The sequence below is a fragment of the Rhinoraja longicauda genome, unplaced genomic scaffold, assembly GCF_053455715.1.
Source record: "Rhinoraja longicauda isolate Sanriku21f unplaced genomic scaffold, sRhiLon1.1 Scf000496, whole genome shotgun sequence".
Classification (NCBI taxonomy): Eukaryota; Metazoa; Chordata; class Chondrichthyes; order Rajiformes; family Arhynchobatidae; genus Rhinoraja; species Rhinoraja longicauda.
Window position 1 is genome coordinate 2,478 of NW_027601713.1, and position 72,089 is coordinate 74,566.

General features: G+C 47.3%; 2 protein-coding genes across 2 annotated transcripts in view; one reads left to right on the forward strand and one right to left on the reverse strand.

The window, feature by feature from the left end:
• Window positions 1–1,846: 1,846 nt before the first annotated feature.
• Window positions 1,847–31,293, reverse strand: LOC144591019 (ribonuclease T2-like). Its single transcript, XM_078395366.1, has 9 exons — window positions 31,204–31,293; window positions 25,518–25,576; window positions 24,110–24,164; window positions 18,550–18,608; window positions 14,495–14,581; window positions 12,544–12,577; window positions 8,971–9,015; window positions 3,646–3,678; window positions 1,847–2,308 (listed from the first exon to the last, which is right to left on the reverse strand). The coding sequence occupies exons 1-9, from the start codon at window positions 31,291–31,293 to the stop codon at window positions 2,276–2,278; spliced, it is 495 nt and encodes a 164-aa protein (XP_078251492.1). The 3' UTR covers window positions 1,847–2,275.
• An 11,516-nt stretch (window positions 31,294–42,809) lies between these two features.
• The window catches only part of LOC144591018 (ribonuclease T2-like), a 35,057-nt gene continuing 5,777 nt past the window's right edge, over window positions 42,810–72,089 (forward strand). The window contains exons 1-8 of the mRNA XM_078395365.1: window positions 42,810–42,894; window positions 48,584–48,650; window positions 54,263–54,321; window positions 55,360–55,414; window positions 61,898–61,956; window positions 64,644–64,730; window positions 66,630–66,663; window positions 69,810–69,854. Coding sequence (XP_078251491.1) covers window positions 42,842–42,894; window positions 48,584–48,650; window positions 54,263–54,321; window positions 55,360–55,414; window positions 61,898–61,956; window positions 64,644–64,730; window positions 66,630–66,663; window positions 69,810–69,854 — 459 coding nt within the window. The 5' untranslated portion in view covers window positions 42,810–42,841. The remainder of the gene's footprint in view (window positions 42,895–48,583; window positions 48,651–54,262; window positions 54,322–55,359; window positions 55,415–61,897; window positions 61,957–64,643; window positions 64,731–66,629; window positions 66,664–69,809; window positions 69,855–72,089) is intronic.

The following is a 72,089-nucleotide window of genomic DNA, read 5'->3' on the forward strand; positions in this document are numbered from 1 at the left end:
CTACAATTATGACATTTGAAAGCCACTGACAGCTACATAGAAGGGGGTGTTTGAAGGGATAGACACAGAGTGCTGGAGTAACTCAGCATCTGCAGTTCCTTGATAGACACAAAAAGTTGGAGTAACTCAGCGGGACAGGCAGCATCTCTGGAGAGAAGGAATGGGTGACGTTTCAGGTCGAGTCCCTTCTTCAGACTGGTTAGGGATAATGGAAACGAGAGATATAGATAGCGATGTGGAGAGATACAGAACAATGAATGAATGATTGAATGAAACAATGAATGCAAAAAAGATATGCAGTTCCTTGTTTCTATCAAGGGTTGAGGGGATATGGGCCTGGTACAGGCAAGCTGTGGCTGGATAGTATGCAAAATAAAATATTTCATTGCATCTCGGTACACGTGACAGCAATAACAGAACTAAACTAAACCAATTGTCTCGATCAGGCTGCCATGAGGAACTTTATCAGGATGCATCTCTGCTTGGCTTGGGAACAACTCCATCCAAGACCACGAATTGTGGACGCAACCCAGACCATCACACAAACCAACCTCCCTTGTATTGACTCTATTTATATCTCATGCTGCCTCGGCAAGGCCAGCAGCATAATCAAGGACATCACACCTTAGCCACTACCTCTTCTGTCCTCAGGCAAAAGGTATTAAATGTGAAAACGCACACCTGCAGATTCAGGGACAGTTTCTTCACAGCTGTTATCTGGAAAGTGAACTATCCTATCACAGCCAGAGAGCAGTTCTGAACTACTATCTATCTCTTTGGTAACCCTCAGATTTCACTGACACTAATGTCCATGAAGCCGGAATTAAGAACAGAGTTCGGCCATTTGGCCCATCGAGTCGACTCTGCCATTTATTCATGACCGATCTATCTTTCCCTCACAACCCATTCTCCTGCCTTCTCTCTGCACCCTTTGACCCCCTTACTAATCAAGAACCTGTCAAAACCTCTGCTTTGAAAATACCCAATGACAGCCTGCACAGCCGTCTATGGCGATGAATTCCACAGATTCACCACCCTCTGGCGAAAGATATTTCACCTCATCTCCATTCTTAAGGCACGTCCTTTCATTCTGAGGCTGTGCCCTCTGGTCCCAGACTCTGCCACTAGTGGAAACATTCTCTCCACATGCACTCTATGTAAGCCATGTCTACTGGTCACTGCAAACCTCCCATGGCCTCTGCATTGTCCTCCACTACCTCCCCCCCCCCCCCTCACCCCAACCACACACACTGAACTACAAACAATTAACCCCTTCAAAACCTTTACACATTTCTGGATTTCTTTATGAGGAAAGCCCTTTCAGTCCTTCCAGTCTGTGCAATCGTATTGGCCCACAAAGTTTACCTGTGGCCCAGGATGGGCTACCAGAGTGACCGATCACCCCGTGGGGCAGGGGATGTGGGAGGAGTGCCAGGGGAACCCACGGACACAGGAAGAGCATATAAACTGCACACGGATTAGAGCTGGCAGACAGCAGCACTTACTGCTGCTCCACTGTACCCTCTACTTGGTTTTCTTTCTTCCAGCCTGTTTCATCTGCTTTGCAGACTCATTTACTGAAGGCACCCAGCGGTCCTGAATCATTGTGGGTTTCCCTTCACCCTGCCAATCCAGCTCTGAGCCTGACCATTCAGTTTGGCTGCCCTGCCCCAGGAATCCAAGTCCTTCCTCTTGTATCAGTTGTGGGTCACACATTCACCTGCACCCCCTCCTGTCTCCATCCATGGCACCAGGAGAGGTCCAGACATACATAACCAATACAAGACAAGTTTTGAAATGATTTTTTATTGCTTAAAAGCCACAAAGCAAAGCATAGCTCGCATTTGCTGAACCCCTGGAGTTTCAATCTGTCTATAACACCACTTCTTTGCCTGTTTGTGTGGTGTCCTTCCTTTGCTTGTACATATGTTTCCTCTAGGTCTCTCCCCATAATAATTTTGAGAACATTGAAAGGTGCATGTCCATGTAGTGACGATGTGTGATGTGAGCACAGGTCACAGCTGAGTCTCCAATAAAGAATATTACCTTCAGGTGATAACTGCAGTGAGAATTTAGCAGCTCGACAGGACTAACACATGAACACCTCCAACTTTCTCTCTTTCCCTCTTTCAACCTGCCTCTTTTTCCTGTTTATCCATCCACCAGAGTGTCTCTGGCAGTCTCTGTTCTTCCATCCCTTTCCATCCCCTGTCCCGCTGAGCATTTGCAGAATCGTAGCGTGCTGTGCAGTTGATTGGCTGTGAGCTCTGTACGGTTACTTGAGATACAATAGTGCTTCAGTAATAATCTGCGGGCAAAAGAAAGTGGTGAAAACCTTTCTGGGAAAGGAGCTGGAGTGAGGGTGACCAACAGTCGGTGAAGGGTCACCCCTCACTCACTCACTGTGGAAACCCCCCATTAACTCAGACTATCACCCCAACCCACTGGCAGGCCCTTGTCCTTGTCAACCCAAACCCTACTACCTCTCCCCCCCCCCCCTCCCCCCCATTCACTGACGACCACCGCCCCATCCACCCATTCATCCTCTGGGGCTCTGTCACTCCAGGTCTGTCCCTGCCCAAGAATAGATGGGAAAACCATGCTGCTAGGGGAAGTGAGCAGGTTAGGCAGCATCTGTGGAGGGAAGGCACAGTGGACAGGACTAAATAATCTAGAAATAATTTACCAGAATTTTTCATGGCTTGATGGCCTGAGTTAGAGAGAGTGATGTGTTTTGGGTGTTTAAAATCATGAGGAGAGTGAATAGAGTCTTTTATCCAGGATAGACAATCAAAAGTCAGAGGTCCTAGATTTAAGGAGAAAGGGGCAAGATGTAATAGGAACCTGAAGACCACTTTTTTCAATCAGAGGATGTTGGGTCATGGAATTAGGTGCCAGTGGAGATCATTCTTGCAGGAACTATAACAGCATTTAAAAGACTCTTGAACAGGCACATGGATATGAAAGACATTGAGGGATATGGGCCAAACACAGGCAAATGGAACTTGCTTATCTGAGGCATTTTGGTCGGTGTGGACAGGTTAGGCCGAAGCAGCTGTATCCATGCTGTAAGAGATAGATTGTAGGAAATGTTTCCCAATGGTACATGTGTCTAGGGACAGAGGGTGTTGGTCTAAGGAGGATCCGAGGAAGACCTTTATCCATTCAGAGGGTGATTGGAATCTGGAATGATCTCCTTGAAGGGATGGTGGAGGCAGAAATTTTCAGTGTTGAAGAAACATTTGCATGAGCTCCTGAATTACCAAGACTGAGTAGGGTGCGGACCAAGTGGTTGGAGTTGGATACCTAATGGTCAGCATGGACACAATGGACTGAGGGTTCTGTGTTGCATGATGTGGCCATAACCCTTGCATTTCTCTTTGCCACTCTTTCTTCTCTTCTCTATTTCCCTCTCCTTCCTCCCGGTCTACCTATCTGCCTCCCTCACACTCTCCCCCCAAACTATCTCTCCCCTGTACCCCTCTCACCTCACTCTGCCTTCCAGTTCTCTGTTTCACTTCTCTCACTCACTTCCTGTTCCACCCATTGTCCTGTCACCAACATCACTTCTCCCCACTAGCGCTTAGTTGCAGACACCTTCTCTGGATCGAGTGTTCGCTTTTATACTCAGGACTTGATACTCACTTTGTTTCCATTTACGTTTCCCCAGATTATTTGCTGTGAACAGAGAGCGGAAAGATAAGGTTACCAGGTACGGACGGATCTAAGTTAGGACATCAGGAGCAGAAATAAGGAGAGATTATCAACTACTGAACCGTGGAGAGGGAGAGCCAGGCACAGGGTGGGAACAAGTCCCACATCCCCTCCCCCTCTGGAATTCCAGATTGGATTTGAGAATCGGTGAATGACAGGAGTCCACTCAGCCCATCAGGCTTGTTCCAGCTTGATGGTGGAGCTCCTTGCTAAGTCTCACTCCCCATTCCTCCCCACAGTCCAGACTTTCTCCAGTTCCCTTTACCCAATGCTGTGAATCTACTGAGCTCCATTCAGGCAGCACATCCCAGATCACTGGAGTTCCTCGCCTGAAACATCTCTGCTGTTGTCAATCCCCTTCCCCCCCCCCCCCCCCCCCGTATCTTCTGCTCTCCCTCTCTCCTGCCATCCTCCATCTATTCAATCTCTGAGAGGGCTTTCAGGGGTTTGATGAAGTCCTACGCTCAAGGCTGTGTGAAACTGGGCCAGAGGGGGTTAAAGATTGGGTAGCAGCATGGACCGGCAGCTGAGAGTGGGGGATAATTGTATTTCAGACTGTAGGCAATGGAAACATCAAATTCATATCAAATCCAGTAAAAATTTGTGTTTCAATGAGATCACCTCTCATTCTTGGAACTAGAGTTTAGACCAAGTTTGTTCGTTCTCTCTACAGAGGAGCAGCCAGACCCCATCCCAACCCACCATTCAACCTGGTAAAGCAATGCGGCTCACCCTCCATTGAGGGTAATCTTTCCTCAGGCAGGTACAGCAGATCTGTACATATTCCAGATCCTGTCTCACCAGTGCCCCATATAATTGGAGCAATCCTCTTAAAATAAAGCTCAACACACAACAAATAGCTCACTACCCTACATGTGAACTTTCAGTGGTTGGTGTGCAAGAACCCCATACTTGGACCTCTCCCAACACCAACACCGTTCAATTTCCCACCATTTAAAATTCTCCACCTTTCTCCACATTATTTTCCATCCGCCATGTTCTGCCCGATGTCTCTGCATAATCCTGGCTTGGTATCGTCAGCTACCTTGGATACATCATGTAGTGAGCTGGTGCAGGATCCTGACCCCAAACAGGCACCATCCCTCTGCCTCCACTGATGCTGAGTTCCTCCAGCAGTTTGTGTTTTGCTTGGACATATCCAACCTGATCTTCTAATACAATTCAGGGATATCAATTGTGAGCAGCTGGGCCCAGCATTAATCCAGCATCATTCCTGGTCACAGCCACCCAGTCCAAAAAATGACCCATTTTATCCCACTCCATCTTCTCTCAGTTGACCAAGTCCTGGCTCGTATATTATCCTCATGGCCGAGCATGTAAATTTTGTTTAATAACCTCCTATACCCCACTTTATTAAAGGCCTCTGAGTCCAAATACATATCAACTGGGTCCTCTTTTTCATTCCTGCCTGTTGCAACTTCGAAAGACATTAAGGTTTCAGGTTGGGACACTTCTTTGGACTGATTTTGGGGGTGGGTGAGGTGGGAAGGAAGTTGGATGAGAGGAGGGGCAGGACAAAGCCTATGAGTCACGGGTGGACACAGACAAAGGTTTTTTGATCAGCGAATGGTTGAACAAAGTCCAGAGGGTGAGTTGAAAATTGTGAAGCTAGAGGAAGGAATGTAGTTGGAAGGAAATGGGTGAGAGAGAAATGGTTATGAGCCCAGGTGTAGCACAGGGAAGAGAGATGGACTGGGGGGAAGGAAGGGGGGAAGAAGGTGGGGGAGTTTGGTAAGTTACCCAAATTGGAGAATTAAATGTCCATATTATTAGGTTGTAAGCGACCCGTGGAATTTGAGGCACTGTTCCTCTAGTTTGTGTCTGGCCTCACTCTGGCAATGGAGGAAGCACAGGACAGAAAAGTCAGTGTTGGAATGGGAAGGGGGTTTAATGTGGTTAGTAACTGGGAAATCCAGTCATCTTTGGTGGGTCGAGCTCAAGTGTCCGGCAAAACAGTCGCTGAATCTATGCTTTGTGTCACCGATAGAATGAAGGCCACATCCGGAACACCTGGAACATCTGGAAGGTTAGATCGCATGTGATCTAAGGAGAGATAGCTGGATGGATAGAAAATTGGCTTCATGAAAGGAAGCAGAGGCTGATGGTGGAAGGTTTCTTTTCACAGACTCGAGGCCTGTGACTGGTGGTGTACCTCAGGGTTTGGTGGTGGGCCCATTGCTGTTTGTCATCTATATCATTGATTTGGATGGGAATGTACATGATTAGCAAGTTTGCAGATAACACGAAAGTGGGTGGTATTTTAGATAGTTAAGATGGAGCTTAACTACAGCGCCTTCGAGAGCGAGTTGGCAAGCTCGCACCTGTGCCGACGTCCCGCCATGGTACATTCCGCCTGTTCATGCCATCGGCCCTCCGGGACTGCACCCATGTGTTCCTGCGCCGTGACACCCACCGGACGCCACTCCAGAGGCCTTATGAGGGCCCGTACCGGGTGCTGGAGCACGGACAGACAACCTTTGTCTTGGACATGGGGGGCCGGACGGAGGCCATGTCAATTGACCACTTGAAGCCGGCCCACTTGGACATCGACCAACCGGTGCGGGTTGCCCAGCCTCGGTCACGAGGTTGCCCCTCTTTGCAGGTCCCACCACCTGTCCCTCCAACTGTGCCTCCGCCGGCCCCTCTGTTGGCCGATTTTCGTACGCAGTCCGGTCGGGTAGTGCGACCACCAGTGCGTTTCGTGCCTCCGGTTCTGGGGGGCGGTGTCCTGTGGCGGCTCCCAAGGGTCGGGCCATACCACTACCGACCCCTCGGCACGGGAATGGACCGGTTCAGGGGGGCGGCCCTTTGCTACGGTTATAAAGGACAAGGTTTTGGGCACGATTTCACTCTGACAGACTTGACCGGTCTAGCAAACGTAATAAAATCAAACCTCCCGAAATACCCGGCTCCTTGCCTTTATTTCGGGCCTTTCTCGATACGTTGCCACAGTTGTCAAAAATTGCAGCAGGATCTTGATCGGTTGGCCAGGAGGGCTGAGGAATGGTTGATGGAATTCAATACAGAGAAATGTGAGGTGTTGCATTTTGGGAAGACTAAAATGGGCAGAATCTACACAGTGAACGGTAAGTCTCTGGGGAGAGTTGTAGAGAAGGAAGATCTAGGAGCGCAGGTACATAGTTTGTTGAAAGTGGCAACACAAGTAGATAAGGTGGTCAAAAAGGTTTTTGGCACACTGGCCTTCATCTGTCAGAGTATTAAGTATAGAAGTTGGGAAGTCCTGTTGCATTTATATCAGACATTGATTAGGCATTAGGCAAGATGGTGTCAAGCTGGAAAGGGTGCAGAGAAGATTTACAAGAATCTTGCCAGGATTCAAGGGCCTGAGATTTATGAGTCGTAATTATATGGAGGTTGAGCAAGCAGGACTCTATTCCTTGGAGCGCAGGAGGATGAGGGGTGATCTTATAGAGGTGTACAAAATCATGAGAGGAATAGATTGGGTAGACATACTGAGCCTCTTGCCCAGTGTAGGGGAATCAAGAACCAGAGGACATAGTTTTAAGGTGAGGGGGGGGAAAGTTAATAGGAACCTAGGGGTAACTTTCACACAGGTTGTGGATGTATGGAATGAGCTGCCGGAGGTAGTAGAGGCAGGTAGTATCACAATGTTTAAGAAACATTTGGACAGGTGCATGGATAGGACAGGTTTAGAGAGATATGGGCCAAACATAGGCAGGTGGGGCCAGTGTAGATGGGACATGTTGGTTGGTGTGGGCAAGTTGGGCCGAAGGGCGTGTTTCCGCGCAGTATGACTATCCTCCTGTCGCCTTCAGTTCTCTCTCCAACGCCATTCTTGCGAAGTACATTAATGACTTGGATGAAGGGATTAAAAGTACCATTAGCAAATTTGCAGATGATACAAAGCTGGGTGGCAGTGTGAACTGTGAGGAAGATGCTATGAGGATGCAGGGTGATTTGGACAGGTTGTGTGAGTGGGCAGATGCATGGCAGATGCAGTTTAAGGTGGATAAATGTGAGGTTATCCACTTTGGTGGAAAGAACAGGAAGGCAGATTATTGTCTGAATGGTGTCAAGTTAGGAAATGGGGAAGTACAAAGAGATCTGGGTGTCCTTGGTCATCAGTCACTTAAAGTTAGCATGCAGGTACAGCAGGCAGTGAATAAAGCTAATGGCATGTTGGCCTTTATGACAAGAGGAGTTGAGTATAGGAGCAAAGAGGTCCTTCTGCAGTTGTACAGGGCCCTAGTGAGACCACACCTGGAGTTCTGTGTGGAATTTTGGTCTCTAAATTTGAGGAAGGACATTCTTGCTATTGAGGGCGTGCAGCATGGATTCACTAGGTAAATTCCCAAAACGGTGGGACTGTCGTATGTTGAAAGACTGGAGCGACTAGGCCTGTATACGGTGGAATTTAGGATGAGAGGCGGTCTTATTCAAACATATATTATTAAGGGATTAGGCACATTAGAGGCAGAAAACATGTTCCCAATGTTGGGGGAGTCCAGAACCAGGGGCCACAGTTTAAGAATAAGGGGTAAGCCATTTAGAACGGATATGAGGAAATACTTTTTCATTCAGAGAGTTGTAAATCTGTGGAATTCTCTGCCTCGGAAGGCAGTGGAGGCCAATTCTCTGGATGCTTTCAAGAGAGAGCTAGATAGAGCTCTTAAAGATAGCGGAGTCAGGGGGTATGAGAAGAAGGCAGGAACGGGGTACTGATTGTGAATGATCAACCATGATCACATTGAATGGTGGTGCTGGCTCAAAGGGCCGAATGGCCTACTCCTGCACCTATTGTCTATTGTCAAAATCTGTTGTAATTTTAAGGGGTTGCAGCTCAGGGTGAACTTGTTGTGGTACATTTGGACCAGAGTGATTTTATCCTGAGGAGAGATTAAGCAGAATGGGCCTGTCCTCTCGAGTGGAAAATAATGAGTAATAACCTCTTGATGATTTGCATATCCATTATAGGCTTTGGGAGGGGATTTATTGCAATGTTGGTTCCTCTAGTTGAGAAGTGTAGAAGTAGGGGGTTGTTGGGATTGCAAGTTGGGACAGGCTGTTGAGTACTGAGATAAGAAAAAAATCCCCATCCTCATAGGTGGCGATTCTTTAGATTTCATCACACAGGGGTGTGGGAGCTCAGCCACTGAGGGCATTCACAACAGAGATTACTAGATTTCTGGATATCAAGGGGAACATGGATTATGGGCTGGTTGTGAGCTTTTTCCATCAGGACCTGATACTTACACATCTCTTCACAGATGGTAGATTTGTGAAGCATGCTTTGGCTTTCTGTGAACAAAGGAAAGTGGAGGTTACCAGGAGTGGACTGACCAGCTATGATCCTTCAGACAGAAAAGACGATGACAAACTAATGAAACGCAGAGAGGGAAGTGCTCCGAGCACATTACATCAGCACGTATTACTGGATGACGGATTGGCTGGAAATCTAAATAAAATAGAAAACAATAAATAACCTCAGCAAGTCAGGTAACGTTTATAGGGAAAGAAACAGATTTAACATTTCAGGTTCAAGATCCCACTACAGTATCGGCAAAGGAAAGCACAAAAGGTAATTGAAGTTGCAGAAACGTCCTGAAAAGGTCAGGAAAAAGGAGGCTTGGATCAGGTCCAGGTGGCTGGGACAAAGCGTATCCCTGGAGAATGTAGTGGACTGCAGGGCACATTTATAGTAATGGAATCACACAGCACAGAAACAGGCCCATAGGCACAACCTGCCCATGCTGACCAATATGCCCCATCTACAATAGACAGTAGATAATAGGTGCAGGAGTAGGCCATTCGGCCCTTTGAGCCAGCACCACCATTCAACGTGATCATGGCTGATCATTCTCAATCAGTACCCCGTTACTGCCTTCTCCCCATACCCCCTGACTCCGCTATCCTTAAGAGCTCTATCTAGCTGTCTCTTGAATGCATTCAGAGAATTGGCCTCCACTGCCTTCTGAGGCAGAGAATTCCACAGATTCACAACTCTCTGACTGAAAAAGTTTTTCCTCATTTTTTTTCTTCTTCTTTTTTCTTTCATATTTCAGATACAGCACGGAAACAGTCCTTTTTGGCCCACCAAGTCCGCGCCGCCCAGCGATCCCCGCACACTAACACTATCCTACACACACTAGGGACAATTTTTACATTTACCCAGTCATTTAAACTACATACCTATCCATATCATCTCCGATCTAAATGGCCTACCCCTTATTCTTAAACTGTGGCCCCTGGTTCTGGACTGCACCAACATTGGGAACATGTTTCCTGCCTCTAACGTGTCCAACCCCTTAATAACCTTATACATTTCGATAAGATCTCCTCTCCTCCTTCTAAATTCCAGTGTATACAAGCCTAGTCAATCCAGTCTTTCAACATATGACAGTCCCGCAATTCCAGGAATTAACCTAGTAAACCTACGCTGCACGCCCACAATAGCAAGAATATCCTACCTCAAATTTGGAGACCAAATCTGCGAATTTGCTAATGGTACTTTTAATCTCTTCATCCAAGTCATTGATGTATACTGTAATTAGCTGCGGTCCCAGCTCCGAGCCTTGCGGTACCCCACTAGTCACTGCCTGCCATTCTGAAAGGGACCCATTTATCCCCACTCTTTGCTTTCTGTCTGTCAACCAATTTTCTATCCATGTCAGTACCCTACCTCCAATACCATGTGCTCTAATTTTGTCCACCAATCTCCTATGTGGGACCTTGTCGAAGGCTTTCTGAAAGTCGAGGTACACCACATCCACTGGCTCTCGCCTGTCAATTTTCCTAGTTACATCCTCAGAAAATTCCAGTAGATTAGTCAAGCATGATTTCCCCTTTCGATAAGATCCCCTCTCATCCTTCTGAATTCCAGTGTATACAAGCCTAGCCACTCTAGTCTTCCAACATATGACAGTCCCGCCATTCCATGAACTAACCTAGTATACCTACGCTGCACGCCCTCAATAGCAAAAATATCCTTCCTCAAATTTGGAGACCAAAACTGCACACAGTACTCCCGGTGCGGTCTCACTAGGCCCCTGTACAACTGCAGAAGGACCTCTTTGCTCCTATACTCAACTCCTCTTGTTATGAAGGCCAATATTCCATTGGCTTTCACTGCCTGCTGCACCTGGAGCTTCCTTTCAGTGAATGATGCACTAGGACACCCAGATCTCGTTGTACGTCCCCTTTTCCTAACTTGACACCATTCAGATAATAATCTGCATTCCTAATCTTACCACCAAAGTGGATAACCTCACACTTATCCACATTAAACTGCATCTGCCATGCATCCGCCCACTCACACAACCTGTCCAAGTCACCCTGCAACCTTATACCATCTTCCTCACAGTTCACACTACTACCCAGATTTGTATGATCTGCAAATTTGCTAATGGTACTTTTAATCCCTTCATCCAAGTCTTTAATGTATATATTAAATAGCTGCGGTCCCAGCACCGAGCCGTGCGGTACCCCACTAGTCACTGCCTGCCTTTCTGAAAGGGACCCATTTATCCCCACTCTTTGCTTTCTGTCTGCCAACCAATTTTCTATCCATGTCAGTACCCTACCCCCAAACCCATGTGCTCTAATTTTGCCCACTAATCTCCTTTGTGGGACCTTGTTGAACGCTTTCTGAAATTCGAGGTACACCACATCCACCGGCTCTCCGCTGTCAATTTTCCTAGTCACATCCTCAAAAAATTCCAGAAGATTAGTCATGCATGATTTCCCCTTCGTAAATCCATGCTGACTCGGAACGATCCTGTTACTGCTATCCAAATGCTCCGCAATTTCATCTTTTATAATTGACTCCAGCACCTTCCCCACCACTGATGTCAGACTAACTGGTCTATAATTTCCCGTTTTCTCTCTCCCTCCTTTCTTAAAAGTGGGATAACATTAGCTACCCTCCAATCCACAAGAACTGATCCTGAATCTATAGAACATTGGAAAAGGATCACCAATGCGTCCACAATTTCTAGAGCCACCTCTTTAAGTACCCTGGGATGCAGACCATCAGGCCCTGGGGATTTATCAGCTTTCAGTCCCATCAGTCTACCCAACACCATTTCCTGCCTAATGTTCCTTCAGTTCCTCCGTTACCCTAGGATCTCTGGCCACTAGAACATCTAGGAGATTGTTTGATTGTTATACTAGTCCCACCTACTTGCACTTGGCCCATATCCCTCCTTCATTATCCATGTACCCATCCATATACCCAACATTCCATTTACCCACCACCCTCTGTGTGAAAAAGTTGCCCCTTAGGTTCCTATTAAATCTTTCCCCTATCACCCTAATCCTATGGCTTCTGATTCTTGATTCCCCTACTCTGGGTAAAAGACTGTGCATTCACCTTATCTATTCCACTCATGATCTTATACTCCTCTGTAAGTTCATTCCTCATCCTCCTGCATTCCAGGGAATAAAGTCCTAGACTGCCCAATCACTCCCTATAGCTCAGGCCCTCAAGTCCTGGCAACATCCTTGTAAAGGATGTTCGTAAAGGAAAACTAAAGGGCAAAAAAATAAGGCCTGGCAGACCTCTGGCAGATAAGATGCAAGAGACTCCAATGAGTTTTTGTAACATTTTATGCATGGGTTGGGGGTGGGAGACACGACATGGGGGGGGGGGAGATATGACACGGGGGGGGGGGGATATGACACGGGGTGGGGGGGGGAGATATGACACGGGGGGGGGGGGGGGATACGGAAGAGACGGCGCCGAGGACTCCTGTACATTGGTAACATTAGGTCCCTGTCTCATAACATAAACACCTTGTAACAAAGAACCATTAATTGAGCATGACTTACCTCTGGGTCTTGGTCTACACAACCTTTCACACGTCTGCAACAAAACAAAGAAGTTTTGTTTCCGCTGCACATCAACATTCAACGCTCATAAGTAAATACAAATTATTGTATCCCTTCCTCCCCCTCACCAACATACCGTCCCCACATTCCTCACCCTCTCTGCTTAATCCCCATTAACCCATGCGCTCCCTCTCAGTATTCCCACCTCTCCACACACTCTCCCTCTCTGGCACACAATCACATTGGAGAGTAGCAACGATTTGTGAACAAAAACTGATCTGTGTTCCTGTTGCATTGTGCAGATTTCTGTCCATCTACACAGGTTCACAACCCAATGGTATGAACATTGAATTCACCAATATCAAGTAATACCCCCATGCCCTCTCTCGTTTCCGTTCCCCCCTCCTACACCCGGTGCAGCCCATTTATTTCACTATCTCCCATCTGCCCCTTCACACCCCACCATTTTCCTTCCTCAGTGTGCTCATCTCCCATCCCCAGATCCCTCATTTCTCTTTTATTCCCCCCTCTTCCCCCCCCCACACAATACTGCACACAATACTCCAAATGTGCCCTGACCAAAGTTTATAAAGCTGCAACATGATCACCTGATTCTAAAACCCACATCTGACTGATGAAGGTAAGCAAGCTGTCTGCCTTCTTTACCTCCCTATCCATGTTGTGCTTCCACTTTCAGTGAACTATGGACTTGCTCCTCAAGATTCCTCTGCAGATAATGCTATGGAGGGTTTAATTTATAAGGACCAGACTCAAAGAGCAGAGGGCAAAGCTTTAAAGTGAGAGGGGCAAAGTTTAAAGGAGAGTGGTGGGTGCCTGGAACACACTGCTGAGGGTGGTGGTGGAGGCAGATACAATAGTGGCATTTGAGGCCTTTAAATAAGTACATGGATATGCAGGGAATGGAGGGATGTGGATCATGTGCAGGTGGAGGAGATTAGTTTATCTTGGCATCATGAACAGCACTGACATTGTGGGCCAAAGGGCCTGTTCCTGTGCTGCATTGTACTGATAGGCCTGGAACAATGCAGGGTGTAACACAGGGAACTTCGATCATGTGGATGATCACAGTCTTTTCCCAAGGGCGGGAAAGTGTAAAACTAGATTTTCGATGAGAGGGGAAAGATTTAAAAGAGATCTGAGGGTGGTGGGAGTATGAAATGAGCTGCCAGAAGAGGTGGGAGGAGCGAGTACAATAACAATATTTCAAAGTTATACGGACAGGTACATGGATTGGAAAGGTTTAGAGGAGTATGGGCCAAACGCAACCTAATGGGTGTGGCTCGAGGTGAACACTTTGGTTAGCATGGAAGAGGTGCAGAAGGCCCTGTTTCCATGCTGCGTAGCTCTCTGTCTATATGATCTATATTCTGCCTCTCCCTCTACCCATCCATCTCTTTCTCCCTGCCTGTATAGCTCTCCATCTCTTCACATCTGTCCTCCTCCCCTCTTTTCACACATCTATCTGTAACTATCTATCTATCTTCCTGTGTCTGCCTGTTTCCCACATCTGTTTGTTTTGTCAGGCATCTGTGCATCTCCCCCTTCTCTCTCTCCCTCGCTGCATCCTTTATCTCCCACTCTCTCTCTGCCACTCACACTCTGTTGCTCTCTCCTTCCACTCTCCATCTTTTCCCATCTCTTTGTGCTCTGTCCTCAATCTCCCCTCTCCCTCTCATTGTCTCCCCCTCTGTCACTCTTACTCTCTCCATCACTTCTCCCTCAGACTCTCTCTCTGTCCGTCCTCCTCCTCTCCCTCCTTCCATCTCTCTCTCTCTCTCTCTCTCTCTCTCTCTCTCCATCTCCCTGCCTCTGTCTCTCTTCTTCCATATATTTGTCTCTCTGCCACCCTTCCTCATTTTGTCTCTCTCTCCTCCCGTGGATGGTGGTGGTGGGGCTGTATGTCAGTGAGATACACACATCAGGTCCTCACCTGTAGTAGTTCAGACCTTTCTCAAAGTACCGATGCACTGTTAATGTCTGAGTAGCAGGCTTCCCGTGTGCATACCACTGTTGGGGCCTGTGGAAAGAGATTAGGAACAGCAATGTTTCAATATGAAGAGTTTTCAAGAGTGCAGAGCTGAAAGATGGATTGAAGGAGAAACAGAAACTCTCTTTGAATGATATTGGTGGTGAGACCACACAATAGACAATAGACAATAGACAATAGGTGCAGGAGTAGGCCATTCAGCCCTTCGAGCCAGCACCGCCATTCAATGCGATCATGGCTGATCACTCTCAATCAGTACCCCGTTCCTGCCTTCTCCCCATACCCCCTCACTCCGCTATCCTTAAGAGCTCTATCCAGCTCTCTCTTGAAAGCATCCAACGAACTGGCCTCCACTGCCCTCTGAGGCAGAGAATTCCACACCTTCACCACTCTCTGACTGAAAAAGTTCTTCCTCATCTCCGTTCTAAATGGCCTACCCCTTATTCTCAAACTGTGGCCCCTTGTTCTGGACTCCCCCAACATTGGGAACATGTTATCTGCCTCTAATGTGTCCAATCCCCTAATTATCTTATATGTTTCAATAAGATCCCCCCTCATCCTTCTAAATTCCAGTGTATACAAGCCCAATCGCTCCAGCCTTTCAACATACGACAGTCCCGCCATTCCGGGAATTAACCTAGTGAACCTACGCTGCACGCCCTCCATAGCAAGAACATCCTTCCTCAAATTTGGAGACCAAAACTGCACACAGTACTCCAGGTGCGGTCTCACCAGGGCCCGGTACAACTGTAGAAGGACCTCTTTGCTCCTATACTCAACTCCTCTTGTTACGAAGGCCAACATTCCATTGGCTTTCTTCACTGCCTGCTGAACCTGCATGCTTCCTTTCATTGACTGATGCACTAGGACACCCAGATCTCGTTGAACTCCCCCTCCTCCTAACTTGACACCATTCAGATAATAATCTGCCTTTCTATTCTTACTTCCAAAGTGAATAACCTCACACTTATCTACATTAAACTGCATCTGCCATGTATCCGCCCACTCACACAACCTGTCCAAGTCACCCTGCAGCCTTATTGCATCTTCCTCACAATTCACACTACCCCCCAACTTAGTATCATCTGCAAATTTGCTAATGGTACTTTTAATCCCTTCGTCTAAGTCATTAATGTATATCGTAAATAGCTGGGGTCCCAGCACCGAACCTTGCGGTACCCCACTGGTCACTGCCTGCCATTCCGAAAGGGACCCATTTATCCCCACTCTTTGCTTTCTGTCTGTCAACCAATTTTCTATCCATGTCAGTACCCTACCCCCAATACCATGTGCCCTAATTTTGCCCACTAATCTCCTATGTGGGACCTTGTCTATTGTGCAGAGTTCCAGTCACCCAACTACAGGAATTATTCCAACTAAATATATAGGAATAATTTCAACTATGGGAACCCCGTCATTAAGTTGGAAAGGGTACAGAAGAGATTGATGAGGATGTAACAGGGACAGGAGGGATTGAATGATATGGAGGGACTGGACAGGCTGGGGCTGTTTTCACTGGAGCGAAGAAGGCAATAAAGTGACTGCTTTCCCAGGGTTGGGTGTCTAAAACATGAGGGCATAGGTTTAAGGTGAGAGGGGAAAGATTTAAAGGGTACCTAAGGGGCAATCTTTTCCACACAGACGGCGCTACATTTATGGAATAAGCTGACAGAGGTCATGTAGAGATGGATTTAAAAGACATTTGGACAGGCATTTGGATAGAAATGTTTAGAGGAAATTAAAAACAAGTTGGTGGAGACCAGACAGTATCTGCAGGGAGAAAATGCACAGATGACCATTTTCTCCAGTCTGAAGATCAGGAACCAAAACATTATTTGTCCAGTTGGAAGGGGAGGGGAGGGGAGGGGGTGGGGAGAGTGGGTGATGAAGGAGAGTGTCCATGGTGGGGGTGGGGTGGGGAGAGTGGGTGATGAAGGAGAGTGTCCATGGTGGGGGTGGGGGTGGGGGTGGGGAGAGTGGGTGATGAAGGAGAATGTCCATGGGAGGGGAGCGATGATGGGGGAGAATGTCCATAGGAGGGGTGGGGGCAGGGAGGGTGGGTGATGAGGGAGAGTGTCCGTGGGTGGGGAGGGGGTGGAGAGAGTGAGTGGTGGGGGAGAGTGTTCAGAGGAGGGGTGGGGGCAGGGAGAGTGGGTGATGAAGGAGAGTGTCCATGGGAGGGGAGGGATGATGGGGGAGAATGTCCACAGGAGGGGTGGGGTTGGGGAGAGTGGGTGATGAGGCACAGTGTCCATGGGTGGGGAGGGGTGATGGGGGAGAGTGTCCGTGGGAGGGGTGTAGAGAGTGGGTGGTGTGAGTGTCCGTTGAAGGGTGGGAAGGCGGTGGGGAGAGTGGGTGATGGGGGAGAGTGTCCATAGGAGGGGTGGGGATGGGGAGAGTGGGTGATGAGAGTGTCCATGGGAGGGATGGGGATGGGGAGAGTGGGTGATGGGGGAGAGTGGGTGATGGGGGAGAGTGGGTGATGGGGCAGAGTGGTGGGGAGAGTGGGTGATGGGGCAGAATGGTGGGGAGAGTGTCCGTGGGAGGAGATCCAGAGGGTTGGAGATTTGACTGATATGAAGGTACAGCACAGCAGTCAGTTATTTGGCTTATTGAGTCTGCACTGACCACCAAGCACCCATTTTATGATCAATTGCCCCATAGATTCTCCCCCTTCATTTATAGCAGCCAATTAACGTAGCCCTCACACATCTTTTGAATATGGGAAGAATCCAGAGCACCCTTGGGAAGCCCACAGAATAACAGGGAGAATGTACAAACACAGGCAGCAGCAGATATCAGGATTGAACCAGGGGTTACTGGAGCCGTGTGGTGGTAGCTTTACTAGTTGTACCACTGTGCCACCTAAACCATTGAACTTTGGTGTTCAAACCCAAGGATTGCAGGTGTGCAGTACACAAGGTTGCCAGCACAGGTGTGCACAATATTTCCCTTCATTTGTCAGGCACTCAATAAGAACAGTGTTACAACTTTATCTATTGGTCAGGCCACACCTGGAGTACTGTATAATTCTGATCTAGGATTAGGCACCTGAATTATGAGGAACGACTGGATAGACAGCGTTAGCTTTCCCGGGAGTTGAGGAGGCTGAAGGGGACCCGGTGGACATGCACAAAGTTATGAGAGTAAGAGACAGAGCAGATAGTAGGAAACTAGATGGCTCACTTTTAGGAGAAGTGGGAAAAGATTTAGAGATCTGAAAATAACTTTTTCAAGAGAGGGTAGTTGGAATCTGAAACACACTGCTCGAGGCAGTGGAAGCAGTGACTCTCACAACATTTAGAAGTTAGAAGAGGATTGATGAGGGCAGTGTGGCCTGCTAAATTCAGCAAGGCCTTTGACAAGGTATCGCATTGTAAGCTCGGCTGGAAGGTTAGATCACATGGGATCCACGGCAAACTAGCCAATTGGTGAGAAAATTGGTTTGATGGCAAGAGCCAGAGGGTATAGTAAAGAGTTGTTATTCAGATTGGAGATCAGAAACCAGTGGTGTGCCACAGGGATCGATGCTGGGTCACTATTGTGGAATGACCGAATGGCCTAATTCTGCTCCAATCACTTATGACCTTGTCATGGCCCAGCTAATGTCCACATAGACAACGATCTTTAACCTCAATCAATCCTCTTGGTCACCTCTTTAAAAAACTGTCTGCTTTGTGAGATATGATTTCCTATGATTATCCCTGATCAGTCTTTATCTATCAACTGCTGGTAAATGATGTCCCTCAGAATCACCTGCAGTTACGTACCCACTACTGATGCAGGCTCACTCACCAGTGGTGCCCTGGCTTGTCCTTGGTGCCCTTAAATAACTGTACATTAGCCACCCTCCAGTCTACTGGAACTTCACCTGTGCCTAAAGATGATGGTAATATCTGTGCAAGGGCTCCACAATTTCTACCCGAGCTTTTCACAAGGTGCAAGTATATATTTGGTCAACCCCTGGGGATTTATCCACCTGAGGTACAAACCATTACCAAAGAGCGTTATGGCTAGACAGATCGGGCCAAACGACGGTCAACTCTTCCATTAAATCCTGAAAATAAACAAATTAAGTTTGTGTCAGGACAAGAGTGAAATAAAAACTGAAAATACAAGAAAGAGAACATCACATCACAATAGCAGCTGGATTGCAAACAAGTTGGTCCATACCGGCCAGCAGTGGCCCAGCTACCCTAGTCCCATTTGCTTGGTCCATAATACTCCAAACCTGTCCTATCCATGTACTTGTCCAACTGTTTCTTAAACAATGGGATAGTCCCATCCTCAACTACCTCCTCTGGTAGCTTGTTCCATACACTCATCACCCTCTGTGTGAAAAGGTTACCACTCGGATTACGATTAAATCTTTGTCCCTTCACCTTGAACCTATGCCCTCTGGTCCTTGATTCTCCTACTCTGGGTAAAAGACTCTGTGCATCTACCCGATCTATTCCTCTCATGATTTTGTTTACCTCTATAAGATCTCCCCTCATCCTCCTACGCTCCATGGAATAGAGACCCAGCCTAGTCAACCTCTTCCTATAGCTCACACCCTCTAGTCCTGGCAACATCCTTGTAAATCTTTTCTAAACCCTTTCAAGCTTGACAATATCTTTGCTATAACATGGTGACCAGAACTGAACACAATATTCTAAATGTGGTCTCACCAACGTCTTATAAAACTGTAACATGACCTCCCAACTTCTATACTCAATACTCTGACTGATGAAGGCCAAAGTGCCGAAAGCCTTTTTGATTACCTTATCTACCTGCGACGTGACCTTCAAGGAACCATGCACCTGTACTCCTCGATCCCTCTGCTCTGTAACACTACACAGAGGCCTACCATTTTACTGTGTAGGTTCTACCCTTGTTTGACGTCCCAAAATACAACACCTCACACTTCTCTGCATTAAATTCCATCACAACTCCTCCGCCCACCTTGCCAATCGATCCAGATCCTGCTGCAATTGTTCACAACCATCTTCACTATCTGCAAAACCACTAACTTTGGTGTCATCAGCAAATTTGATAATCTTGCCCTGTATGTTCTCATCCAAATCATTGATGTAGATGGGAAACAGTAATGGGCCCAGCACCAAACCCTGAGGCACACCACGCGTCACAGGCCTCCATTCTGAGAAGCCACCTTCCACCATCACCCTCTGCCTCCTTCCATGGAGCTAATTTGCTATCCTTTCAGCTGTCTCTCCTTGGATCCCATGAGATCTAATCTTCCAGAGCAGCCTACCATGTGGAACCTTGTCGAACACCGTACTGAAGTCCATTAACACAACTTCTACAGCTCTGCCCTCATCAACCTTTTTGCTCACGTCTTCAAAAAAATCAATCAGAATTCTGAGACATGACCTCCCACGTACAAAACCATGCTGACTATCCCTAATTAGCCCTTGCCCATCCAAATGCCTGTATATTCTATCCCTCCGAATACTCTCCAGCAACTTACCAACTACAGATGTTAAGCTCACCGGCCTATAGTTCCCAGCATTTTCCCTGCAGCCTTTCTTGAAAAGAGGCACAACATTTGCCACCCTCCAATCTGGCACCTCTCCTGTATTTAAGGATGACTCATAAATTTCAACCAGGGCTCCCGTAATTTCCTCTCTAGTTTCCCGGAATGTCGTCGGATATATCTGATCAGGCCCCGGAGATTTGTCTACCTTCATACACGACAGTACCTTCAGTACTTCCTTGACGGTAACAATGACTCTCATGACACTTCCAGTGACTGCTCCAATTTCCTCTGTCCTACTGTCTTTCTCCTCAGTAAATACAAAGGAGAAATTCTCATTTGAGGACCTTGCCCATCTCCTGTGGCTCCACACAGAGGTGACAGTTTTTATTCCTGAGATGTCCCACTCTCTCTCTAGTTACCCTTTCTCCCTTAATTATTTATAAAATCTTTTGGAATTGTTCTTGAGGCTACTCGCAAGAGCTATCTCCTGGCCTCTTTTTTGCCCTTCTGTTCTCCTTTTTTTAGTTGCTCCTTAGTTCCCAAAACTCCTCCAGGGGTGCACTTGATCCCAGCTGCCTATACCTGTCCCATGTATCCTTCTTGTTTTTGACTAACATCTCAATTTCCCTCATCAGCCAAGCTGCCTTCTTTGCCTGCTATGCCTTTCACTCTAACGGGGACGTACACATCCTGAGCTCTCTTTAGTACACTTTTAAAAACATCCCACTTGGCCGATGTTCCTTTCCCCATCAAATAACCTGCTCCAGTCAACTTGAAGGGTCTCTCATACCCTCAAAGTTGGCCTTGCCACAGTTGAGCATTTTAACACATGGACCCTCTCCATCCCGATCCATAGCTTTCTTAAACCTCATCTGAACCCTTCATGCTATGATTTTCCCAGTCTATATTAGGAAAGTTAAAATCCCCTACTACAACAACCTTATTTGACCTGCAGCTGTCTGCAATCTCCTGGCACATTTGCTCTTCTAATTCCCGTTGATTATTTGGACGTTTGTAGTACACCCCTTTCCTGATCATCCCTTTCTTGTTCCTCAGCTCCACCTATATAGTTTCAATAGACGAACCGTCCGTAATGTTACCTCTGAACTTAACCTCTGAACCTAGCCGTGCCATCCTCTTTAATCAACAATGCAACTCCCCCTTTGCTTTTTTCGTCACCCATGTCTCTCCTGAAGTTTCTGTACCCCGGATCATTGAGCTGTCAGTCCTGCCCCTCCCTTTTCCAGGTTTCAGTCATGGCTACAACGTCCCAGTCGTTCGAACCTAACCACGTCCTAAGCTCATATGCCTTACCCATCAAGCCCTTGCATTAAAATACATGCAGTTTAAACCATCCCTCCTTCCACACTCTCCGGCTTTTTCCCTCTTCTGTCCATCAACCTTTCCTGCACCACCCTCCATTCTAACCTCTCCTGTGCCTCTGTCCTGCACGAGATCCCACCCCACTGCCAATCTAGTTTAAAGCCTCCCATGTAGCATTAGCAAACCTTCCCGCTAGGATGCTGGTCCCCCTCCAGTTTAGGTGCAACCCGTCCCTTTTATACAGGTCACCCCTGCTCTGGAAGAGATCCGAAAGATCCTGAAATCCGAATCCCTGCCCCCTGCACAAACTCTTCACGGAGTTGGACAAAAGAAAATTCACCAGGATGTTGCCTGAAAAGGAGGTTGATAAAGGATAATAAGATCATGAGGGGCATAGACAGCATAGATAGTTGGAGTCCTTTCCCCAGGGTAGGAATGTCCAGATACATGGGTAGGAAAGGAATAGAGAGATGAGATCCCAATGTGGTCAAATGGGGTCATGCAGATGAGGATCATGATCAGCATAGACAAGGTTACCTGAAGGAAACGTTTCTGTGCTGCACTACTCTACAACTCTATAAGCATCGAATTGAGCTCTTTGGCATACTGGGTTCATGCAATTTACCCAACTACACTAATCCCATTTGCCCACATTAAGACAGTATCCCTCTCTGCCAAGTCCTATTTAAGCATTTGACTCAAAGCTTTTTAAACATAGGATTCAGATTAACATTCAGCGCGGAAACGGCCCCTTTGGCCCAAGTCCTCGCCAACCAGCGACCCCCGCACATTAACACTATCCTACACACACGAGAGATGGGGTTTTTAACATTTACCAAGCTTACAACCCAAGAGTATGAACATTGAATTCTCCAATTTTAGGTGACCTCTAACAACCCCCCCCACCCCCCGCCTTACCTGGCTCACGCCTATTTCTCCCTTCCCCCTCCTCTTACATCTCTTCCTATGGCTTCACAATTTGTAATCCCCCTCCTCTCTCCAGCTTTCTTTCCCCCCACCTCTTACAATCAGTCTGAAGAAGTATCCTGACTTGAAACGTCTCCAATCCACATTCCTCAGAGATGTTGCCAGACCCACTGAGTTACTCCAGCACTTTGTTTCTTTGTTTAACACAGACCAGACTTAGACCCAACCAGTGACCCAACCAACACAATCACTGACTTGTCAGACCCTGGTCATCCTTCTCCCTGTTCCCTTCCAGCAGAAGGTACAGAAGCTTGAAAGCGTGCAACACTAGACTCCAGAACAGCTTCTTCCCCTCTGTTATCAAGCTTCTGAACGGTCCTTCCATTAACTAGGGTACTAAACCAATTCACCTCTACTGCATTGCAGACATTGGACTTTGTTTCTGGAACTAATGCACTACAAAGCTGAGAAACATATTCTCAGTTACTCCAGCACTCTGTATCTTCCCCTTTGTTCTATCTATTGCATTCGAGTTTGGCTTGATTGTATTTATGTATAGTATTTTCTGATCTGATTGGAAAGCATGCAAAAGAAAGCTTTTCACTGTATCTCGGCACATGTGACAACAATAAACTTAAGCCGAACCTAAACCTAATATTGTGTAGGAAAGAACTGCAGATGCTGGTTTAAATCGAATGTAGACACAAAATGCTGGAGTAACTCAGTGGGACAGGCAACATCTCTGGAGAAAAGGAATGGATAACATTTCGGATAAGACTTCTTCAGACTGAAGGGTCTCGACCTGAAATGTCACCCAGTCCTTCTCTCCAGAGATGCCTCCTGTCCCGCTACACCTAATATTCACAGGTGAAATACTACAAGATTGGAAGGCTTGAGTTATTAGGTGACATTGGATCAGCTGGGGACACAAGAAACTGCAGGCGCCGGAATCTTTAGCAAAAACAATGCTGGAGTAAGATGCTGGATTCAGGCAGCATCTGCAGAGGGAATAGACAGGAGACCTTTTGGGTTGGGAACCTTCTTCAGATTGATCAGACTGAACAGACTGGGACTGTTTTCCCTGGAGTGAAGGAGGCCGAGGGGTGATCTTATGGAGGTTTATGAAATCATGGGAAGCATAGAGAAGGCGCATGGTCACAGCCTATACTCCAGCATAGGGGAGTCTAAAACTAGAGGGCGTAGCTTTAATGTGAGAGGGGAGAGACTTATTCCCACATAGGGTGCTGTGTATAAGGAAGAAGCTGCCACAGAAATTGGTAGGGATGGGTAGAATTATAACGTTTAAAAGACACTTGTACAGGTTTATGCATAGGAAGGGTTTAGAGGGATATGAGCCAAACAGGCAAAGCTCACTAGCTTTGGTAGACATCTTGATTGGCATGGTTAAGCTGACAGGTCTCTTTGCATGCTGCATGATTCTAATATCAGATATCTGTGGGGGAGTAACATGCTTGGATCTATGGCAGGAGTTCAGATAGTTTATGTGTGGAAATAACAGATACCAGAGTTACAGAGTGGGAAGTCATTCATTGTCTGTAGGAAGTAATTTACATGTTGAATAACAGATACTAGGAGTGGGTTACAAACTGAAGGTTTTCAATGGGTTTGTGTGTTAATGTACACAATCTCAAATACTGCAGCTGAGGCCAATGTAAAATGCCCAGAGAACAGACCTGAGGACACTTCCTGCTGCTGTGTGATTTGAAAAGCCCACCCACCCTCTAGAGAAATTGACCAAAGGCCTGTGTGCCAGCGTGTCACCCCAGACCCAAAACCCACGATGGTCTTGAACCGTAAGTACTACTGACCTTTATTTTGTTGTAGTTATACGGATCCCTATTCACATTGCGACCCTGGGGGGGCCTGGAAGATAAATGGAAGGGGTGAGTTACTACCTCCAAGCTGAAGAGTTCCTGCACTTTGCTGACAACTTCTTCACAGGGACAACACTTCCTGTTCTGTCTCAGTGCCAGAGACCAGGGGCTCCGTGGTAACTCCAGCGTTGCAGAATCGGTGCTCCCACACTGCAGCTTGGAGCAATGACAGCAAATATACCCCGTCCCGGGTTTGCCGGGTGTGAAGTGTAATAGTGAGGAGGTGTGGGAATTGTGGGAAGAACTGAACTGCTCTCTGTCTTGTTATGAGCACTTCGTACCGTGGAAATAGAACTTTATTTTAGTGAAGTGTCTCATAGGTTGAACATGTCTGACCTTGTACTTTTGATCTTTAATGTTAAGGCTGATAAGGGAAAGAGGAGAATTCTGGATCACAATAGTTAACCATGTTAACAAATATACGTGACCCACTCCACATTTCTTGCTATTAAATATGATATTAAAAGGTCGCATGCTCTGAGTCAGCAGAGCAGTCTCTGGCTTGACAAGTTATTGTGAACAAAGAAGTGAATTGTCACTCACGTCTTGAATATATTATTCCAACAGAGGTCTGGCTTTGTCTCTGCAGACCTTTAGTGACATCACAACAGATTCTTGGTCTCTTTATTTAAAGAGAGGTATAGCTGCCATGGAAGCAATAGACAATAGACAATAGGTGCAGGAGGAGGCCATTCAGCCCTTCGAGCCAGCACCGCCATTCAATGCGATCATGGCTGATCACTCTCAATCAGTACCCCGTTCCTGCCTTCTCCCCATACCCCCTCACTCCGCTATCCTTAAGAGCTCTATCCAGCTCTCTCTTGAAAGCATCCAACGAACTGGCCTCCACTGCCTTCTGAGGCAGAGAATTCCACACCTTCACCACTCTCTGACTGAAAAAGTTCTTCCTCATCTCCGTTCTAAATGGCCTACCCCTTATTCTTAAACTGTGGCCCCTTGTTCTGGAGCAGTTGGGTGAATGGTGAAAGGTTGAGTCCTGGGATGGGGTGCTGTATGAGAGATTGAGCAGGTTGGGCCGAAGCTCACTGGAGATTTTGGAATGAGAGGTGATCTTCATGAATTGTCTAAATTGTGCGGGGGACTGACAGGGTTGTGTCAGATTCAGGGGCGGCCATTTGAGGTGGAGCTGAAGACCTTTGCTCAGAATGCAGCCGTGCAGCTGCAGAACCAGCTGTTGTTCTGGCGCTGGTGCCCAGTGCCTGGGCTCAGTGGAGACCACAGCCCAGCACCACAGCCCGACACTACCACTGGAGACCCCCCTGTCAGCTCTCCCTGACAACTCCCATCTCTCACTAGAACCCATCTGAGTAACGAGACTTACCACCAGCCATGGATGGTCCACCACTCAAATTTACATCCTTTGCCGGTCCAGTGATTCACCTGGAGAAAGAACAAAGAAAACCCATCACTGAAACAGAATGGATGAAAAAGTTAAAAAAAAAGATAGATCATTGGGGTCATTGTCAGGCAGAGAGTGGGCAGGCAATGGGAGGGTTTGGCAAAAGGACAGAGGGGTGAGTGAACAAAGGGAGGGGTGGAAGAGACAGGTGGATGGGTCAAAGTGACTGTGGGATTGGTTGCTTCTCTCCAGGTGGATGTTTCTCTGCTTCTCAGGATATGAGTGAGAGGGTGCAGAGGAAAGTGGGACCCAGAACAAGCGATACACATTGGTACCAATGTGGAGAAGGCAGCAATGGAAGTCTGTCAATGTTGCCAGAGGTGGACAGGTGGCAATCTCTGGGCTGCTGGCACGGCCAGGCTTCAGGGAGAACAGAATATGAAGAGAAGGTGGTAGACTGGTAACATCCATGGTGCATGCAGGTACATTCAGATTCAGAGGCAGATGAAACCTGCATGAGATGGACGGGTCACAAGTTAATAGGATTGGGACAATGCCCAAGTCACTACAGTTGAATCAAGATCAGCAGGGTATGGGCATACCAGGCAATAACAGCAAAAATAAATAAGGTGAACAGAGGGTGTGAGTGTTGGATGATGACAGAGAAGGAATTGTTGGATAGGAGCAAATTGAGAGACACAATCTGGTGTCCACAATATACACAGAATGTGATGAGTAAGATTGGTGAGCTGCAGGTACAAAGAGCCATGTGTGATTATGATGTGCTGCTGATCACATGGCTCATTCTCGGCAGAACAGACCTCTTAATATTCAAAGATATGGTGGACAGAAAAGGCAAGGATGGAAAACAGGAGATGGGGGGCAGAGGAAAATGGTATTATAGACTATTGATTAAACATTCCCTTCTCCAAACAAGACAGCATCAAAGCTTCACCGTCGCCTCTCGCCGATGGACGGATGCCAACTACTATAGACTGAAGAGAGGGGATGTCCTTGAGGCCATGCACAAACTCGCTTGGGCTGGAATTCACTTTGCAGAACTTCCTCTTCTTCCCGACGTCGTTCATGCCCACGTGCACAACCACTTCTGGCTGTTCACCCTTCCTCTTGAGGATGTTCTGAAGTCGGTCTGTGACATCTTTAACCCTGGCACCAGGGAGGTAACAGACAATCCTGAAGTCCCGCCTGCCGCTACAGAATCTCCTGCCCACACTTCGGACAATGGAGTCACCCACTACTATGGCTCTGCCTGACGTCAGTCTCCCCAGTCGAGTCTCCTTGCCAGGATTGGAGCCACCGACCTGTTCACCGCTTGGACTGGAAGCGTCTTCTGCTCCGACAACTCCTAAGGGGGCATACCTGTTTTCATTCGGCACAGCCACCGGGGTCGCCTGCTCTCCACGTTTACTCCCTTTTCTCCCAGTCACCCACCTGCTCTCCTCCTGAATCACTGGCGTAACAACCTCACTTGTCCAGGAAACTCTCATTTTCCAGGATGGCCCTAAAGTCATCCAGCTGCTTCTCCAGTTCCCCAACACGTTCACTCAGGAGCTGCACCTGGACACAATTCCTGCAGGTGTAGTCTCCAGAAGCTCCATAGGCATCCTTGACCGCCCATAACCTGCAGGAAATACACTGCACCAACCCGCCTGCCATTTCTTCAGTGGACAAAAAATCACAAGTTTCAAAGATCTGGGATACCAAAGAAAATTAGAGATTGCCAAATTTTATTTGGAGAAAAAAATAAATGGACAGAATACTTTTCAACTCGTGTTTCCTTACGCAAGCATAGATAATGTGCTTTGTGTTAGTAGATAGCGATATGGACCGCTCTCCCCAGTCCTCATGTATCACCAGTGTTGATGTTGTGGCAGCTGGCACTGTCACTGAAGAATGGGAGATGTTTTATGTACAGACGAGGAGTATTCCCACACCAGGGAAAAGTAAAGGAACTCTGGTGCTCCCTGGATCACCCAGGAGGGAGTGAAGGAAGGAGTGAGCATGAGGAAGGTGAGACTTCAATGGAAACCCACCTGAATGTGGTGAGATGGGAGAGGCAGTGAGTACAAAAGAAGAGAGGCTTTTCAAGGGAAAGTGGAACAGAGCCTTCCAAAGGCCTGTAAATGGGATGAGCGGAGTGAGGAGATCAGGGTATAACGGAGTGATCTGCATCAAGGTAGAGGCACAGCTGGAACATGGCTGAGGGCATTGTATCACCCGTTATCAGGAAATGGGAGCTGCCAGAAGCGGAGTGATGCAGATCTGGGAGAGGGGGTGGGGGTAACTGATGAGGAGGAGGAGGAGGTAACACTAACAAGTCACTTGCACTGGAAGGGATAATCCCAGGTTGTTAAAGGAGGCAAGGGTCGTGGAGCAGGTGGCTGTAACCTATGTTGCCACCACCTTCTGTGTGAAGAAATTGACCCTCAGGTTCCAATCAAATCTTGCCCCACTCACCTTTAACCTAAGTCTTCTTGTTCTTGATTCCCCCACGTTCGGTAAAATACCCTATCTATTCCCCTCAAGACCTTATACTCCTTTATAAGATCATTGCTCATCTTCCTGCACTCCAAAGAATAACATTCTCACCTACACAACCTCTCTCTGTAGCACAGGCTCACAAGTCCTGGCAACATCCTCTTCTAGCTTCTCTGTGCTCTTTACAGCTTAATGACATCCTTCCTATTGCAGAGTGACCAAAACTGAACACAATACTCCAAATGCAGCCTCAAAGTCTTGTGCAACTGTAACACAATATTGCAACTTCTTTACTCAACACCCTGATTAATGAAGGTATCAAAAGCCGTTACTACCCATTCCTCAAACCTCCCTGAGAGGATGTTAGTCCTTTTCCAGTTTTGATGCACCCTGTCCCTCTTGTACAGGTCACACCTGCCCAGAAGTTATCCCAGTGATCTCATCAGCTAAAGGCCTGCCTTCTGCACCAGTTCTTCAGCCATGCGTTCATCTATTCTATTGTTACCATCATTGGCATATGGCACTGAGAGGAATTTTGAGATTACACTCTGGAAGTTCTCCTTTGTAACCTTCTACCAAACTCTCTAAGTTCACCCTGTCGGATCTCACCTCTCGTTCTGCCTAGGTTGTCAGTACCATTGTGTACAACAATCTCAGCTGTTTTCCCTCCCCTTTCACAATGTCCCGGATCCAATCCAAGACATCCCTGTCCTTGACACGTGAGAGGCAACAAACCATCCTGGGATCTCGCTCTGAGCCAAGGGGAAGTCCATCTCTTCCCCACACCACAGCTCACTGAGATGTTTCCTTGCCCTGCTGTGCATCACAGCCAACTGTGGTGCCACACCTTGGCTACTGCTGCAACTTTCCTCTGAGAGACCTACTCTGTCTGCAAGGGGAATGACCACAGGGCACTCACTCCTGCACGACCTGCCTGCACTTACTGCTCCTCCTGGTCATCCACCTCCTTCCTTTCTCTACCTGCAGTGTGACTAATTGCTAAATTCAGTCAACAAAGTTCTCCGTAAATCAAATTCTCCACGGCACTACACAGTGGGAAGCTGCAGCTGGACACAGCCTCCTGCAGGTGTAGTCAGACACACCAGAAATGTTCCCAAACTCCCACAGGAAGAGCAGACCACTGGCCTAACCTCCATAACCTTTCCTCTTGTTCTACCCTTATTAGACCTTTGATGTATATGGTCTCACTTCCACCTGGCATTGCTCTGCCCATCTTATTAGATCAATATCACCATGTAACCAATCACTCTTCAGACAGAAATCCAGATACACACATTCTGTCCCAAATAAACCTCCTCACCATGGGTGGCACATTGGCGCAGTAGTACAGCTGCTGCCTCCCAATGCCAGAGACCCGGGTTTGATACTGACTACGGGTGCTGTCTATATGGAGTTTGCACGTTCTTGCTGTGACTGCGTGTGTTTCCTCTGGATGCTCTGGTTTCCTCCCACATCCCAAAGACGTGTGGGTTTGTAGGTTAATTGTCCCTAGTGTGTATGATAGAACTAGTGTACTGGTGATTGCTGTTCAGCACGGACTCAATGGGCCTATTCCACTCTATATCTCTGAAACTAAAAACATGTACACGTTACTGAAGGAATCACAGATCAGAGGAGCAGGACATGTCACAAGAGGGTCTGATGTCAGAATGCAGCTGTTTTGTGGATCGCTGACTGAGGGCAAACGATCAGGTGGTGACAGAACAAGTTTCAGAGATGCTCGTACAGTATTCTTGAAGCCTTTCAACATCGACACACTCCATTGGTAACAATGAACAGTGGATTGTCTTATTTGGCATACCTGCATAAAGTGTGTGCTCGGTCGTAAAGAGTTATCATGGAAACAGCCCCATTTATCAAACTCGTCCATGCTGACCAAGGTGCCTCACCTAAGCTAGTCCCATTTCCTTAGGTATGGCCCATATCCCACTAAACCTTTCCTGTCCATGTGCCTGCCCAAATGTCTTTTAAATGCTATTATTGTACGTGCCTCAACGATCTCCTCTGGCAGTTCATTTTCCATAACTACCACCCTTTGTGTGAAGAAATTCTTATTAATTCTTTCCCCTCTCACCTTAGGCCTATGCTCTCAGGTTCTTAATTCCACTATCCTGGGTAAAAAACTGTACATTCACCATACCCATTCCCTATGACTGATGAAAGCCAATACACTAAAACTCCTCTTTAATACCCAAACCACCCGTGATGCCACTTTCAGGGAACTACACTTTACACTAGCACTTTCACTGCTTAGTTTTTAGTTTAGTTTAGAGATACAACGTGGAAACAGGCCCCTCGGCCCACTGAGTGCGCAGATGAGCAATCCCCACACATTAACACTAATCTATACACACTAGGGACAAATTACAATTATACCCCGCCAATTATCCAACAAACCTGTATGTCTTTGGGGTGTGGAAGGAAACCGGAGATCCTAGAGAAAACCCACACAGGTCACGGGGAGAACTTACAAACACTGTACTGACAAGTACGTAGTCAGGATCGAACCTGGGTCTCTGGCGCTGTAAGGCAGCAACTCTACTCCCGCACCACCGCCCGATCCCTCTGCTCTACAACACTCCACAGGCCCCTGCCATTCACTGCGAAGGTTCTACCTTGGTTTGACTTTACAAAATTTAACATCTTGCACTTCTCTGCATAACATTCCATTTGCCTCTCCTCGGCCCACTTGCCCAGCAGATCAAGACCCTGCTGTAATTTTTGATAACCCTCTTTGCAATCTGCGATACCACCTACTTTATTGTCATCTACAAACTTACTAATCAAGCCTTGTACACTCTCATCCAAATCAGTTGTAACCCGAGACAAGCCTCTTCATTCTCCACTATACCACCAATCTTCTCTCAACCTTATTGTTCCAAACGTGCGTTTCAAGGTAGATAAGGAAAGGTACAAGGATTAGAAATTAAGGATCTGAAGTGGGGAAGGATGATATGAATGTCATGAAACAGGACCTGGCAAAGGTTGACTGGGAGCAGGTACATCCATAAACCTACCAGTCATGCCATCCAGATTCTAATTATAAATATGGCAATATGATCTCTAAAGCAGCTTCTGTGATAATGACACTATTTGCATGCTCTCACAATCAAAGCACTCAGACTGGCACACAAATAATTCCATTTACCTGACAGACATTTTCCGGCCATTGAAGTACCAGAATATTATCGGGAGGAACTTCCAAGTTAGATTTGCTATAAAACAAAAGTGTTTTCATTAACGGATCTGTGAACTGGCCACACAAGGAAGTGCTGATAGAGCAAATAGTAATTGGCGGTACAGCCCCCGTTCACCTACTGCATATAAACCACCACAACACGCACTCACCTGGTAACTCCAGAGATGGGGGTAGAGATGTCAAAGGGAGGGAAAGAGTCAGAGTGGTCTAGGTGGGAGCAGAGTCAAAGTGGCAGCAGGGGTCATGAAATGTTTACATTCCATCTGAGTACACCAATCCAGTCATCTAGGTAGACAGAGCTCGGTTCAGTTTAGTTTATTGTCACATGTATCGAGGTACAGTGAAAAGCAGTGAAAAGTGACCAAAGGCAGCAGATCAAAACACCATCCACATTCCCCTCAGCCCCACACTTTCTGAACTTGGACGTTTCCTCACTTGCTTCCAATCCACTCACCACCCTCCCATTCATCTAGGCTTAATCAATGTAAATGCTGCATTCTCCAAGTTTATAATGTGAAGGTGTTTCTGGGGCTACTTGGATTATGAATCCAAATCAGGTCTTACATTGTTCAATCCATGGTCTATAAAGAATATCAAGACAATAATGAATACTCTCCACATTCCTAGATGCGTGCACTTCCAATGACACTCGGAATGCTTGACTCATGTCTAGATGACCAAGGCGAATAACGCATTTAATGAGCACCCAGTCTATTCACACCCTCCACAGTGATACACCATGGCTGCAGTGTGTCCAGATTAAACTCCATCAGTCGTTTCTCTGCACATATTTTCAACCTATCTATATCCTGCTGAATCATTCGACAAGCCTCCTCACTATCCATAACTGCACCAATTAGGCAGCATCTCTGGAGAAAAGGAATAGATGATATTTCAGGCTGAGTGAGAGTGTCAGTCCAAAGAAGGATTTCGACCCGATACGTCACCTAGACGTTTCTCCGGAGATGCTGCCAGACCAGCTCAGTCTTTGCATATGCATGGGCGCAATCCCTTGTTAGGACAGGACGAGGCACTGGCACCTCAGGCTTGCCCCGGCCACTTGGCCTTAGTCTCAGTGGAAGTGCTGGCTGTCTCGGATTTTTTCCTGACAGCCCAGTCTTGACCACACAATGGTACTGGCAGTCTCAGTTTTGTCCCAGTAACTCAGTCTTCCTCGGACGTGTGACAGGGGAACACAGCCAACAGGCAGCCCTGCGCCTTGCGCCTTGTGCCTTGCGCCTTGCGCCTTGCCCCTTGCCCCTTGCCCCTTGCCCCTTGCCCCTTGCCCCTTGCCCCTTGCCCCTTGCCCCTTGCCCCTTGCCCCTTGCCCCTTGCCCCTTGCCCCTTGCCCCTTGCCTTTCCCTTTCCCACACTCTCCTTTTCACTAGAATGCCTAGGTTTATAGGGAACAGGCTGAAAAGGTTCTGGTGACCAAACCAATATAAGCTAATTGCCCCCCGCTGTTACCAATGATGCTGAGAATTGCCTCTCCTGGCCTGTCAGCCAATGAGAGGGACAGGAGCGGCATCTGAAGGAGGGGTCCCTCTCACATTGTGCACATCAACTTTGAATTCAATCTATCAAGTCTCTGTGGATCTCATGTACTTTAGCCTTTACATCAGCCTACCATGAAGGCCTGTGTTGAAAACTTTACTAAAATCCATTTATTCAACACCCATTGCCCTACGTTCAATCATCTTTGTCACCTCCTCAAAAAACTCAACCAATTTTTTAAGATATCATCTCCCCCTCCCAAAGTCATGTTGACTATCCCTTAAAAGACTTATTATGGATAGATTAGGATTCTATCCCTAAAAATCTTCTCCACCAATTTTTCTACCACAGCCTCACCATCCTATGAATGACCTGTTTTGTCTCTATTTCCTGCCTCAAATGAAGGAATTGCAATGGGGTACCTGCAGAACTTTGGGATCTTGCATGTGGCTAAAGAGGATACAAAGATCTTTGTCAAGGCCCCAGCAGTCTCCACTCTTGTATTTTCAATGATCTGGGATAGATCCCATTAGGCGCTGGGGAGTTATCCACTATATTATTCTTCTAGAAAACAATACCTGTGCCACAGTGGCCCAAGGGTGATACAGTGACACAGCTGGTAGAGCTGCTGCCTCACAGTGCCCAGGACCAAAGTTTGATCCTGACCTTGGATGCTGCCAGTGACACAACTATACCTCGCGCTCCCGCATCTCGTGCCTCGTTAGCCCAACCGAGGGTTCGAGACCCCCCCGCTAATCCGTATGTCCCTACATGACCCCTCCCCCCAGAACCCTCGAAACCGTACCTCACGGGTGTCGGGACCTCCCTCCTGGAACGCGTACGGAGGGGGGAACCCGATACCGCCAATGTGATGGGAGGCGGTGAGGTCGCCGCCGCCGGAGGCGATGGAGGGGCCACGGAAGTGGAGGGCGTAGGCGACGGAGAGCGCTTGATCGGGAACGGGGGCCCGGGCCCAACCATAGGCGGTGGGGGGCTGAGGGGTGGCAACCAAGGCGCCGCTGGCGGCAGCAGGGGGGCGGCCATAGGTTGAGCCACCGACACCGGGAGGTCCTGGTCCAAATGGGCCGGCTTGAGCCGGGATACGGAAACGAGTTCCTGGCGATTACCCACCTGTAAGGTAAAAGTGACAGCCCCTCTCTTCAGTACCTGAAACGGGCCCTGATAAATCGGCTGAAGAGGGGGGCGGTGGGAATCTTTCCGCAGGAACACGAAATCACAGTCCCGCAAGTCCGATGGGACGTGGACCGCCATGCTTCCGTGCCAGGAGGTCGGAACTGGAGCCAGAGAACCTACCCGTGCCCGGAGGGAACCCAACACCGACGTAACGGGTGGTGGCAAAGCGGGGGCTGGAAGGGAGGATGTCACCTCGTACCCGCAGGGGCGAACCGTAGACGAGCTCGGCCGAGGATGTGCCTAGCTCAGCCTTCGGGGCCTAACGAATGCCGAGGAGGACCCAAGGCAGCTGGTCAGCCCAATCGTGGCCGGTCAGTCGGGCACAGAGGGACGCCTTCAGCTGCCGATGGAAGCGCTCAACCATCCCGTTGGATTGGGGATGGTAGGCGGTGGTCTGCTGTAAACGAAACCCATACAACTGTGCCAGCGCGGCCCAGAGGGAGGAGGTGAACTGGGCTCCCCGATCTGTGGTGATGATAGCCGGGACGCCGAAACGGGCCACCCAATGCAACGCCAGGGCCCGTGCACAGGAGGCCGCCGAGGTGTCCGTCAATAGGAGCGCCTCCGGCCAACGTGTAAACCGATCCACCACCGTCAGCAGATGAGGATAACCCCGGGAATAAGGCAATGGACCCACCAAATCCACGTGGATGTGGAAAAAACGGACTGGGGGAACCTCGAAACTCTGGTATGGGGATGGACATGGCGATGAACTTTGGAGGTTTGGCACGGAATACAGGCACATGCCCAGGCTGCCACCTGCTTCCGCAGGCCGTGCCAGACAAACCGGGCGGCCACCATGGCTGAAGTCGCCCTGATGGACGGATGTGACAGGCCGTGAATGGCCTCAAAAACCTTACGCCGCAAGGCGGCAGGCACCACCGGGCGAGGGCGTGGAAGGGAAACGTCACACCACAACTTGGTACCTGTGGGGCCACACGCCACCTGCTCCAAACGCAGTCCCGAGGCTGTGGAGGCGTACACCGCGGCAGTTCCTTCCAGGCGCTGAGCCTCCGCTAGCTCCTGGAAATCCACCTGTCCACCTACCGTGGCTACGGAGGGAATGGCCGGCCGGGACAGGGCATCAGCAACAGCATTCAGCCTACCCGCAATATGACGGACATCGGTGGTAAACTCCGAAATCAGGGTGAGGTGCCGCTGCTGGCAAGCCGACCACGGATCAGAAACCTTAGCAAAAGCGAATGTCAGAGGTTTGTGATGCGTGTAGGCCACAAAAGAACGGCCTTCCAAAAAATAGCGGAAGTGGCGGACTGCTAAATAGAGGGCCAGGAGCTCCCTATCAAACTCACTATATTTGAGCTCGGCTCGCGAGAGCTGCCGGCTGAAAAACGCCAGGGGCTGCCATTGACCTTCGACCTGCTGCTCCAAAACCCCACCCACCGCCACGTCTGAGGCGTCCACCGTCAGCGCCGTGGGGGCGGAGGAGCGCGGGTGCACCAGCATGGTGGCGTTGGCGAGGGCCTGTTTGACCGCGACAAAAGCCGTCTCTGCAGATGCGGACCATACCAACTCGGCGGGGTTACCCGCGAGGCATTGAAAAAGGGGGCGCATGACCCGAGCTGCTGCATGCACGAACCGGTGATAAAAGTTCACCATGCCCACGAATTCCTGCAAACCCTTGATGGTAGTAGGGCGTGGAAAAGAGCGGACCGCCTCCACCTTAGCTGACAAAGGAGTGGCTCCGGCCGATGTAACCCGGTGACCCAAAAAATCTACCGCCGACAGGCCGAATTGGCATTTGAACGGATGGAGAATCAGGCCGTGGTCCTGCAGCCTCTGGAATACAGTGCGGAGGTGGACTAAGTGCTCCTGGACCGAACGGCTGGCAATCAAAATGTCATCGAGGTAAATAAACACGAACGGCAAACCTCGACCCACACGGTCCATCACACGCTGGAATGCCTGAGCTGCGTTTTTAAGGCCGAAAGACATGCGCAACCACTCAAACAACCCGAACGGAGTAATGGTAGCCGTCTTTGGAATGTCCGGCGGGTGGACCGGGATCTGATGATATCCCCGCACCAAATCAATTTTAGAAAAAATTGTAGCCCCCTCCAGGCTAGCTGAGAAGTCCTGTATGTGCAAGGGTTTCTTGACAATATCTAGATCCAACCAGGGAAGGGACCATACTGGACCTTGTATTGGGAAATGAGCCTGGCCAGCTGATTGGAGTTTCAATGCAGGAGCATATTGGGATCAGCAAACACAACTCCATATATTTGCAGTAAGTTACGGACAAGGATAAGCCTGGACCTTCGGGGAATGTGCTACATTGAGGTGAGGCTAATGACATCAGTATTAGGCACGTGCTGGGGAGAGAGGACGGAAGGCAAGAATAGCAAGGCTCAGGATCCTTGGATGTCAAGAGATGCTGCAAGTTTAGTCAAAAAGAAAAAGGAAGTTTGAGGAAGTTGAAATTGGGCCCTTTGAGAAATGAAAAGACAATAGGAGGAAAATGAAACTCCCATGGCAAGTTGGATTAAGGAGCATCCCAAGATATTTTATTCATTGTTGACAAATAAGTGGGTAACTAAGGAGGGGATTGGAACAGTCAAAGGTAAATAAGAGAATTTATGCATGGATTCACCGAAAATGGGTGAGTTACTAAATGAGTGCTTTGCAGCTGTATTCACCAAGGAGAGAATAGTGCAATCACAGAGGGGTATATTGATATTCTAGGGCATGTTGATCATTTTGACTGTTTATCATTATTGTCCTATTCTGCTGCAGGCTCTGGTGCCTGTGGTAAGAGCAGGGAGTGTACCTCTGGCAGTTGCAAGAACTTGTGGTTGGAACATGTCGTATAGGAAGCCTGTGTGACCACAGACCCATCTGATCTCATGAGCCTGCAGCCTGGGGATGTATAAAGCCTGAGCATCCCACTGTGCATTACAGCTACAATAGCCTACAACTGTCTCCGCCGTGACATGGGTCTGCCATTCCTCCTGAGTACTTTGCACCTGCATTCACCAAGGAGAGAATAGTGCGATCAGGGAGGGGTATATTGATATTCTAGGGACATGTGATCAAGAAGGAGGAGGTTTACTCTGCTTTAGTTCAGAGATACAGCATGGAAACAGGCTCGTTGGCTCTCCATGTCCATTCCGACCATTGATCACCCATACACACTAATTCCATGCTATCCTGCTTTCTCATGTACTTCCTACACATCAGGGGCAATTTACGGAAGCCAAATAACCTACAAACCCGCATGTCTTTGGGATGTCGGAACAGGGAGAATGGGCAAACTCAACACTGGCAGCATCCGAGGTCAGGATCAAACTTTGGTCCTGGGCACTGTGAGGCAGCAGCTCTACCAGCTGTGTCACTGTGTCGCCCTTGGGCCACTGTGGCACAGGTATTGTTTTCTAGAAGAATAATATTGTGTCCAAGAAAACTCCCGGAACAGATATATGGGAAAAATGTAAAAGCAACAGAGGAGTTGCAGTGGGTGACTTTAATTTTTCCAATATGGACTTATTTCCCCTTGGTGCCACAAACTTAGATGGGGCAGAATTTTTGTAGGTGCATCTAGGAGGGTTTCTTGACAATATCTAGATCCAACCAGGGAAGGGACCATACTGGACCCTGTATTGGGAAATGAGCCTGGCCAGCTGATTGGAGTTTCAATGCAGGAGCATATTGGGAACAGTAAACACAACTCCATATGTTTTCTGAAAGTTACGGATAAGGATAAATCTGGACCTTGGAGGGGAGTGCTAAGTTGAGAAGATGCCAATGACATCAGTATTAGGCACGAGCTGGGGAGACAGGATGAAAGGCAAGAATGGCAAGGCTCACGAACCTTCGATGACAAGTTTAGTCAAAAAGAAAAAAAGAAGCATATGTAAGGATGAGGAAACTGAAATTGGGCCCTTGAGAAATGTAGACAATAAGAAGAAAACAAAACTTCCATGGCAAGTTGGATTAAGGAGAATCCCAAGATATTTTATTCATTGTTTACAAATAAGTGGGTAACTAAGGAGGGGATTGGAACAGTCAAAGGTAAATAAGAGAATTTATGCATGGATTCCCCAAAAATGGGTGAGTTACTAAATGAGTACTTTGCACCTGTATTCACCAAGGAGAGAATAGTGCAATCACGGAGGGGTATATTGATATTCTAGGGCATGTTGATCATTTTGACTGTTTATCATTATTGTCCTATTCTGCTGCAGGCTCTGGTGCCTGTGGTAAGAGCAGGGAGTGTACCTCTGGTAGTTGCAAGAACTTGTGGTTGGAACATGTCGTATAGGAAGCCTGTGTGACCACAGCCCCATCTGATCTCATGAGCCTGCAGCCTGGGGATGTATAAAGCCTGAGCATCCCACTGTGCATTATAGCTACAATAGCCTACAACTGTCTCCGCCGTGACATGGGTCTGCCATTCCTCCTGAGTACTTTGCACCTGCATTCACCAAGGAGAGAATAGTGCGATCAGGGAGGGGTATATTGATATTCTAGGGACATGTGATCAAGAAGGAGGAGGTTTACTCTGCTTTAGTTCAGAGATACAGCATGGAAACAGGCTCGTTGGCTCTCCATGTCCATTCCGACCATTGATCACCCATACACACTAATTCCATGCTATCCTGCTTTCTCATGTACTTCCTACACATCAGGGGCAATTTACGGAAGCCAAATAACCTACAAACCCGCATGTCTTTGGGATGTAGGAACAGGGAGAATAGGCAAACTCAACACTGGCAGCATCCAAGGTCAGGATCAAACTTTGGTCCTGGGCACTGTGAGGCAGCAGCTCTACCAGCTGTGTCACTGTATCGCCCTTGGGCCACTGTGGCACAGGTATTGTTTTCTAGAAGAATAATATTGTGTCCAAGAAAACTCCCGGAACAGATATATGGGAAAAATGTAAAAGCAACAGAGGAGTTGCAGTGGGTGACTTTAATTTTTCCAATATGGACTTAACTCCCCTTGGTGCCACAAACTTAGATGGGGCAGAATTTTTGTAGGTGCATCTAGGAGGGTTTCTTGACAATATCAAGATCCAACCAGGGAAGGGACCATACTGGACCCTGTATTGGGAAATGAGCCTGGCCAGCTGATTGGAGTTTCAATGCAGGAGCATATTGGGAACAGTAAACACAACTCCATATGTTTTCTGAAAGTTACGGATAAGGATAAATCTGGACCTTGGAGGAGAGTGCTAAGTTGAGAAGATGCCAATGACATCAGTATTATGCATGAGCTGGGGAGACAGGATGAAAGGCAAGAATGGCAAGGCTCACGAACCTTCGATGACAAGATTAGTCAAAAAGAAAAAAAGAAGCATATGTAAGGATGAGGAAACTGAAATTGGGCCCTTGAGAAATGTAGACAATAAGAAGAAAACAAAACTTCCATGGCAAGTTGGATTAAGGAGAATCCCAAGATATTTTATTCATTGTTGACAAATAAGTGGGTAACTAAGGAGGGGATTGGAACAGTCAAAGGTAAATAAGAGAATTTATGCATGGATTCACCGAAAATGGGTGAGTTACTAAATGAGTACTTTGCACCTGTAAGATTTGAGAAGTTTTCCCTCATTCTGAAATCAACACAAAACCAAAGAGCTGCAGTTTGGACATTTTAAACGGGAGACTGGGGCTGATAGCGGAGAAAGGCTGCAGTCAGTTTACCAAAGGATGTCACAATCTGTGGGTCCTAAAATGGCTGCAGGACCTCGTGACCAGCCACAAAAGGTAAAAAACCTTACAACCCAGTCTCTAGGTTTCTGCAAAGCTACGGCCAGAACAAAGGATGGGTATTGGCCATGCAGAAACCTACGAAACCAGGTCGGAGTCCAGACACTGGGGCGCTGACATCAGCATACTCACAATGCCCCAAGCCGACCTAAACAGTTCATCTCAGTGAGGGGGCACAATAGCCCATAGAAAACTACCTGGTAGGTGATGGGAAACCAGTTAACACCCATCACCTCACAACGAAATCCCAATTAACACCGTCTGGCCATCCCCGGTATCCCCGAACATAAGCGCAGATCAGAAGAAAACCTCATACATATCTTTTTGAACAAAGAGATTCCAAGATCTGGCGGGAGATAGGACGGGTCAGAAACAGTATAACTGGCCACTACTTTTGGGTGAATAAGTGAAGTCAACTCGAGAAGAAAACCTGCAGGGAACGCAAGCAGTCAAGACAGACACAGTCAAGAAGCGCAGAGAAAACCGGGTTCGAAGTCAACTGAAGTCAAGAAGAAAGTCGGAAAGAAGAACGGATGCAAGAGGGAGGAACAGGCACGCAACTGGAGAAGAAATACTGCAAAACGAACAGCCAGTAACCCCAGTAATAGCCCCATGGTGAGCATGCACTCCAAATCCTACATATCCTGGACATAGTTTAGTGTAGAGGGGAGGGTGGTTGTGAATAAACGTTGGGTGTGTATTAAAATATGGGTTGGTCAAGGTTGCGATGCGTCGTGCGTTCCCCATCTTACAGTCGTGTATGTGTCTTGCAGAACTGTGTTTAAGAATTCATAAGAACCACTGAAGGTCACCTCACCTACTGTCTCCTTTCTCTGTTCATTTATTTATTTACTTATTTATCTATTTATTAATTTCCCTATGTTCTCAAAATCTCTGTAAAGCGTCTTTGAGTATATGAAAAGCACTATATAAATAAAATGTATTATTATTATTATTATTATTATAAGTAAAAGGGTATTCGTGGAACTGTGTGTTTCAAGAATTCAGCGAAGAAGGTATTCGGATATATGTCTCGTGGAACTGTGTGTTTTTAAGTTTTCAGCGAAAAGGGTATTCGGGTATATGTCTTGTGAACTGTGCGTTTCGTGATTAATAAATCAAAGGTATTCATGTATTCGGTATGTGTATTATAGATATGTCTTATAGAACTGTATAAATATATTCATGGACAATAGTCCCAAGTGCTGAATAAAAGCCTTTTCATTTCAACCCTGGTTTTGAAATCTGGTCTGGTTGAATTTTTTCTGCACTATAAGAGCTCCTGCATCTAAGCCCAGTGTCTAGAACCGTAAGGGGTGAGTGGGTCGAACCACTCACGGGGAACCAGTGTGCACGGCCTGGTCAAGGGATCAGAGCAAGGCACGGGGACCTTAGGTCGGGCGAAAGCTCGGCGCAGAAACCCCTTACACACCTGTATTCATCAAGGAGAGAATAGTGCAATCACGGAGGGGTATATTGATATTCTAGGGCATGTTGATCATTTTGACTGTTTATCATTATTGTCCTATTCTGCTGCAGGCTCTGGTGCCTGTGGTAAGAGCAGGGAGTGTACCTCTGGTAGTTGCAAGAACTTGTGGTTGGAACATGTCGTATAGGAAGCCTGTCTGATCTCATGATCTCAGGCCTGCAGCCTGGGGATGTATAAAGCCTGAGCATCCCACTGTGCATTACAGCTACAATAGCCTACAACTGCCTCCGCCGTGACATGGGTCTGCCATTCCTCCTGAGTACTTTGCACCTGCATTCAGCAAGGAGAGAATAGTGCGATCATGGAGGGGATATTGATATTCTAGGGACATGTGATCAAGAAGGAGGAGGTTTAATCTGCTTTAGTTCAGAGATACAGCATGGAAACAGGCTCGTTGGCTCTCCATGTCCATTCCGACCATTGATCACCCATACACACTAATTCCATGCTATCCTGCTTTCTCATGTACTTCCTACACATCAGGGGCAATTTACGGAAGCCAAATAACCTACAAACCCGCATGTCTTTGGGATGTAGGAAAAGGGAGAATAGGCAAACTCAACACTGGCAGCATCCAAGGTCAGGATCAAACTTTGGTCCTGGGCACTGTGAGGCAGCAGCTCTACCAGCTGTGTCACTGTATCGCCCTTGGGCCACTGTGGCACAGGTATTGTTTTCTAGAAGAATAATATTGTGTCCAAGAAAACTCCCGGAACAGATATATGGGAAAAATGTAAAAGCAACAGAGGAGTTGCAGTGGGTGACTTTAATTTTTCCAATATGGACTTAACTCACCTTGGTGCCACAAACTTAGATTGGGCAGAATTTTTGTAGGTGCATCTAGGAGGGTTTCTTGACAATATCTAGATCCAACCAGGGAAGGGACCATACTGGATCCTGTATTGGGAAATGAGCCTGGCCAGCTGATTGGAGTTTCAATGCAGGAGCATATTGGGAACAGTAAACACAACTCCATATGTTTTCTGAAAGTTACGGATAAGGATAAATCTGGACCTTGGAGGAGAGTGCTAAGTTGAGAAGATGCCAATGACATCAGTATTAGGCATGAGCTGGGGAGACAGGATGAAAGGCAAGAATGGCAAGGCTCACGAACCTTCGATGACAAGTTTAGTCAAAAAGAAAAAAAGAAGCATATGAAAGGATGAGGAAACTGAAATTGGGCCCTTGAGAAATGTAGACAATAAGAAGAAAACAAAACTTCCATGGCAAGTTGGATTAAGGAGAATCCCAAGATATTTTATTCATTGTTGACAAATAAGTGGGTAACTAAGGAGGGGATTGGAACAGTCAAAGGTAAATAAGAGAATTTATGCATGGATTCCCCGAAAATGGGTGAGTTACTAAATGAGTACTTTGCACCTGTATTCATCAAGGAGAGAATAGTGCAATCACGGAGGTGTATATTGATATTCTAGGGCATGTTGATCATTTTGACTGTTTATCATTATTGTCCTATTCTGCTGCAGGCTCTGGTGCCTGTGGTAAGAGCAGGGAGTGTACCTCTGGTAGTTGCAAGAACTTGTGGTTGGAACATGTCGTATAGGAAGCCTGTGTGACCACAGCCCCATCTGATCTCATGAGCCTGCAGCCTGGGGATGTATAAAGCCTGAGCATCCCACTGTGCATTACAGCTACAATAGCCTACAACTGTCTCCGCCGTGACATGGCTCTGCCATTCCTCCTGCTCCTCTTCCTGGTGGCAGCCAGCTGTTCTGGGTGAGTACAGTCAGGATTACTGGTAAGGGGAGCTTTTTCTTTCCATTGTGTCTGGATTAATCCCATCTGTTCATGAGTGATAGCTGAATGAGGCTATTCAGCCCATCAAGTCCACTCTGCCATTCAATCATGGCTGATCAACTGCCATTCAATCATGGCTCCCTCTCAACCCCATTCTCCTGCCTTATCCTCATAAGCCTGTCACTCGTACTAATCAAGAGTCTATCTACCTCCACCTTAAAAATATTCATCGACCTGGCCTCCACAGCCTTCTATGGCAAAGAATTCCATGGATTCACCACCCTTTGAGTAAAGAAATTCCTCCTCATCTTCCTAAATGGACGTCCTTTTATTCTGAGGCTACGACCTCTGTTCCTAGACTCTCTCACTAGTGGAAACATCCTCTCCACATCTACTCTATCCAATCCTTTCACTATTCGATGTTTCAATCAGGTCCTCCCCACATCCTTCTAAATTCCAGGGAGTGCAGGCTCAGTGCGGTCTGGGCGGTAAAACCAGCCAACACTCTCAAAGTACTCAACTTATAGATGTTAGTCTTTAAAATGTTTATTGGAAGTAAATATCAAAAACTATTATGGCATAAAATACGTAATAAAATGTGCGATTAAATTTTACAAGAAAGTTAAAATGATGCAAGATAAAATGTTACAAAATACAATGCACTGACCATTCCTCTGTGCCCTAATGGGTTTGCACAGCTTTAATTCTTAACTTTAAGTCTCCAACTCAGAATGCAGCTCACCTCAATGTTTACTGATCCAGTGGTTAAATGGTACTTTATTGTCACATGTAACTAGGTACGTACACTTGAGTAAGAATCTTACTATACAAAGACACAAACATACTTAAGTACAAGAGTGTAGGAATAGTAGATTACACTGTTACAGGCATTACACAAGGCACACCACATTTCCAGCGCTATTTGTAAGATTGAAGTCCAAGGTTGTTTAAAATGTTGAGTCCGAACTTGGCCATAAAGGCCAGTTGTCCTTGTGGCGGCACTGCATTGGAGTTGCAGCAGACGATGTTATCAAAGTCCTCCACCCCTGCTCCGCCACTCCGTGCTGCAGCAGGCTGGTTCTGATCCACGCACTCGGCCTCTTAGTGCGGCACCTGAGCCACTCGAGCCCCCGGCTGCTGCAGGGCCTCCAGTGGCCCACTCCACCGACACTTTGACCAGGGGACATCCACCCATAAACATGTCGTCCCTCGCCTCACACGGCCACTGCTCAGCCTTCGATCCCCAGGGTGCCACCCCGCAATCAACCTTGAGCACAGAGTGCTGCCGAAGGTGTGGGAGGAAAGACCCCAGCAGCACCGTTCTTTTACTGCAACCGCCACCATTTTGAATCTTACGCACCAATCCTGTCCAGTTTCATTGCAAGTTGCTCTGAACTTTCCCCTGACACCCTTTATATCAAACAAAAATCACAGCTGGAGAAGTGACTGATGCAACTGTGTCATGTTATAGTGTCCAAGTAAACCCCTGGAACAGATATATGGGAAAGATGTAAAAGCAGAGGGTGAGTTGTAGTGGGTGACTTTAATTTTCCCAATATGGACTCGGTCTCCGGTGGTGCCACAAGCTTAGATGAGGCAGAATTTTTGTAGGTGCATCTAGGAGGGTTTCTAGACAATATCTAGATCCAACCAGGGAAGGGACCATACTGGACCCTGTATTGGGAAATGCGCCTGGCCAGCTGATTGGAGTTTCAATGCATGAGCATATTGGGAACAGTAAACACAACTCCATATGTTTGCAGTAAGTTACGGACAAGGATAAGCCTGGACCTTCGGGGAATGTGCTACATTGAGGTGAGGCTAATGACATCAGTATTAGGCACGTGCTGGGGAGAGAGGACGGAAGGCAAGAATAGCAAGGCTCAGGATCCTTGGATGTCAAGAGATGCTGCAAGTTTAGTCAAAAAGAAAAAGGAAGTTTGAGGAAGCTGAAATTGGGCCCTTTGAGAAATGTATAGACAATAGGAGGAAAATGAAACTCCCATGGCAAGTAGGATTAAGGAGAATCCCAAGATATTTTACCCATTGTTGACAAACAAGTGGGTAACTAGATAGAGGATTGGAGCAGTCAAGGATAAATTGGAGAATTTATGCTTGGATCTGGAAATGGGCGAGGTACTAAATGAGTACTTTGCACCTGCATTCACCAAGGAGAGAATCGTGCGATCAGGGAGGGGTATATTGATATTCTAGGGACATGTGATCAAGAAGGAGGAGGTTTACTCTGCTTTTGTTCAGAGATACAGCATGGAAACAGGCTCGTTGGCTCTCCATGTCCATTCCGACCATTGATCACCCATACACACTAATTCCATGCTATCCTGCTTTCTCATGTACTTCCTACACATCAGGGGCAATTTACGGAAGCCAAATAACCTACAAACCCGCATGTCTTTGGGATGTAGGAACAGGGAGAATAGGCAAACTCAACACTGGCAGCATCCAAGGTCAGGATCAAACTTTGGTCCTGGGCACTGTGAGGCAGCAGCTCTACCAGCTGTGTCACTGTGTCGCCCTTGGGCCACTGTGGCACAGGTATTGTTTTCTAGAAGAATAATATAGTGGGTAACTCCCCTGCGCCTCATGGGATCTATCCCAGATCATTGAAAATACAAGAGTGGAGACTGCTGGGGCCTTGACAAAGATCTTTGTATACTCTTTAGCCACATGCAAGATCCCAAAGTTCTGCAGGTACCCCATTGCAATTCCTTCATTTGAGGCAGGAAATAGAGACAAAACAGGTAATTCATAGGATGGTGAGGCTGTGGTAGAAAAATTGGTGGAGAAGATTTTTAGGGATAGAATCCTAATCTATCCATAATAAGTCTTTTTAGGGATAGTCATCATGACTTTGGGAGGGGGAGATGATATCTTAAAAAATTGGTTGAGTTTTTTGAGGAGGTGACAAAGATGATTGAACGTAGGGCAATGGGTGTTGAATAAATGGATTTTAGTAAAGTTTTCAACACAGGCCTTCATGGTAGGCTGATGTAAAGGCTAAAGTACATGAGATCCACAGAGACTTGATAGATTGAATTCAAAGTTGATGTGCACAATGTGAGAGGGACCCCTCCTTCAGATGCCGCTCTGATCCCTCTCATTGGCTGACAGGCCAGGAGAGGCAATTCTCAGCATCATTGGTAACAGCGGGGGCAATTAGCTTTTATTGGTTTGGTCACCAGAACCTTTTCAGCCTGTTCCCTATAAACCTTGGCATTCTAGCGAAAAGGGAGAGTGTGGGAAAGGGAAAGGCAAGGGGCAAGGGGCAAGGGGCAAGGGGCAAGGGGCAAGGGGCAAGGGGCAAGGGGCAAGGGGCAAGGGGCAAGGGGCAAGGGGCAGGGCTCCCTGCTAGCTGTGTTCCCCTGTCACAAGTCCGAGGAAGACTGAGTTACTGGGACAAAACTGAGACTGCCAGTACCATTGTGTGGTCAAGACTGGGCTGTCAGGAAAAAATCCGAGACAGCCAGCACTTCCACTGAGACTAAGGCCAAGTGGCCGGGTCAAGCCTGAGGTGCCAGTGCCTCGTCCTGTCCTAACAAGGGATTGCGCCCATGCATATGTAAAGACTGAGCTGGTCTGGCAGCATCTCCGGAGAAACGTCTAGGTGACGTATCGGGTCGAAATCCTTCTTCGGACTGACACTCTCACTCAGCCTGAAACATCATCTATTCCTTTTCTCCAGAGATGCTGCCTAATTGGTGCAGTTATGGATAGTGAGGAGGCTTGACGAATGATTCAGCAGGATATAGAAAGGTTGAAAATATGTGCAGAGAAACGACTGATGGAGTTTAATCTGGACACACTGCAGCCATGGTGTATCACTGTGGAGGGTGTGAATAGACTGGGTGCTCATTAAATGCGTTATTCGCCTTGGTCATCTAGACATGAGTCAAGCATTCCGAGTGTCATTGGAAGTGCACACATCTAGGAATGTGGAGAGTATTCATTATTGGCTTGATATTCTTTATAGACCATGGATTGAACAATGTAAGACCTGATTTGGATTCATAATCCAAGTAGCCCCAGAAACACCTTCACATTATAAACTTGGAGAATGCAGCATTTACATTGATTCAGCCTAGATGAATGGGAGGGTGGTGAGTGGATTGGAAGCAAGTGAGGAAACGTCCAAGTTCAGAAAGTGTGGGGCTGAGGGGAATGTGGATGGTGTTTTGATCTGCTGCCTTTGGTCACTTTTCACTGCTTTTCACTGTGCATTCGGATAACATAACATAACAACACTTTATTGTCACTCGGCACAACACCGAGCGAAATTCCAGCAGTCACACAAAATACAGCAAAAAGAAAAGAACACAGGACACCCGACCCCAACACAAACATCCATCACAGTGACTCCAAACACCCCCTCACTGTGATGGAGGCAACAAAACTTCCCCTCTCTTCCCCCCGCACCCACGGACAGGCAGCTCGACCCCTACCGAGGCAAACGACACGCACAGCCCCCGCAAGGGGATGGAAGGCCCCCCGGCCGAGCCGCCCCGGGCACCGAAACGTCCCGCGGCCACACCGGGCGATGTTAAGTCCAACGGCCGAGCCGCACCGGGCACTGAAACGTCCCGCGGCCGAACAGCGCTGACGATGTTAAGTCCAGCGGCCAAGCCGCACCGGGCACTGAAACGTCCCGCGGCCACACCGGGCGATGTTAAGTCCAGCGGCCAAGCCGCACCGGGCATTGAAACGTCCCGCGGCCGAGCCGCACCGGGCACTGAAACGTCCCGCGGCCACACCGGGCACTGAAACGTCCCGCGGCCACACCGGGCGATGTTAAGTCCAGCGGCCGAGCCGCACCGGGCACTGAAACGTCCCGCGGCCGAGCCGCACCGGGCACTGAAACGTCCCGCGGCCGCACCGGGCGATGTTAAGTCCAGCGGCCGAGCCGCACCGGGCACTGAAACGTCCCGCGGCCGAGCTGCGCCGGCAATGTTAAGGCCCGCAGCCGAGCCGCACCGGGCACTGAAACGTCCCGCAGCTGAGCTGCGCCGGCAATGTTAAGGCCCGCAGCCGAGCCGCACCGGGCACTGAAACGTCCCGCAGCCGAGCTGCGCCGGCAATGTTAAGGCCCGCAGCCGAGCCGCGCCCCGGGGAAGAGACCTAATAAAATAAAGGTTTCCCCCCGCCCCACCCCCCCACCCCACCCCACCCCACACCCCCACCACACACCCCCACCACACATCCCCACCACACATACACAGCCAAAAACAGAAACAAAAACCATCCCAACACCGACACAAACAAAAAAAAAGAAAAAAAGACAACAGACTGCCAGAGAGCCGCAGCCGTTAGGCGCAGCCAACTCCTCCCATGTACCTCGATACATGTGACAATAAACTAAACTGAACCGAGCTCTGTCTACCTAGATGACTGGATTGGTGTACTCAGATGGAATGTAAACATTTCATGACCCCTGCTGCCACTTTGACTCTGCTCCCACCTAGACCACTCTGACTCTTTCCCTCCCTTTGACATCTCTACCCCCATCTCTGGAGTTACCAGGTGAGTGCGTGTTGTGGTGGTTTATATGCAGTAGGTGAATGGGGGCTGTACCGCCAATTACTATTTGCTCTATCAGCACTTCCTCGTGTGGCCAGTTCACAGATCCGTTAATGAAAACACTTTTGTTTTATAGCAAATCTAACTTGGGAGATCCTACCGATAATGTTCTGGCACTTAGGTGGCCACCAAACGCCTGTAAGGTAAATAGAATTATTTGTATGCCAGTCTGAGTGCTTTGATTGTGAGAGCATGCAAATAGTGTCATTATCACAGAAGCTGCTTTGGAGATCATATTGCCATATTAATAATTAGAATCTGGATGGCATGACTGGTAGGTTTATGGATGTACCTGCTCCCAGTCAACTTTTGCCAGGTCCTGTTTCATGACATTCATATCATCCTTCCCCACTTTAGATCCTTAATTTCTAATCCTTGTATCTTTCCTTATCTACCTTGAAACGCACGTTTGGAACAATAAGGTTGAGAGAAGATTGGTGGTATAGTGGACAATGAAGAGGCTTGTCTCAGGTTACAACCGATTTGGATGAGAGTGTACAAGGCTTGATTAGTAAGTTTGTAGATGACAATAAAGTAGGTGGTATCGTAGATTGCAAAGAGGGTTATCAAAAATTACAGCAGGGTCTTGATCTGCTGGGCAAGTGGGCCGAGGAGAGGCAAATGGAGTTTTATGCAGATAAGTGCAAGATGTTAAATTTTGTAAAGTCAAACCAAGGTAGAACCTTCGCAGTGAATGGCAGGGGCCTGTGGAGTGTTGTAGAGCAGAGGGATCGGGCGGTGGTGCGGGAGTAGAGTTGCTGCCTTACAGCGCCAGAGACCCACGTTTGATCCTGACTACGTACTTGTCAGTACAGTGTTTGTAAGTTCTCCCCGTGACCTGTGTGGGTTTTCTCTAGGATCTCCGGTTTCCTTCCACACCCCAAAGACATACAGGTTTGTTGGATAATTGGCGGGGTATAATTGTAATTTGTCCCTAGTGTGTGTAGATTAGTGTTAATGTGTAGGGATTGCTCATCTGCGCACTCAGTGGGCCGATGGGACTGTTTCCTCGTTGTATCTCTAAACTAAACTAAAAACTAAGCAGTGAAAGTGCTAGTGTAAAGTGTAGTTCCCTGAAAGTGGCATCACGGGTGATTTGGGTATTAAAGAGGAGTTTTAGTGTATTGGCTTTCATCAGTCATAGGGAATGGATATGGTGAATGTACAGTTTTTTACCCAGGATAAGAACCTGAGAGCATAGGCCTAAGGTGAGAGGGGAAAGAATTAATAAGAATTTCTTCACACAAAGGGTGGTAGGTATGGAAAATGAACTGCCAGAGAAGATCGTTGAGGCACGTACAATAACAGCATTTAAAAGACATTTGGGCAGGCACATGGACAGGAAAGGTTTAGTGGGATATGGGCCATACCTAAGGAAATGGGACTAACTTAGGTGAGGCACCTTGGTCAGCATGGACGAGTTTGATCAATGGGGCTGTTTCCATGATAACTCTTTATGACCGAGCACACACTTTATGCAGGTATGCCAAATAAGACAATCCACTGTTCGTTGTTACCAATGGAGTGTGTCGATGTTGAAAGGCTTCAAGAATACTGTACGAGCATCTCTAAAACTTGTTCTGTCACCACCTGATCGTTTGCCCTCAGTCAGCGATCCATAAAACAGCTGCCTTCTGACATCAGATCCTCTTGTGACATGTCCTGCTCCTCTGATCTGTGATTCCTTCAGTAACGTGTACATGTTTTTAGTTTCAGAGATATAGAGTGGAATAGGCCCATTGAGTCCGTGCTGAACAGCAATCACCAGTACACTAGTTCTATCCTACACACTAGGGACAATTAACCTACAAACCCACACGTCTTTGGGATGTGGGAGGAAACCAGAGCATCCAGAGGAAACACACGCAGTCACAGCAAGAACGTGCAAACTCCATATAGACAGCACCCGTAGTCAGGATCAAACCCGGGTCTCTGGCATTGGGAGGCAGCAGCTGTACTACTGCGCCAATGTGCCACCCATGGTGAGGAGGTTTATTTGGGACAGAATGTGTCTATCTGGATTTATGTCTGAAGAGTGATTGGTTACATGGTGATATTGATCTAATAAGATGGGCAGAGCAATGTCAGGTGGAAGTGAGACCATATACATCAAAGGTCTAATAAGGGTAGAACAAGAGGAAAGGTTATGGAGGTTAGGCCAGTGGTCTGCTCTTCCTGTGGGAGTTTGGGAACATTTCTGGTGTGTCTGACTACACCTGCAGGAGGCTGTGTCCAGCTGCAGCTTCCCACTGTGTAGTGCCGTGGAGAATTTGATTTACGGAGAACTTTGTTGACTGAATTTAGCAATTAGTCACACTGCAGGTAGAGAAAGGAAGGAGGTGGATGACCAGGAGGAGCAGTAAGTGCAGGCAGGTCGTGCAGGAGTGAGTGCCCTGTGGTCATTCCCCTTGCAGAGAGAGTAGGTCTCTCAGAGGAAAGTTGCAGCAGTAGCCAAGGTGTGGCACCACAGTTGGCTCTGATGCACAGCAGGGCAAGGAAACATCTCAGTGAGCTGTGGTGTGGGGAAGAGATGGACTTCCCCTTGGCTCAGAGCGAGATCCCAGGATGGTTTGTTGCCTCTCACGTGTCAAGGACAGGGATGTCTTGGATTGGATCCGGGACATTGTGAAAGGGGACAGAAAACAGCTGAGATTGTTGTACACAATGGTACTGACAACCTAGGCAGAACGAGAGGTGAGATCCGACAGGGTGAACTTAGAGAGTTTGGTAGAAGTTTACAAAGCAGAACTTCCAGAGTGTAATCTCAAAATTCCTCTCAGTGCCATATGCCAACGATGGTAACAATAGAATAGATGAACGCATGGCTGAAGAACTGGTGCAGAAGGCAGGCCTTTAGCTGATGAGATCACTGGGATCACTTCTGGGCAGGTGTGACCTGTACAAGAGGGACAGGGTGCATCAAAACTGGAAAAGGACTAACATCCTCTCAGGGAGGTTTGAGGAATGGGTAGTAACGGCTTTTGATACCTTCATTAATCAGGGTGTTGAGTAAAGAAGTTGCAATATTGTGTTACAGTTGCACAAGACTTTGAGGCTGCATTTGGAGTATTGTGTTCAGTTTTGGTCACTCTGCAATAGGAAGGATGTCATTAAGCTTAAAGAGCACAGAGAAGCTGAAGAGGATGTTGCCAGGACTTGTGAGCCTGTGCTACAGAGAGAGGTTGTGTATGCGAGAACGTTATTCTTTGGAGTGCAGGAAGATGAGCAATGATCTTATAAAGGAGTATAAGGTCTTGAGGGGAATAGATAGGGTATTTTACCGAACGCGGGGGAATCATGAACAAGAAGACTTAGGTTAAAGGTGAGTGGGGCAAGATTTGATTGGAACCTGAGGGTCAATTTCTTCACACAGAAGCTGGTGGCAACATAGATTACAGCCACCTGCTCCATGACCCTTGCATTCTTTAACAACCTGGGATTATCCCTTCCGGTGCAAGTGACTTGTTAGTGTTACCTCCTCCTCCTCATCAGTTACCCCCACCCCCTCTCCCAGATCTGCATCACTCCGCTTCTGGCAGCTCCCATTTCCTGATAACGGGTGATACAATGCCCTCAGCCATGTTCCAGCTGTGCCTCTACCTTGATGCAGATCACTCCGTTATACCCTGATCTCCACACTCCGCTCATCCCATTTACAGGCCTTTGGAAGGCTCTTTGTTCCACTTTCCCTTGAAAAGCCTCTCTCCTTTTGTACTCACTGCCTCTCCCAACTCACCACATTCAGGTGGGTTTCCATTGAAGTCTCACCTTCCTCATGCTCACTCCTTCCTTCACTCCCTCCTGGGTGATCCAGGGAGCACCTGAGTTCCTTTACTTTTCCCTGGTGTGGGAATACTCCTCGTCTGTACATAAAACATTCCCCATTCTTCAGTGACAGTGCCAGCTGCCACAATATCAACACTTGTGATACATGAGGACTGGGGAGAGCAGTCCATATCGCGATTTACTAACACAAAGCACATTATCTATGCTTGCGTAAGGAAACAAGAGTTGAAAAGTATTCTGTCCATTTATTTTTTTCTCCAAATAAAATTTGGCAATCTCTAATTTTTTTTGGTATCCCAGATCTTTGAAACTTGTGATTTTTTGTCCACTGAAGAAATGGCAGGCAGGTTGGTGCAGTGTATTTCCTGCAGGTTATGGGTGGTCAAGGATGCCTATGGAGCTTCTGGAGACTACACCTGCAGGAATTGTGTCCAGGTGCAGCTCCTGAGTGAACGTGTTGGGGAACTGGGGAAGCAGCTGGATGACCTTAGGGCCATCCTGGAAAATGAGAGTTTCCTGGACAAGTGAAGTTGTTAAGCCAGTGATTCAGGAGGAGAGCAGGTGGGTGACTGGGAGAAAAGGGAGTAAACGTGGAGAGCAGGCGACCCCGGTGGCTGTGCCGAATGAAAACAGGTATGCCCCCTTAGGAGTTGTCGGAGCAGAAGACGCTTCCAGTCCAAGCGGTGAACAGGTCGGTGGCTCCAATCCTGGCAAGGAGACTCGACTGGGGAGACCGACGTCAGGCAGAGCCATAGTAGTGGGTGACTCCATTGTCCGAAGTGTGGGCAGGAGATTCTGTAGCGGCAGGCGGGACTTCAGGATGGTCTGTTACCTCCCTGGTGCCAGGGTTAAATATGTCACAGACCGACTTCAGAACATCCTCAAGAGGAAGGGTGAACAGCCAGAAGTGGTTGTGCACGTGGGCATGAACGACGTCGGGAAGAAGAGGAAGTTTTGCAAAGTGAATTCCAGCCCAAGCGAGTTTGTGCATGGCCTTAAGGACATCCCCTCTCTTCAGTCTATAGTAGTTGGCATCCGTCCATCGGCGAGAGGCGACGGTGAAGCTTTGATGCTGTCTTGTTTGGAGAAGGGAATGTTTAATCGATAGTCTATAATACCATTTTCCTCTGCCTCCCATCTCCTGTTTTCCATCCTTACCTTTTCTGACCACCATATCTTTGAATATTAAGAGGTCTGTTCTGCCGAGAATGAGCCATGTGATCAGCAGCATATCATAATCACACATGGCTCTTTGTACCTGCAGCTCACCAATCTTACTCATCACATTCTGTGTATATTGTGGACACCAGATTGTGTCTCTCAATTTGCTCCTATCCAACAATTCCTTCTCTGTCATCATCCAACACTCACACCCTCTGTTCACCTTATTTATTTTTGCTGTTATTGCCTGGTATGCCCATACCCTGCTGATCTTGATTCAACTGTCATGACTTGGGCATTGTCCCAATCCTATTAACTTGTGACCCGTCCATCTCATACAGGTTTCATCTGCCTCTGAATCTGAATGTACCTGCATGCACCATGGATGTTACCAGTCTATCGCCACCTTCTCTTCACATTCTGTTCTCCCTGAAGCCTGGCCGTGCCAGCAACCCAGAGATTGCCACCTGTCCACCTCTGGCAACATTGACAGACTTCCATTGCTGCCTTCTCCACATTGGTACCAATGTGTACCGCTTGTTCTGGGTCCCACTTTCCTCTGCACCCTCTCACTCATATCCTGAGAAGCAGAGAAACATCCACCTGGAGAGAAGCAACCAATCCCACTTTGAGCCATCCACCTGTCTCTTCCACCCCTCCCTTTGTTCACTCACCCCTCTGTCCTTTTGCCAAACCCTCCCATTGCCTGCCCACTCTCTGCCTGACAATGACCCCAATGATCTATCTTTTTTTTAACCTTTTTCATCCATTTTGTTTCAGTGATGGGTTTTCTTTGTTCTTTCTCCAGGTGAATCACTGGACCGGCAAAGGATGTGAATTTGAATGGTGGACCATCCATGGCTGGTGGTAAGTCTCGTTACTCAGATGGGTTCTAGTGAGAGATGGGAGTTGTCAGGGAGAGCTGACAGGGGGGTCTCCAGTGGTAGTGTCGGGCTGTGGTGCTGGTCTGTGGTCTCCACTGAGCCCAGGAACTGGACACCAGCACCAGAACAACAGCTGGTTCTGCAGCTGCACGGCTGCATTCTGAGCAAAGGTCTTCAGCTCCACCTCAAATGGCCGCCCCTGAATCTGACACAACCCTGTCAGTCCCCCTCACAATTTAGACAATTCATGAAGATCACCTCTCATTCCAAAATCTCCAGTGAGCTTCGGCCCAACCTGCTCAATCTCTCATACAGCACCCCATCCCAGGACTCAACCTTTCACCATTCACCCAACTGCTTCCATGGCAGCTATACCTCTCTTTAAATAAAGGGACCAAGAATCTGTTGTGATGTCACTAAAGGTCTGCAGAGACAAAGCCAGACCTCTGTTGGAATAATATATTCAAGACGTGAGTGACAATTAACTTCTTTGTTCACAATAACGTGTCAAGCCAGAGACTGCTCTGCTGACTCAGAGCATGCGACCTTTTAATATCATATTTAATAGCAAGAATTGTGGAGTGGGTCACGTATATTTGTTAACATGGTTAACTATTGTGATCCAGAATTCTCTTCTTTCCCTTATCAGCCTTAACATTAAAGATCAAAAGTACAAGGTCAGACATGTTCAACCTATGAGACACTTCACTAAAATAAAGTTCTATTTCCACGGTACGAAGTGCTCATAAGACAGAGAGCAGTTCAGTTCTTCCCACAATTCCCACACCTCCTCACTATTACACTTCACACCCGGCAAACCCGGGACGGGGTATATTTGCTGTCATTGCTCCAAGCTGCAGTGTGGGAGCACCGATTCTGCAACGCTGGAGTTACCACGGAGCCCCTGGTCTCTGGCACTGAGACAGAACAGGAAGTGTTGTCCCTGTGAAGAAGTTGTCAGCAAAGTGCAGGAACTCTTCAGCTTGGAGGTAGTAACTCATCCCATCCATTTATCTTCCAGGCCCCCCCAGGGTGGCAATGTGAATAGGGATCCGTATAACTACAACAAAATAAAGGTCAGTAGTACTTACGGTTCAAGACCATCGTGGGTTTTGGGTCTGGGGTGACACGCTGGCACACAGGCCTTTGGTCAATTTCTCTAGAGGGTGGGTGGGCTTTTCAAAACACACAGCAGCAGGAAGTGTCCTCAGGTCTGTTCTCTGGGCATTTTACATTGGCCTCAGCTGCAGTATTTGAGATTGTGTACAGAAACACACAAACCCATTGAAAACCTTCAGTTTGTAACCCACTCCTAGTATCTGTTATTCAACATGTAAATGACTTCCTACAGACAATGAATGACATCCCACTCTGTAACTCTGGTATCTGTTATTTCCACACATAAACTATCTGAACTCCTGCCATAGATCCAAGCATGTTACTCCCCCACAGATATCTGATATTAGAATCATGCAGCATGCAAAGGGACCTGTCAGCTTATCCATGCCAATCAAGATGTCTACCAAAGCTAGTGAGCTTTGCCTGTTTGGCTCATATCTCTCTAAACCCTTCCTATGCATAAACCTGTACAAATGTCTTTTAAACGTTATAATTCTACCCATCTCTACCAATTTCTGTGGCAGCTTCTTCCTTATACCCAGCACCCTATGTGGGAATAAGTCTCTCCCCTCTCACATTAAAGCTGCGCCCTCTAGTTTTAGACTCCCCTATGCTGGAGTATAGGCTGTGACCATGCGCCTTCTCTATGCTTCCCATGATTTCATAAACCTCCATAAGATCACCCCTCGGCCTCCTTCACTCCAGGGAAAACAGTCCCTGTCTGTTCAGTCTGATCAATCTGAAGAAGGTTCCCAACCCAAAAGGTTTCCTGTCCATTCCCTCTGCAGATGCTGCCTGAATCCAGCATCTTACTCCAGCATTGTTTTTGCTAAAGATTCCAGCGCCTGCAGTTTCTTGTGTCCACAGCTGATCTAATGTCACCTAATAACTCAAGCCTTCCAATCTTGTAGTATTTCACCTGTGAATATTAGGTGTAGCGGGACAGGAGGCATCTCTGGAGAGAAGGACTGGGTGACATTTCAGATCGAGACCCTTCAGTCTGAAGAAGTCTTATCCGAAATGTTATCCATTCCTTTTCTCCAGAGATGCTGCCTGTCCCACTGAGTTACTCCAGCATTTTGTGTCTACCGTCGATTTAAACCAGCATCTGCAGTTTTTTCCTACACAATATTAGGTCTAGGTTCGGCTTAAGTTTATTGTTGTCACATGTTCCGAGATACAGTGAAAAGCTTTCTTTTGCATGCTTTCCAATCAGATCAGAAAATACTATACATAAATACAATCAAGCCAAACTCGAATGCAATAGATAGAACAAAAGGGAAGATACAGAGTGCTGGAGTAACTAAGAATATGTTTCTCAGCTTTGTAGTGCATTAGTTCCAGAAACAAAGTCCAATGTCTGCAATGCAGTAGAGGTGAATTGGTTTAGTCCCCTAGTTAATGGAAGGACCGTTCAGAAGCTTGATAACAGAGGGGAAGAAGCTGTTCTGGAGTCTAGTGTTGCACGCTTTCAAGCTTCTGTACCTTCTGCTGGAAGGGAACAGGGAGAAGGATGACCAGGGTCTGACAAGTCAGTGATTGTGTTGGTTGGGTCACTGGTTGGGTCTAAGTCTGGTCTGTGTTAAACAAAGAAACAAAGTGCTGGAGTAACTCAGTGGGTCTGGCAACATCTCTGAGGAATGTGGATTGGAGACGTTTCATGTCAGGATACTTCTTCAGACTGATTGTAAGGGGTGGGGGAAAAGAAAGCTGGAAGAGAGGAGGGGGATTACAAATTGTGAAGCCATAGGAAGAGATGTAAGAGGAGGGGGAAGGGAGAAATAGGCGTGAGCCAGGTAAGGCGGGGGGGGGGGGGGGGGAGGGGGGGTTGTTAGAGGTCACCTAAAATTGGAGGATTCCATATTCATACTCTTGGGTTGTAAGCTTGGTAAATGTTAAAAACCCCATCTCTAGTGTGTGTAGGATAGTGCAAGGGTCGCTGGTTGGCGAGGACTTGGGCCAAAGGGCCTGTTTCCGCACTAAATGTTAATCGGAATCCTATGTTTAAAAAGCTTTGAGACAAATGCTTAAATAGGACTTGGCAGAGAGGGATACTGTCTTAATGTGGGCAAATGGGATTAGTGTAGTTGGGTAAATTGCATGAACCCAGTATGCCAAAGAGCTCAATTCGATGCTTATAGAGTTGTAGAGTAATGCAGCACAGAAACGTTTCCTTCAGGTAACCTTGTCTATGCTGACCATGATCCTCATCTGCATGACCCCATTTGACCACATTGGGATCTCATCTCTCTATTCCTTTCCTACCCATGTATCTGGACATTCCTACCCTGGGGAAAGGACTCCAACTATCTATGCTGTCAATGCCCCTCATGATCTTATTATCCTTTATCAACCTCCTTTTCAGCCAACATCCTGGTGAATTGTTTTTGTCCAACTCCGTGAAGAGTTGGTGCAGGGGGCAGGGATTCGGATTTCAGGATCTTTGGGATCTTTTCCGGGGCAGGGGTGACCTGAATAAAAGGGACGGGTTGCACCTAAACTGGAGGGGAACAACATCCTAGCGGGAAGGTTTGCTAATGCTACATGGGAGGGTTTAAACTAGATTGGCAGTGGGGTGGGATCTCGTGCAGGACAGAGGCACAGGAGAGGTTAGAATGGAGGGTGGTGTAGGAAAGGTTGATGGACAGAAGAGGGAAAAACCCGGAGAGCGAGGAAGGATTGATGGTTTAAACTGCATGTATTTTAATGCAAGGGCTTGATGGGTAAGGCATATGAGCTTAGGACGTGGTTAGGTTCGCACGACTGGGACGTTATAGCCATGACTGAAACCTGGATAAGGGAGGGGCAGGACTGGCAGCTCAATGATCCGGGGTACAGGAGCTTCAGGAGAGACATGGGTGAGGAAAAAAGCAGAGGGGGAGTTGCATTGTTTATTAAGGAGGATGGCACGGCTAGGTTCAGAGGTTAAGTTCAGAGGTAACATTACGGACAGTTCGTCTAGTGAAGCTATGTAGGTGGAGCTGAGGAACAAGAAAGGGATGATCAGGAAAGGGGTGTACTACAAATGCCCAAATAGTCAACGGGAATTAGAAGAGCAAATGTGCCAGGAGATTGCAGACAGCTGCAGGTCAAATAAGGTTGTTGTAGTAGGGGATTTTAACTTTCCTAATATAGACTGGGAAAATCATAGCATGAAGGGTTCAGATGAGGTTTAAGAAAGCTATGGACCGGGATGGAGAGGGACCATGTGTTAGACAATAGACAATAGACAATAGGTGCAGGAGTAGGCCATTCAGCCCTTCGAGCCAGCACCGCCATTCAATGTGATCATGGCTGATCACTCCCAATCAGTACCCCGTTCCTGCCTTCTCCCCATACCCCCTCACTCCGCTATCCTTAAAAGCTCTATCCAGCTCTCTCTTGAAAGCATCCAACGAACTGGCCTCCACTGCCCTCTGAGGCAGAGAATACCATACCTTCACCACTCTCTGACTGAAAAAGTTCTTCCTCATCTCCGTTCTAAATGGCCTACCCCTTATTCTTAAACTGTGGCCCCTTGTTCTGGACTCCCCCAACATTGGGAACATGTTTCCTGCCTCTAATGTGTCCAATCCCCTAATTATCTTATACGTTTCAATAAGATCCCCCCTCATCCATCTAAATTCCAGTGTATACAAGTCTAATTGCTCCAGCCTTTCAACATACGACAGTCCCGCCATTCCGGGAATTAACCTAGTGAACCTACGCTGCACGCCCTCAATAGCAAGAGTATCCTTCCTCAAATTTGGAGACCAAAACTGCACACAGTACTCCAGGTGCAGTCTCACCAGGGCCCGGTACAACTGTAGAAGGACCTCTTTGCTCCTATACTCAACTCCTCTTGTTACGAAGGCCAACATTCCATTGGTTTTCTTCACTGCCTGCTGTACCTGCATGCTGCCTTTCAGTGACTGATGCACTAGGACACCCAGATCTCGTTGAACATCCCCTCTTCCTAACTTGCTCAACTGGGGTAAGGCCAACTTTGAGGGTATGAGAGAACCTTCAAGTTGACTGGAGCAGGTTATTTGATGGGGAAAGGAACATCGGCCAAGTGGGATGTTTTTAAAAGTGTACTAAAGAGAGCTCAGGATGTGTACGTCCCCGTTAGAGTGAAAGGCATAGCAGGCAAAGAAGGCAGCTTGGCTGATGAGGGAAATTGAGATGTTAGTCAAAAACAAGAAGGATACATGGGACAGGTATAGGCAGCTGGGATCAAGTGCACCCCTGGAGGAGTTTTGGGAACTAAGGAGCAACTAAAAAAAGGAGAACAGAAAGGCTAAAAAGAGGCCAGGAGATAGCTCTGGCGGGTAGCCTCAAGAACAATTCCAAAAGATTTTATAAATAATTAAGGGAGAAAGGGTAACTAGAGAGAGAGTGGGACATCTCAGGAATAAAAACTGTCACCTCTGTGTGGAGCCACAGGAGATGGGCAAGGTCCTCAAATGAGTATTTCTCCTTTGTATTTACCGAGGAGAAAGACAGTAGGGCAGAGGAAATTGGAGCATTCACTGGAAGTGTCATGAGAGTCATTGTTACCATCAAGGAAGTACTGAAGGTACTGTTGTGTATGAAGGTAGACAAATCTCCGGGGCCTGATCAGATATATCCGACGACATTCCGGGAAACTAGAGAGGAAATTGCGGGAGCCCTGGTTGAAATTTATGAGTCATCCTTAAATACAGGAGAGGTGCCAGATTGGAGGGTGGCAAATGCTGTGCCTCTTTTCAAGAAAGGCTGCAGGGAAAATGCTGGGAACTATAGGCCGGTGAGCTTAACATCTGTAGTTGGTAAGTTACTGGAGAGTATTCGGAGGGATAGAATATACAGGCATTTGGATGGGCAAGGGCTAATTAGGGATAGTCAGCATGGTTTTGTACGTGGGGAGGTCATGTCTCAGAATTCTGATTGATTTTTTTGAAGACGTGAGCAAAAATGTTGATGAGGGCAGAGCTGTAGAAGTTGTGTTAATGGACTTCAGTATGGTGTTCGACAAGGTTCCACATGGTAGGCTGCTCTGGAAGATTAGATCTCATGGGATCCAAGGAGAGATAGCTGAAAGGATAGCTAATTGGCTCCATGGAAGGAGGCAGAGGGTGATGGTGGAAGGTGGCTTCTCAGAATGGAGGCCTGTGACTAGTGGTGTGCCTCAGGGTTTGGTGCTGGGCCCATTACTGTTTCCCATCTACATCAATGGATGAGAACATACAGGGCAAGATTATCAAATTTGCTGATGACACCAAAGTTAGTGGTTTTGCAGATAGTGAAGATGGTTGTGAACAATTGCAGCAGGATCTGGATCGATTGGCAAGGTGGGCGGAGGAATGGTTGATGGAATTTAATGCAGAGAAGTGTGAGGTGTTGTATTTTGGGACGTCGAACAAGGGTAGAACCTACACAGTAAAATGGTAGGCCTCTGTGTAGTGTTGCAGAGCAGAGGGATCTAGGAGTACAAGTGCATGGTTCCTTGAAGGTCACGTCGCAGGTAATCAAAAAGGCTTTTGGCACTTTGGCCTTCATCAGTCAGAGTATTGAGTATAGAAGTTGGAAGGTCATGTTACAGTTTTATAAGACGTTGGTGAGACCGCATTTAGAATATTGTGTTCAGTTCTGGTCACCATGTTATAGGAAAGATATTGTCAAGCTTGAAAGGGTTTAGAAAAGATTTACAAGGATGTTGCCACGACTAGAGGGTGTGAGCTATAGGGAGAGGTTGACTAGGCTGGGTCTCTATTTCATGGAGCGTAGGAGGATGAGGGGAAATCTTATAGAGGTGTATAAAATCATGAGAGGAATAGATCGGGTAGATGTACAGAGTCCTTTACCCACAGTAGGGGATTCAAGGACCAGAGGACATAGGTTCAAGGTGAAGGGGAAAAGATTTAATCGGAATCCGAGTGGTAACTTTTTCACACAGAGGGTAGTGGGTGTATGGAACAAGCTGCCAGAGGAGGTAGTTGAGGCTGGGACTATCCCATCGTTTAAGAAACAGTTGGACAAGTACATGGATAGGGCAGGTTTGGAGTATTATGGACCAAGCAAGTGGGACTAGGGTAGCTGGGCCACTGTTGGCCGGTATGGGCGAGTTTGGCCGAAGAGCCTGTTTCCACACTGTACCACTCTATGACTCTATAACTATAAATCTACGACTCAATATTCAAGTCTACACATAACTTTTGGGTTTCTGTTAGATTATGTGGAAATCCTCACTTGGATTCCAACCTGTAATTCCTGAGTATCTGTTTATTTACAAACCCCCAAATCCCTGGATTAGATCCCACCCTATTCCCAGATACCTGCATCTGGTTTCATATAGCTGTTCAACTTGATTGCAATCCAGCTGCTATCGCTGTGTAGGGTATGTGATGTTCTCTTTCTTGTATTTTCAGTTTTTATTTCACTCTTGTCCTGACACAAAATGTTAATTTGTTTATTTTCAGTCTTTACAGCCTGATTTGGACAAGGTTTGGCCCGAACTGTCTGGCAAAGACACTCTTTGGTAATGGTTTGTACCTAAGGTGGATAAATCCCCAGGGGTTGACCAAATGTATACTTGCACCTTGTGAAAAGCTAGGGTAGAAATTGTGGAGCCCTTGCACAGATATTACCATCATCTTTAGGCACAGGTGAAGTTCCAGTAGACTGGAGGGTGGCTAATGTACAGTTATTTAAGGGCACCAAGGACAAGCCAGGGCACCACTGGTGAGTGAGCCTGCATCAGTAGTGGGTACGTAACTGCAGGTGATTCTGAGGGACATCATTTACCAGCAGTTGATAGATAAAGACTGATCAGGGATAATCATAGGGAATCATATCTCACAAAGCAGACAGTTTTTTAAAGAGGTGACCAAGAGGATTGATTGAGGTTAAAGATCGTTGTCTATGTGGACATTAGCTGGGCCATGACAAGGTCATAAGTGATTGGAGCAGAATTAGGCCATTCGGTCATTCCACAATAGTGACCCAGCATCGATCCCTGTGGCACACCACTGGTTTCTGATCTCCAATCTGAATAAAAACTCTTTACTATACCCTCTGGCTCTTGCCATCAAACCAATTTTCTCACCAATTGGCTAGTTTGCCGTGGATCCCATGTGATCTAACCTTCCAGCCGAGCTTACAATGCGATACCTTGTCAAAGGCCTTGCTGAATTTAGCAGGCCACACTGCCCTCATCAATCCTCTTCTAACTTCTAAATGTTGTGAGAGTCACTGCTTCCACTGCCTCGAGCAGTGTGTTTCAGATTCCAACTACCCTCTCTTGAAAAAGTTATTTTCAGATCTCTAAATCTTTTCCCACTTCTCCTAAAAGTGAGCCATCTAGTTTCCTACTATCTGCTCTGTCTCTTACTCTCATACCTTTGTGCATGTCCACCGGGTCCCCTTCAGCCTCCTCAACTCCCGGGAAAGCTAACGCTGTCTATCCAGTCGTTCCTCATAATTCAGGTGCCTAATCCTAGATCAGAATTATACAGTACTCCAGGTGTGGCCTGACCAATAGATAAAGTTGTAACACTGTTCTTATTTAGTGCCTGACAAATGAAGGGAAATATTGTGCACACCTGTGCTGGCAACCTTGTGTACTGCACACCTGCAATCCTTGGGTTTGAACACCAAAGTTTGTCTGTTCAATGGTTTAGGTGGCACAGTGGTACAACTAGTAAAGCTACCACCACACGGCTCCAGTAACCCCTGGTTCAATCCTGATATCTGCTGCTGCCTGTGTTTGTACATTCTCCCTGTTATTCTGTGGGCTTCCCAAGGGTGCTCTGGATTCTTCCCACATTCAAAAGATGTGTGAGGGCTACGTTAATTGGCTGCTATAAATTAAGGGGGAGAATCTATGGGGCAATTGATCATAAAATGGGTGCTTGGTGGTCAGTGCAGACTCAGTAAGCCAAATAACTGACTGCTGTGCTGTACCTTCATATGAGTCAAATCTCCAACCCACTGGATCCCCTCCCACGGACACTCTCCCCACCATTCTGCCCCATCACCCATTCTGCCCCATCACCCACTCTCCCCACCACTCTCCCCCATCACCCACTCTCCCCCATCACCCACTCTCCCCATCCCCACCCCTCCTATGGACACTCTGCCCCATCACCCACTCTCCCCACCCCCTTCCCACCCTTCAACGGACACTCACACCACCCACTCTCTACACCCCTCCCACGGACACTCTCCCCCATCACCCACTCTCCCCATCCATGGACACTGTGCCTCATCACCTACTCTCCCCAACCCTACCCCTCCTGTGGACATTCTCCCCCATCACCCCTCCCCTCCCACTGACACTCTCCTCCAACACTCACTCTCTCCACCCCCTCCCCACCCACGGACACTCTCCCTCATCACCCACCCTCCCTGCCCCCACCCCTCCTATGGACATTCTCCCCCATCATCGCTCCCCTCCCATGGACATTCTCCTTCATCACCCACTCTCCCCACCCCCACCCCCACCATGGACATCACCCACTCTCCCCACCCCCACCCCTACCCCTACCCCTCCCCTTCCAACTGGACAAATAATGTTTTGGTTCCTGGTCTTCAGACTGGAGAAAGGTCCTGATCTGAAAAGTCATCAGTCCATTTTCTCCCTGCAGATACTGTCTGGTCTGCTAAGTTCCTCCACCAACTTGTTTTTAACTTCCTCTAAACATTTCTATCCATATGCCTGTCCAAATGTCTTTTAAATCCATCTCTACATGACCTCTGTCAGCTTATTCCGTAAATGTAGCACCGTCTGTGTGGAAAAGATTGCCCCTTAGGTCCCCTTTAAATCTTTCCCCTTTCACCTTAAACCTATGCCCTCATGTTTTAGACACCCCAACCCTGGGAAAGCAGTCACTTTATTGCCATCTTCGCTCCAGTGAAAACAGCCTCAGCCTGTCCAGTCCCTCCATATCATTCAATCCCTCCTGTCCCTGTTACATCCTCATGAATCTCTTCTGTACCCTTTCCAACTTAATGACGGGGTTCCAATAGTTGAAATTATTCCTATATATTTAGTTGGAATAATTCCTGTAGTTGGGTGACTGGAACTTTGCACAATAGTCCAAGTGTGGTCTCACCACCAATATCATTCAAAGACAGTTTCTGTTTCTCCTTCAATCCATCTTTCAGCTCTGCACTCTTGAAAACTCTTCATATTGAAACATTGCTGTTCCTAATCTCTTTCCACAGGTCCCATGAATGGGAGGCACACGGTAAGCCTGCTACTCAGACATTAACAGTGCGTGAGTACTTTGAGAAAGGTCTGAACTACTACAGGTGAGGACCTGATGTGTGTATCTCACTGACATACAGCCCCACCACCACCATCCACGGGAGGAGAGAGAGACAAAATGAGGAAGGGTGGCAGAGAGACAAATATATGGAAGAAGATAGACAGAGGCAGGGAGATGGAGAGAGAGAGAGATGGAAGGAGGGAGAGGAGGAGGACGGACAGAGAGAGAGTCTGAGGGAGAAGTGATGGAGAGAGTAAGAGTGACAGAGGGGGGGACAATGAGAAGGAGAGGGGATTGAGGACAGAGCACAAAGAGATGGGATGGAAAAGATGGAGAGTTCAAGGAGAGAGCAACAGTGTGTGAGTGGCAGAGAGAGAGTGGGAGATAAAGGATGCAGCGAGGGAGAGAGAGAAGGGGGAGATGCACAGATGCCTGACAAAACAAACAGATGTGGGAAACAGAGGCAGACACAGGAAGATAGATAGATAGTTACAGATAGATGTGTGAAAAGAGGGGAGGAGGACAGATGTGAAGAGATGGAGAGCTATACAGGCAGGGAGAAAGAGATGGATGGGTAGAGGGAGAGGCAGAATATAGATCAAAGAGACAGAGTGCTATGCTGCATGGAAACAGGGCCTTCAGCACCTCTTCCATGCTAACCAAAGTGTTCACCTCGAGCCACACCCATTAGGTTGCGTTTGGCCCATACTCCTCTAAACCTTTCCAATCCATGTACCTGTCCGTATAACTTTGAAATATTGTTATTGTACTCGCTCCTCCTACCTCTTCTGGCAGCTCATTTCATACTCCCACCACCCTCAGATCTCTTTTAAATCTTTCCCCTCTCATCGAAAATCTAGTTTTACACTCTCCCGCCCTTGGGAAAAGACTGTGATCATCCACATGATCGAAGTTCCCTGTGTTACACCCTGCATTGTTCCAGGCCTATCAGTACAATGCAGCACAGGAACAGGCCCTTTGGCCCACAATGTCAGTGCTGTTCATGATGCCAAGATAAACTAATCTCCTCCACCTGCACATGATCCACATCCCTCCATTCCCTGCATATCCATGTACTTATTTAAAGGCCTCAAATGTCACTATTGTATCTGCCTCCACCACTACCCTCAGCAGTGTGTTCCAGGCACCCACCACTCTCCTTTAAACTTTGCCACTCTCACTTTAAAGCTTTGCCCTCTGCTCGAGTCTGGTCCTTATAAATTAAACCCTCCGTAGCATTATCTGCAGAGGAATCTTGAGGAGCAAGTCTATAGTTTACTGAAAGTGGAAGCACAACATGGATAGGGAGGTAAAGAAGGCAGACAACTTGCTTACCTTCATTAGTCAGATGTGGGTTTTAGAATCAGGTGATCATGTTGCAGCTTTATAAACTATGGTCAGGGCACATTTGGAGTATTGTGTGCAGCAATGTGTGTGGGGGGGAAGAGGGGGGAATAAAAGAGAAATGAGGGATCTGGGGATGGGAGATGAGCACACTGAGGAAGGAAAATGGTGGGGTGTGAAGGGGCAGATGGGAGATAGTGAAATAAATGGGCTGCACCGGGTGTAGGAGGGGGGAACGGAAACGAGAGAGGGCATGGGGGTATTACTTGATATTGGTGAATTCAATGTTCATACCATTGGGTTGTGAACCTGTGTAGATGGACAGAGAGCCGTACAATGCAACAGGAACACAGATCAGTTTTTGTTCACAAATCGTTGCTACTCTCCAATGTGATTGTGTGCCAGAGAGGGAGAGTGTGTGGAGAGGTGGGAATACTGAGAGGGAGCACATGGGTTAATGGGGATTAAGCAGAGAGGGTGAGGAATGTGGGGACGGTATGTTGGTGAGGGGGAGGAAGGGATACAATAATTTGTATTTACTTATGAGCGATGAATGTTGATGTGCAGCGGAAACAAAACTTCTTTGTTTTTGTTGCAGACGTGTGGAAAGTTGTGCAAAAGTAATACCAAAGGTATGTAATGCTCAATTAATGGTTCTTTGTTGCAAGGTGTTTGTGTTGTGAGACAGGGACCTAATGTTACCAATGTACAGGAGTCCTCGGCGCCGTCTCTTCCGTATTCCCCCCCCCCGTGTCATATCTCCCCCCCCCCCCCCGTGTCATATCTCCCCCCCCCCCCCCCGTGTCATATCTCCTCCCCCCCATGTCGTGTGTCCCACCCCCACCCACGCATAAAATGTTACAAAAACTCATTGGAGTCTCTTGCATCTTATCTGCCAGAGGTCTGCCAGGCCTTCTTTTTTGCCCTTTAGTTTTCCTTTACGAACATCATTTACAAGGATGTTATCATATCATATATCATATCATATATATACAGCCGGAAACAGGCCTTTTCGGCCTCCAAGTCCGTGCCGCCCAGCGATCCCCGTACATTAACACTATCCTACACCCACTAGGGACAATTTTTACATTTACCCAGCCAATTAACCTACATACCTGTACGTCTTTGGAGTGTGGGAGGAAACCGAAGATCTCGGAGAAAACCCACGCAGGTCACGGGGAGAACGTACAAACTCCTTACAGTACAGCACCCGTAGTCAGGATCGAACCTGAGTCTCCGGCGCTGCATTCGCTGTAAAGCAGCAACTCTACCGCTGCGCTACCGTGCCGTGCCAGGACTTGAGGGCCTGAGCTACAGGGAGTGATTGGGCAGTCTAGGACTTTATTCCCTGGAATGCAGGAGGATGAGGAATGAACTTACAGGGGAGTGAGTATAAGATCATGAGTGGAATAGATAAGGTCTTTTACCCAGAGTAGGGAAATTAAGAATCAGAAGCCATAGGATTAGGGTGATAGGGGAAAGATTTAATAGGAACCTAAGGGGCAACTTTTTCACACAGAGGGTGGTGGGTAAATGGAATGTTGGGTATATGGATGGGTACATGGATAATGAAGGAGGGATATGGGCCAAGTGCAAGTAGGTGGGACTAGTATAACAATCAAACAATCTCCTAGATGTTCTAGTGGCCAGAGATCCTAGGGTGACGGAGGAACTGAAGGAACATTAGGTAGAAAATGGTGTTGGGTAGACTGATGGGACTGAAAGCTGATAAATCCCCTGAGCCTGATGGTCTGCATCCCAGGATACTTAAGGAGGTGGCTCTTGAAATTGTGGACGCATTGGTGATCCTTTTCCAATGTTCTATAGATTCAGGATAAGTTCCTGTGGATTGGAGGGTAGCTAATGTTATCCCACTTTTAAGAAAGGAGGGAGAGAGAAAACAGGAAATTATAGACCAGTTAGTCTGACATCAGTGGTGGGGAAGATGCTGGAGTCAATTATAAAAGATGAAATTGCGGAGCATTTGGATAGCAGTAACAGGATCGTTCCGAGTCAGCATGGATTTACGAAGGGGAAATCATGCTTGACTAATCTTCTGGAATTTTTTGAGGATGTAACTAGGAAAATTGACAGGGGAGAACCGGTGGATGTGGTGACTTTCAGAAAGCGTTCGACAAGGTCCCACATAGGAGATTAGTGGGCAAAATTAGAGCACATGGTTTTGGGGGTAGGGTACTGACATGGATGGAAAATTGGTTGGCAGACAGAAAGCAAGGAGTGGGGATAAATGGGTCCCTTTCAGAATAGCAGGCAGTGACTAGTGGGGTACCGCAAGGCTCGGTGCTGGGACCGCAGCTATTTAATATATACATTAATGACTTGGATGAAGGGATTAAAAGTACCATTAGCAAATTTGCAGATGGTACAAAGCTGGGTGGTAGTGTGAACTGTGAGGAAGATGTTATGAGGTTGCAGGGTGACTTGGACAGGTTGTGTGAGTGGGCGGATGCATGGCAGATGCAGTTTAATGTGGATAAGTGTGAGGTTATCCACTTTGGTGGCAAGAATAGGAAGGCAGATTATTATCCGAATGGTGTCAAGTTAGGAAAAGGGGACGTACAACAAGATCTGGGTGTCCTAGTGCATCATTCACTGAAAGGAATCATGCAGGTACAGCAGGCAGTGAAGAAAGCCAATGGAATGTTGGCCTTCATAACAAGAGGAGTTGAGTATAGGAGCAAAGAGGTCCTTCTGCAGTTGTACAGGGCCCAAGTGAGACCGCACCTGGAGTACTGTGTGCAGTTTTGGTCTCCAAATTTGAGGAAGGATATTCTTGCTATTGAGGGCATGCAGCGTAGGTTTGCTAGGTTAATTCCCGGAATGGTGGGACTATCATATGTTGAAAGACTGGAGTGGCTAGGCTTGTATACACCGGAATTCAGAAGGATGAGAGGGGATCTTATCGAAACATATAAGATTATTAAGGGGTTGGACACCTTAGAGGCAGGAAACATGTTCCCAATGTTGGGGTAGTCCAGAACCAGAGGCCAGTTTAAGAATAAGGGGTAGGCCATTTAGAACGGAGATGAGGAAAAACTTTTTCAGTCAGAGAGTTGTAAATCTGTGGAATTCTCTGCCTCAGAAGGCAGTGGAAGCCAATTCTCTGAATGCATTCAAGAGAGAGCTAGATAGAGCTCTTAAGGATAGCGGAGTCTGGGGGTATGGGGAGAAGGCAGGAACGGGGTACCGATTGAGAATGATCAGCCATGATCACATTGAATGGCGGTGCTGGCTCGAAGGGCCGAATGGCCTACTCCTGCACCTATTATCTACTGTCTAATATAGATGGGGCATATTGGTCAGCATGGGCAGGTTGTGCCCATGGGCCTGTTTCTGTGCTGTGTGATTCCATTACTATAAATGTGCCCTGCAGTCCACTACATTCTCCAGGGATACGCTTTGTCCCAGCCACCTGGACCTGATCCAAGCCTCCTTTTTCCTGACCTTTTCAGGATGTTTCTGCAACTTCAATTACCTTTTGTGGTTTTCCTTTGCTGATACTGTAGTGGGATGTTGAACCTGAAATGTTAAATCTGTTTCTTTCCCCTATAAACGTTACCTGACTTGCTGAGGTTATTTATTGTTTTCTATTTTATTTAGATTTCCAGCCAATCCGTCATCCAGTAATACGTGCTGATGTAATGTGCTCGGAGCACTTCCCTCTCTGCGTTTCATTAGTTTGTCATCGTCTTTTCTGTCTGAAGGATCATAGCTGGTCAGTCCACTCCTGGTAACCTCCACTTTCCTTTGTTCACAGAAAGCCGAAGCATGCTTCAGAAAGCTATCAATTGTGAAAGATTGCGTAAGTATCAGGTCCTGATGAAAAAAGCTCACAACCAGCCCATAATCCATGTTCCCCTTGATATCCAGAAATCTAGTAATCTCTGTTGTGAATGCGCTCAGTGGATGAGCTCCCACACCCCTGTGTGATGAAATCTACAGAATCGCCACCTATGAGGATGGGGATTTTTTTCTTATCTCAGTGCTCAACAGCCTGTCCCAACTTGCAATCCCAACAACCCCCTACTTCTACACTTCTCAACTAGAGGAACCAACATTACAATAAATCCCCTCCCAAAGCCTATAATGGATATGCAAATCATCACGAGGTTATTACTCATTATTTTCCACTCGAGAGGACAGGCCCATTCTGCTTAATCTCTCCTCAGGACAAAATCACTCTGGTCCAAATGTACCACAACAAGTTCACCCTGAGCTGCAACCCCTTAAAATTACAACAGATTTAGACAATAGACAATAGGTGCAGGAGTAGGCCATTCGGCCCTTTGAGCCAGCACTGCCATTCAATGTGATCATGGCTGATCATTCACAATCAGTACCCCGTTCCTGCCTTCTCCTCATACCCCCTGACTCCGCTATCTTGAAAGCAGCCAGAGAATTGTCCTCCACTGCCTTCCGAGGCAGAGAATTCCACAGATTTACAACTCTCTGAATGAAAAAGTATTTCCTCATATCCGTTCTAAATGGCTTACCCCTTGTTCTTAAACTGTGGCCCCTGGTTCTGGACTCCCCCAACATTGGGAACATGTTTTCTGCCTCTAATGTGTCTAATCCTTTAATAATATATGTTTCAATAAGACCGCCTCTCATCCTAAATTCCAGCGTATACAGGCCTAGTCGCTCCAGTCTTTCAACATACGATAGTCCCACCGTTTCGGAATTTACCTAGTGAATCTTTGCTGCACGCCCTCAATAGCAAGAATGTCCTTCCTCAAATTTGGAGACCAAAATTCCACACAGTACTCCAGGTGTGGTCTCACTAGGGCCCTGTACAACTGCAGAAGGACCTCTTTGCTCCTATACTCAACTCCTCTTGTCATAAAGGCCAACATGCCATTAGCTTTCTTCACTGCCTGCTGTACCTGCATGCTAACTTTAAGTGACTGATGACCAAGGACACCCAGATCTCTTTGTACTTCCCCATTTCCTAACTTGACACCATTCAGACAATAATCTGCCTTCCTGTTCTTTCCACCAAAGTGGATAACCTCACATTTATCCACCTTAAACTGCATCTGCCATGCATCTGCCCACTCACACAACCTGTCCAAATCACCCTGCATCCTCATAGCATCTTCCTCACAGTTCACACTGCCACCCAGCTTTGTATCATCTGCAAATTTGCTAATGGTACTTTTAATCCCTTCATCCAAGTCATTAATGTACTTCGCAAGAATGGCGTTGGAGAGAGAACTGAGGGCGACAGGAGGATAGTCATACCGTGCGGAAACAGGCCCTTCGGCCCAACTTGCCCACACCAACCAACATGTCCCATCTACACTGGCCCCACCTGCCTATGTTTGGCCCATATCTCTCTAAACCTGTCCTATCCATGCACCTGTCCAAATGTTTCTTAAACATTGTGATACTACCTGCCTCTACTACCTCCGGCAGCTCATTCCATACATCCACAACCTGTGTGAAAGTTACCCCTAGGTTCCTATTAAATTTCCCCCCCCTCACCTTAAAACTATGTCCTCTGGTTCTTGATTCCCCTACACTGGGCAAGAGGCTCAGTATGTCTACCCAATCTATTCCTCTCATGATTTTGTACACCTCTATAAGATCACCCCTCATCCTCCTGCGCTCCAATGAATAGAGTCCTAGCTTGCTCAACCTCCATATAATTACGATTCATAAATCTCAGGCCCTTGAATCCTGGCAAGATTCTTGTAAATCTTCTCTGCACCCTTTCCAGCTTGACACCATCTTGCCTAATACCTAATCAATGTCTGATATAAATGCAACAGGACTTCCCAACTTCTATACTTAATACTCTGACAGATGAAGGCCAGTGTGCCAAAAACCTTTTTGACCACTTATCTACTTGTGTTGCCACTTTCAACAAATTATGTACCTGCACTCCTAGATCTTCCTTCTCTACAACTCTCCCCAGAGACTTACCGTTGACTGTGTAGATCCTGCCCATTTTAGTCTTCCCAAAATGCAACACCTCACATTTCTCTGTATTGAATTCCATCAACCATTCCTCAGCCCTCCTGGCCAACCGATCAAG

What these genes read in the sequence shown, in the direction of transcription:
- LOC144591019 (XM_078395366.1), bottom strand. Translation starts at nt 31,293, where the DNA reads ATGAAAACACTTTTGTTTTATAGCAAATCTAACTTGGAAGTTCCTCCC. An exon ending in ATAACTACAACAAAATAAAG is followed by an intron (nt 18,609 to 24,109) that starts GTCAGTAGTACT and finishes GTTTATTTTCAG; the next exon opens with GATTTAATGGAAGAGTTGAC. An exon ending in GAAACGTAAATGGAAACAAA is followed by an intron (nt 2,309 to 3,645) that starts GTGAGTATCAAG and finishes TTTTGCCCGCAG; the next exon opens with ATTATTACTGAAGCACTATT.